This window comes from Cetorhinus maximus, unplaced genomic scaffold (genome assembly GCF_964194155.1).
Source record: "Cetorhinus maximus unplaced genomic scaffold, sCetMax3.hap1.1 HAP1_SCAFFOLD_1585, whole genome shotgun sequence".
In the NCBI taxonomy this organism is placed as follows: domain Eukaryota; kingdom Metazoa; phylum Chordata; class Chondrichthyes; order Lamniformes; family Cetorhinidae; genus Cetorhinus; species Cetorhinus maximus.
This window is the reverse complement of record NW_027597525.1, coordinates 3,934-76,022: the sequence shown is the minus strand read 5'-3', so window position 1 is coordinate 76,022 and position 72,089 is coordinate 3,934. Positions and strand designations below refer to the sequence as shown.

The 72,089-nt window shown below is 47.4% G+C and overlaps 2 protein-coding genes and 1 long non-coding RNA gene across 4 annotated transcripts; 1 reads left to right on the top strand and 2 right to left on the bottom strand.

Moving 5' to 3' along the window:
- The first annotated feature begins 448 nt into the window (after positions 1–448).
- On the top strand, positions 449–32,630 carry LOC144676417 (cystathionine beta-synthase-like). The gene is made up of 15 exons (XM_078536835.1): positions 449–618; positions 1,326–1,432; positions 10,235–10,369; positions 10,464–10,543; positions 18,356–18,490; positions 19,511–19,580; positions 20,785–20,876; positions 21,573–21,698; positions 21,880–21,964; positions 22,501–22,606; positions 22,820–22,897; positions 24,355–24,489; positions 26,944–27,052; positions 29,119–29,203; positions 31,902–32,630. The coding sequence occupies exons 1-15, from the start codon at positions 560–562 to the stop codon at positions 32,006–32,008; spliced, it is 1,509 nt and encodes a 502-aa protein (XP_078392961.1). The 5' UTR covers positions 449–559; the 3' UTR covers positions 32,009–32,630.
- Positions 32,631–47,965: 15,335 nt separating this feature from the next.
- On the bottom strand, positions 47,966–49,885 carry LOC144676419 (uncharacterized). 2 transcript variants are annotated; one of them, XR_013575328.1, is made up of 4 exons: positions 49,850–49,885; positions 49,580–49,800; positions 49,478–49,513; positions 47,966–48,077 (listed from the first exon to the last, which is right to left on the bottom strand). It is a non-coding gene; the product is annotated as an uncharacterized LOC144676419 (long non-coding RNA). The 2 variants fall into 2 exon arrangements; XR_013575329.1 differs by lacking the exon at positions 49,478–49,513 and adding an exon at positions 48,117–48,152.
- Positions 49,886–50,570: 685 nt separating this feature from the next.
- LOC144676418 (homeobox protein PKNOX1-like) lies at positions 50,571–70,603 on the bottom strand. The gene is made up of 5 exons (XM_078536836.1): positions 70,558–70,603; positions 61,115–61,248; positions 60,682–60,758; positions 57,917–58,092; positions 50,571–51,964 (listed from the first exon to the last, which is right to left on the bottom strand). The coding sequence occupies exons 1-5, from the start codon at positions 70,601–70,603 to the stop codon at positions 51,753–51,755; spliced, it is 645 nt and encodes a 214-aa protein (XP_078392962.1). The 3' UTR covers positions 50,571–51,752.
- Between the last annotated feature and the right edge of the window lie 1,486 nt (positions 70,604–72,089).

Below are 72,089 nucleotides of genomic sequence, written 5' to 3'. Positions count from 1 at the left end.
CGCGCTCTCTCGCTCACTCGCTCTCTCGCTCTTGCTCTCTCTCTCTCGCTCTTGCTCTCTGCTGTTTCTGGGGGACGGAGAATATCTGGGCTCTCTCTCCCTAACTCATTGAAGGCAAAGTATTTTCAGTCTGCGAGGATAAACTCAGAGGAAATGCTCAGCAGGTTTGGCAAACATGTTAAGGGGAGTGAGAGGGAAAGAGAGTTAATGTTTGAGATCTGACACCTTGCAATATATATGAGAAAGTTAGCAATGTGATAGTTGGTAACCAGCTGAGTAACAGTCACAGCTTTCTGCAGGCAATAGGCCTGGATTCTTCTGCAGTTAAACATGAATATGGTTTAGTTGGAGCAGATTTCCTTGTAGCAGGATCTCTCTTTATCTCTCTCTCTCTCTCTCTGTTAAATGTGGCTGGGCAGGTGAATAATGAGGTTTTTTGTTTCAGGCCATGATGCAATCAGCAGAATTGGAGACGAGGGAGATAACGGATCCGGCACCGGATCGTCAACGGGATCGGAACAGCCGAAAGGAAATGGATCAGACCCAACCTGCCGAGTAGATGCACCTGGCAGCCCGGAACCCCTCTGAGCCAGTCCCCCACAGACACCAGAGTCCTGAGTGTGGGGGGGAGAGGGTGTGAGGGTGGGTTGGGGGGGGGGAGGAGGGGGAAGAGAGGGTATGAGGCTGGGGTGGTGGGGGGGGGGGGGGTGGAGAGATAGGGAGAGGGTGGGTGGGAGACAGGGGAGAGGGAGGTGTTGGCGAATGTAGGGCACTGGCTCTCAGTCTGCATGAGTTTGGCAGCTGTTTATAGTCACACTGTGTCCTTGATAATTTTAGACTGATTTATTTTTAGCTGGAGGCTGAAATTTTCTCTCCAATCAGGTTGAAACTGGTGTCAGAGTCAGATTGGTCCATTGCGCTCTGCCTGTCCCTCCTGATTGGTCCATAGTCAGCCTACCCTCATGTGATTGGCTCATTTTTCCCACCCCCCAACCCCCCAATCAAGCCCATGGATTGGCCTGGGGGTGGGCCCTAACCCTAACCCTAACCCTAACCCTAACCCTAACCCTGCCCTGCTTCTCTTAGCCTTGCAGTGACCCCAGGCCAGTGAGTGACCGGAAGGACTTGAGCCCAAGCACCAGATCTAGTTAAAAGAGGGACTGAAGAATAGACGAGACATCTGACAGAAGGATGGATCCCTGGATTAGGACAGGGATTTCTTGGTGGGGAAAGTGACGAGGGGCAGGAGGTTGTGCTGTGCTGAATGGCCTCCTATTCTATCATTTTTAGTGAATTTAGTTTCTGATTTGATTCTTAATTCTCAGGTCACCAGTTCCTGACATCCTGCCCAATATTCTCAGCAAAATTGGCAACACCCCAATGGTTCATCTCAACAAGACCGCTAGTGCCCATGGACTGAAGTGTGAACTCTGTAAGTATCTGTGTAGCTGGAGAAGTGACTGTAGGGTAAGGGGCTGTTTATTGTTGGGGTTTCTTCCCCATCTGCAGATAAACTAGGCAATGCTCATAGAAGAATCACAAAGTTAATATGCAGGTACTTCAGGTAAATAGGAAGGCAAATTGAATATTGGTCTTCATTGTAAAGAGTATAAAAGTAGAAAAGTCTGGTTATAATCTGTCTGATTTAAGAAAGGTACTTCAATGAAGGTTCATTGGGATGAAAGGGTTTGTTTTTATTTTTTCATGGGATGTGGGTGTCGCTGGCTGGGCCAGCATGTGTTGCTCATCCCTAATTCAACTGAGTGTCTTGCTGGGCCATTTCAGAGGGCATTTAAGAGTCACCACATTGCTGTGGGTCTGGAGTCACATGTAGGCCAGACCAGGTAAGGACGACAGATTTCCTTCCCTAAAGGGCTTTTACAACAATCGATGATAGTTTCATGGTCACCATTACTGAGACTAGCTTTTCAATTCCAGATTTATTAATTGGAGATTTAAATTCCCGTCATGCTGTCATGCTGAGATTTGAACCCGCGACCCCAGAGCAGTCACCTGCGCCTCTGAATTACTAGCCCAGTGACTTTACCAGTATGCCACTGTCTACCCTCCCCATAGGGTTGTCTTATGATGAGAAGCTGAGTAAATTGGGTCTTTATTCTCTGGAGTTTAGAGGAATGAGAGGCGATCTCATTGAAACATCCTAGATTCTGAAGGGGTTTGATAGGGTAGAGGCCAAGAGAAAGAGATTCCCCAACCAGTGGGAACAAAAACACGGGGCCGCAGTCTCAGGATAAGGGGCTGATCATTTAGGACTAAGGTGAGGAGAAATTTCTTCACTCAGAGCGTTGTGAATCTTTGGAATTCTCTATCCCAGAGGGCTGTGGATGATCCATCGTTGAATAAATTTAAAGCTGGGATGGACAGATTTTTGGTGTCTCAGGGAATCAAGGAATTTGGGGTAAAAACAGAAAATGCTGGAAATGTTGACAGAACCTGACCTTCTGAGCATTCCAGCAGTTTCTGTTTTTATCTTGGATTTCCAGGATCAGCAATGTTTGCTTTTCTATGAGGGATATGGAAGCAGGTCAGGGGGGAAAGTGGAGTTTAAGCCAAAGATCAGCTATGATCATATTGAAAGGCAGAGCAGGCTTGAGGGGCTGAATGGTCTACTCCTGCTCCTTATGTTGCTTTTTCCAGCTCTTGTCTATCTGTGGGTCAGTCTTGCTCAGACCCGGCCTTTCTTTTGATTTCCCAAAGGCACTAGTTCCTGTGATACTGACTTCAAATGGAGGTGTCACCAGCCATCTGACTATCAGAATATCACATCCAAATCTCATCCTGGCCAGTGGCAGCAAGAAGACTGAGAGTGCAGAAAAGATTCAGGGATGAGGGACTTCAGCTATGAGGATAAATTAGAGACCTCTGGAGTGTTCTCCTTGGAGAGAAGGCGGCTGAGAGGAGATTCAATAGAGATTTTCAAAATCATGAGGGGGCTGAACAGTGTAGATAGGGAGAAGCTGTTCCCGCTCGTAAAAGGATGAAGAACGAGAGGGCACAGATTTAAAGTGATTAGCAAAAGAAGCAAAAGTTATGAGGAGAAACTTTTTCACACAGCGAGTGATTAGGGTCTGGAATGCACTGCCTGGGTGTGGTGCAGACTGGTTCAGTTGAAGTATTCAAAAGGGAATTAGACTGCTACCTGGAAAGAAAAAATGTGTAGGGTCATGGGGGAGAAAGCAGGAGAATAGAACTAGGTTCAGGGAGCCAGTGCAGACAGGATGGGCCGAATGGCCTCCTGCACTGTAACAATTCTGTCATTCTGTGATTGACCACTTTTATCCATGCAGTGTTGAAAAGTGTGAGGGCAGCCACTTTGGATCCAAGGTGAGGGTTAAATGATGACAGACCTAATCAAGCTGAGATGATGAAAGGAGGTAGATAGAGAGAAAGTGTTTCCTCTGGTTGAGTTAAAGGACAGGACCATGGTTCACAGCCAGGCTGTTTGGGGCGGGGGGGGGGTGTCACATAAGGAAGCCTGGAAGCCTTTCTCACAAAAAAGCTGCTGAGGTGAAAATTTCAAGACCTGGGACTGAGATTATTTTTAGGCAATGATTACAGAACCAACTACAAGGGGGATGGAATATATTAACATACGAGTTAGGAGCAGAGTAGGCCATTCAGATCCTCGAGCCTGCTTCGCCATTCATTAGGATCGTGGCTGATCTGTTTGTGTTTCGATTTCCACAATCTCATCTATCCCCGATAACCTTTGATTCCCTTGCCTAACAAGAATCTCTCTACCTCTGCCTTAAAAATATTCAATGACCCCACCCCCACCACCTTCTGAGGCAGAGAGTTCCAAAGTCGCACAACCCTCTGAGAGAAAAAATTCCCCTCATCTCTGTCCTAAAAGGGTGATCCCTAATTTTAAAACAATGCCCCCTAGTTCTGGACTCACCCACAAGAGGAAACATCCTTTCCACATCCACCTTGTCAAAGCCGTTCAGGATCTTGTAAACTTCAATCAAATCACCCCTCACTCTTCTAAACTCCAGTGGAAACAAACCCAGTCTGTCCAACCTTTCCTCATATGACAACCCACTCATTCCAGGTATCAATCTAGTAAACCTCCTTTGAACCGCTTCCAATACATTTACATCCTTCCTTAAATAAGGAAACCAAAACTGCACAGTATTCGAGATGCAGTCTCACCAATGCCCTGTATAACTGAAGCATAACATCCTTACTTTTATGTTCAATACCTCTTGTAATATAGGATAACATTCCATTAGCCGCCTTAATTACTTGCTGCACCTGCATACTAACTTTTGTGACTCATATCCAGGAAGACCGAGATAAAAGCAAAATACTGGGGATGCTAGAAATCTGAAATAAAAACAGAAAATTGCTGAAAAAACTCAGCAGGTCTAACAGCGTCTGTGGAGGGAGAAAAAACAAAGTTAATGTTTCGAGTCCTTATGACCCAGAGAAGAGTCATATGGATTTGAAACGTTAACTCTGTCTTCCTCTCCACAGGTGCTGTTAGACCTGCTGAGTTTTTCCAGCATTTTCTGTTTTTGTGCCAGGAGCACCTGGATCCCTCTGCACCTCGGAATTCTGCAGCCGTTCTCTGTTTAAGTAACACTCTGCTTCTTTATTCTTCCTGCCAAAGTGAACAACTTCACATTTTCCTACATTAAACTCCATCTGTCAGATTTTTTCCCACTCACTCAACCTGTTCATATCTGTCTACAAATACCTTATGTCCTCTTCACAACATACTTTTCTACCTAAGTGTCATCTGCAAATTTAGCCACCATGTCTTCACTGCCCTGATCTAAGTTATTGATATAAATTGTAAAATGTTGAGGCCCCAGCACAGACCCCTGTGGGACTCCACTCATCACATCCTGCCAATCAGAAAAAAGACCCATTTATACATACTCTCTGCTTTCTGCCAGCCAATCTTCTATCCATGCTAATATGTTACCCCCTACACCATGCGCTTTTATTTTCTATAATAACCTTGATGTGGCATTTTATCAAATGTCTTCTGGAAATCCAAGTACAGTATGTCTACTGGCTCCCCCTTTATCCACCACGTAGACTTGAGGAACCTTTTAAGATACCATCCCTCCTTGCTGCAGTAATTGACTCTTTGATCAATATTGCGAGACCGTCCCAGTCTTTCGCCTAAATATTCTACACCGCTGAATATTGAGCTGCCAGTCCTGCCTCTCCCTCAACCATGCCGCTGTGATAACAATGATATCATATCCCCATGTATTAACTGACACCCTCAACTCATCTGTCTTACTTACAAGACTCCTTGTATTAAAATAAATGCCATCCAGCCTTGCCGTGCTCCCTTGTGCCTTAACTTGACTACGCTCTGCCTTTCAGATTGACTTGTTTTTTCTTCTATACTTCCCTAGCTATATGGCTCGTTAGTACACTTGCTCCAGCAATGTTCAGGTGTAGACCGTCCCAATGGTACAGCTCCCATTTTCCCCAGTGCTGGTGCCAGTGCCCCACGAACTGGAACCCACTTCTCCCACACCAGTCTTTGAGCCACACATTCATCTCCCTAATCTGATTTGTCCTATCCCAATTTGCATGTGGCTCAGGTAATAATCCAGAGATTATGAACTTTTGAGGTTCTGCTTCTTAATTTGGTGCCTAGGTCCTCATACTGACTATGCAGAACCTCCTTTCTCCTGCCGATGTCATTGGTACCTACATGGACCATTACGACTGGGTCCTCTCCCTCCCACTGTAAGTTCCTCACCATCCCTGAGCAGATGTCCCGCCCCCTCGTACCGGGCAGGCAACGCAGCCGTCTGGAGTCATGCTCTTCGCTTCAGAGAACGGTGTCAATCCCCCTGACTATACTATCCCCTACTACCACTACATTCCTTTATGCTCCCCCCACTTGAATGGCTTCCTGTACCACGATGCCATGGCCAGTTAGCTCATCCACCCTGCAGATCTCGCTTTCATCCACACAGATTGTGAGCACCTCAAACCTGTTTGACAATTGCAAAGGCAAAGTACTGCGGATGCTGGAAATCTGAAACAAAAACAAAAAAGCTGGAAAAACATACTTTCACAGAATTGTTACAGTGCAGAAGGCCATTCAGCCCATCATGTCTGCACTGACTCTCTGAATGAGCTGTTAACCTGGTGCCATTCTCTCACCTTCTCCCCGTAACCCTGCACATTCCTCCTTTTCAGATAACCGCCTAATTCTCTTCTGAATACTTCGATTGATCCTGTCTCCCCCACACTCTCAGTGCATTCCAGATCCTAACCACTCGATTGACCCTGTCTCCACCACACTCTCAGACAGTGCGTTCCAGATCCTAACCACTCGATTGACCCTGTCTCCACCACACTCTCAGACAGTGCATTCCAGACCCTAACCACTCGATTGACCCTGTCTCCACCACACTCTCTGACAGTGCATTCCAGGACCTAACTACTCGATTGACCCTGTCTCCATCACACTCTCACACAGTGCATTCCAGATCCTAACCACTCGATTGACCCTGTCTCCCCCACACTCTCAGACAGTGCGTTCCAGATCCTAACCACTCGATTGACCCTGTCTCCACCACACTCTCAGACAGTGCATTCCAGATCCTAACCACTCGATTGACCCTGTCTCCACCACACTCTCTGACAGTGCATTCCAGATCCTAACCACTCGATTGACCCTGTCTCCACCACACTCTCAGACAGTGCATTCCAGACCCTAACCACTCGATTGACCCTGTCTCCACCACACTCTCTGACAGTGCATTCCAGATCCTAACCACTCGATTGACCCTGTCTCCACCACACTCTCTGACAGTGCATTCCAGATCCTAACCACTCGATTGACCCTGTCTCCACCACACTCTCACACAGTGCGTTCCAGATCCTAACCACTCGATTGACCCTGTCTCCCCCACACTCTCAGGCAGGGCATTCCAGATCCTAACCAGTCGATTGACCCTGTCTCCCCCACACTCTCAGACAGTGCGTTCCAGATCCTAACCACTCGATTGACCCTGTCTCCCCCACACTCTCAGACATTGTGTTCCAGACCCTAACCACTCGCTGCGTGAAAACATTTCTCCTCATATCACTTTTGCAAATTACTTAAAGTCTGCGCCGTCTCATTCTCAATCCTTTCACTAGCGGCAACAGTTTCTCCCTATCCCAGATCTCTGCCCAGACCCCTCACGATTTGAATCCCTCTACCAGATCTCCCCTTGACCTCCTTTTCTCCAAGGAAAACAGCCCCAACTTTCTCCAATGAATCTTCAAAACTGAAGTTCCTCATCCCTGGAACCAATTCTCGTGAATTTTTTCTGCGCTCCTCTATTGTCTTCACATCCTTCTTAAGGGAATCCCAGAACGGAGCGCAATACTCTGGCTGAGGCTGAACTAGTGTATTCTGCAAATTTAGCATAACCTCCTTGCTCTTCTACTCTATGCCTCTATTAATAAAATCTAGGACTAGCTTAAACCTGATATCAACAATGTCCCAGACACCACCATCACCATCCCTGGGTATGTCCTGTCCCACCAGCAGGACAGAGCCAGCAGAGGTGGCAGCACAGTGGTATACAGTTGGGAGGGAGTTGCCCTGGGAATCCTCAACATCGACTCCAGACCTCATGAAGTCTCATGGCATCAGGACAAACATGGGCAAGGAAACCTCCTGCTGATTACCACGTAACGCCCTCCCTCAGCTGATGAATCAGTGCTCCTCCATGTTGAATATCACTTGGAGGAAGCACTGAGGGTGGCAAGGGTGCAGAATGTACTCTGGGTGAGGGACTTCAATGTCCATCACCAAGAGTGGCTCGGTAGCACCACTACTGACCGAGCTGGCTGAGTCCTAAAGGACATAGCTGCTGGACTGGGTCTGCAGCAGGTGGTGAGGGAACCAACAAGAGGGAAAAACATACTTGACCTCATCCTCACCAACCTGCCTGCCGTAGATGCATCTGTCCATGACAGTATCGGTAGGAGTGACCATCGCATAGTCATTGTGGAAACAAAGTCCTGCCTTCACATTGAGGATACCCTCCATCGTGTTGTGTGGCGCTACCACCGTGCTAAATGGGATAGATTTCAAACCGATCTAGCAACTCAAGACTGGGCATCCATGAGGTGCTGTGGGCCATCAGCAGCAGCAGAATTGTACTCAAACACAATCTGTAACCTCATGGCCCAGCATATACCCCCACTCTACCATTACCATCAAGCCAGGGGGTCAACCCTGGTTCAATGAAGAGTGCAGGAGGGCATGCCAGGAGCAGCACCAGGCACACCTAAAAATGAGGTGTCAACCTGGTGAAGCTATAACACAGAACTACTCGCGTGCCAAACAGCATTAGCAGGTGATAGACAGAGCTAAGCGATTCCAGAACTAATGGATCAGATCTTAGCCCTGCCACATCCAGTTGTGAATGGTGGTGGACAATTAAAGAACTAACTGGAGGAGGAGACTCCACAAATATCCCCATCCTCAATGACAGGGGAGCACAGCACATCAGTGCAAAAGTTAAGGCTGAAGCATTTGCTACAATCTTCAGCCAGAAGTGCCGAGTGGATGATCCATCTCAGCCTCCTCTGGAGGTCCCCAGCATCACAGATGCCAGTCTTCAGCCAATTCGATTCACTCCACGTGATATCAAGAAACGGCTGAAGGCACTGGATACTGCAAAGGCTATGGGCCCTGACAATATTCCGGCAATAGTACTGAAGACTTGTGCTCCAGAACTTGCCACACCCCTAGCCAAGTTGTTCCCGTACAGCTACAACACTGGCATCTACCCGGCTATGTGGAAAATTGCCCAGGTATGTCCTGTACACAAAAAGCAGGACAAATCCAACCCGGTCAATTACCGCCCCATCAGTCTACTCTCGATCATCAGGAAAGTGATGGAAGGGGTCATCAACAGTGCTATCAAGCGGCACTTGCTTAGCAATAACCTGCTCACTGACGCCCAGTTTGGGTTCTGCCAGGGCCACTCAGCTCCTGACCTCATTACAGCCTTGGTTCAAACATGGACAAAAGAGCTGAACTCCTGAGGTGAGGTGAGAGTGACTGCCCTTGACATCAAGGCAGCATTTGACCAAGTGTGGCATCAAGGAGCCCTAGCAAAACTGGAGTCAATGGGAATCAGGGGGAAATCAGGAGTGTGATGGAATACTCCCCACTTGCCTGGATGAGTGCAGCCCCCACAACACAAGAAGCTCGACAGCATCCAGGACAAAGCAGCCCCACTTGATTGACGCCACATCCACAAACATTCACTCCCTCCACCACTGATGCACAGTAGCAGCAGTGTGTACCATCTACAAGATGCACTGCAGGAACTCACCAAGGCTCCTTAGACAGCACCTTCCAAACCCATGACCACTACCATCCAGAAGGACCAGGGCAGCAGATAGACGGGAACACCACAGCGGTTCACAAAGGCAGCTCACCACCACCTTTTCAAGAGCGATTAGGGATGGGTAATGAATGCTGGCCCAGCCAGTGACACCCACATTCCGTGAATGAATTAAAAAACCTGGCTGATACACACGTGTCCCTTCACCAGGTTTCACAGCCAATCCTCAAGTCTCTCTCAAACTCTGGGCACTGGGGCCAATAACCTTCAACTCCTGACTTGAATGCAGCTTGCTGAACAGAGGCTCAGCCCCGCCCCGAACAACCCACCCCCATTTCCCCAGATGGGTGGCATTCCATGCCCACCCGGGAGGGGGTGGGGCTTAGCCCGGTGCCCCCCTGCTGTCTCCCAGGTGTGGGTGCTACTCTCCTGCTCCCAGGTGCTCAGGGCCCACACTGAATGGTTGGCTGAAGTCAACGGTTTAAATTTTTTTATTCATTCATGTGATGTAGGTGTCGCTGGCTAGGCATTTATTACCCATCCCTAATTGCCCTTGTTCAGGGGGCAGTTAAGAGTCAACCACATTGCTGTGGGTCTGGAGTCACATGTAGGCCAGACCAGGTAAGGACGGCAGATTTCCTTCCCTAAAGGACATTAGTGAACCAGATGGGTTTTTGCAACAATCGACAATGGTTTCATGGTCATCGTTTCCCTTTTAATTCCAGATTTTTATTGTATTTAAATTCCACCATCTGCCATGGTGGGATTCAAACCCGGGTCCCCAGAGCATTACCCTGGGTCTCTGGAATACCAGTCCAATACTAAACAATACTGCTACACCATATGGAATGTTGCTGAGTTGACCTTTTATTTTGTTCCAGTGGCAAAGTGTGAATATTTTAATGCTGGCGGCAGTGTGAAGGATCGAATTGCCTTGCGAATGGTCGAAGATGCTGAAAAATCTGGAGAACTGAAACCAGGCGACACGATCATTGAACCAACCTCAGGGAACACGGGTAACGTGTCAAATTATCACCTCATTTTCAGCGTCAGAGTCTCACTCCCTTAACACCAGTAAACACTCACCAATGATCCGTGTCGTCTTCACAGGGATTGGACTCGCGCTGGCTGCTGCTGTCAAAGGATATCGGTGTATCATTGTCCTTCCAGAGAAGATGAGCACAGAGAAGGTAGAAACCCAGTGAGAGTCAGTGTGTGTGGGACCCGTACCCCAGTGAGAGTCAGTGTGTGCGTGTGGGTCCCGTACCCCAGTGAGAGGCACTGTGTGTGAGGGACCCGTACCCCAGTGAGAGTCATTGTGTGTGGGGGACCCGTACCCCAGTGAGAGTCATTGTGTGTGGGGGACCCGTACCCCAGTGAGAGTCTGTGTGTGTGGGACCCGTACCCCAGTGAGAGTCAGTGTGTGTGGGACCCGTACCCCAGTGAGAGTCAGTGTGTGTGGGACCCGTACCCCAGTGAGAGTCAGTGTGTGTGGGACCCGTACCCCAGTGAGAGTCAGTGTGTGTGGGACCCGTACCCCAGTGAGAGTCGGTGTGTGTGGGACCCGTACCCCAGTGAGAGTCGGTGTGTGTGGGACCCGTACCCCAGTGAGAGTCGGTGTGTGTGGGACCCGTACCCCAGTGAGAGTCGGTGTGTGTGGGACCCGTACCCCAGTGAGAGTCGGTGTGTGTGGGACCCGTACCCCAGTGAGAGTCGGTGTGTGTGGGACCCGTACCCCAGTGAGAGTCAGTGTGTGTGGGACCCGTACCCCAGTGAGAGTCAGTGTGTGTGGGACCCGTACCCCAGTGAGAGTCGGTGTGTGGGGGACCCGTACCCCAGTGAGAGTCGGTGTGTGGGGGACCCGTACCCCAGTGAGAGTCGGTGTGTGTGGGACCCGTACCCCAGTGAGAGTCGGTGTGTGTGGGACCCGTACCCCAGTGAGAGTCGGTGTGTGTGGGACCCGTACCCCAGTGAGAGTCGGTGTGTGTGGGACCCGTACCCCAGTGAGAGTCGGTGTGTGTGGGACCAGTACCCCAGTGAGAGTCGGTGTGTGTGGGACCCGTACCCCAGTGAGAGTCGGTGTGTGTGGGACCCGTACCCCAGTGAGAGTCAGTGTGTGTGGGACCCGTACCCCAGTGAGAGTCAGTGTGTGTGGGACCCGTACCCCAGTGAGAGTCGGTGTGTGGGGGACCCGTACCCCAGTGAGAGTCGGTGTGTGGGGGACCCGTACCCCAGTGAGAGTCGGTGTGTGGGGGACCCGTACCCCAGTGAGAGTCGGTGTGTGTGGGACCCGTACCCCAGTGAGAGTCGGTGTGTGTGGGACCCGTACCCCAGTGAGAGTCGGTGTATGTGGGACCCGTACCCCAGTGAGAGTCGGTGTGTGTGGGACCAGTACCCCAGTGAGAGTCGGTGTGTGTGGGACCCGTACCCCAGTGAGAGTCAGTGTGTGTGGGACCCGTACCCCAGTGAGAGTCGGTGTGTGTGGGACCCGTACCCCAGTGAGAGTCGGTGTGTGTGGGACCCGTACCCCAGTGAGAGTCGGTGTGTGTGGGACCCGTACCCCAGTGAGAGTCGGTGTGTGTGGGACCCGTACCCCAGTGAGAGTCGGTGTGTGTGGGACCCGTACCCCAGTGAGAGTCGGTGTGTGTGGGCCTGTACCTGGTGATTTTTTTATTTATCCATTCACGGGATGTGGGCTTCGCTGGCTGGGCCAGCATTTATTGCCTATCCCTAGTTGCCCTTGAGAAGGTGGTGCTGAGCTGCCTTCTTGAATTCCTGCAGTCCATGTGGTGTAGGTACACCCACCGTGCTGTTAGGGAGGGAGTTCCAGGATTTTGACCCAGTGACAGTGAAGGAGAGTGCGAGAGGAGGACCCTGGGACAGGCAGTCAGCAGCACCTAGAAGATCTAGTCTATCTAGAGGATCTAGCATCTAGTCTATACTTAAGTAGGAGTAAAGGTGAAATAAAAGCAAGGGTTCATATTCTATTTAGTTCAGATATGTCTGGGGAGCTCAGTCCTGTGATTTGCACATCCTGCGCTATGTGGGAAATCCTAGACTCTCCTGGCAGTCTGGATGACCATGTGTGCGGGAGGTGCCTCAGACTGGAGCGACTCGAGCTCTGGGTTTTGGAGCTTGAGCAGCAGCTGAGGGCATTACGGTGCATTCACGGGGCTGAGAGGGTCGTGGACAGCACGTTTCAGGACATGGTCACCCCACAGCTTAAGGAAGTAAAAGCAGAGAGGGGATGGGTGACCACCAGACAGAAGAAGGGGACCAGGCAGATAGAGAGGGAATCCCCCGAGTGCATCTCACTCACAAAACGTTTTTCAGCCTTGGAACACAGCGAGAGTGACGGTTCCTCTGAGGAGGCCAATCAGAGCCAAGGCCATGGCAGTGTGGGTGGTCCAGCTGCTCAGAGTGGGAGGAAGAAGTGTGGAAGGGCAATAGTGGTAGGGGATTCATTAGTGAGGGGAGAAGACAGACACTTCTGCAGCCACAGACGTGACTCCAGGATGGTACATTGCCTCCTGGGTACCAGGGTCAAGGGTGTTATGGAACGGCTGCCAGACATTCTGAAGGGGGAGGGTGAATAGCCAGAGGTCGTGGTCCATATTGGGACCAATGACATTGGAAGAAAGAGAAATGAGGTCCTGCAAGCAGACTTGAGGGAGTTAGGTAGGAAATTGAAAAGCAGGACTTCAAAGGCAGTAATCCCCGGATTACTCCCAGTGCCACACAGTAGTGAGTATAGGAACAGAAGGATTGAGCAGATTAATGCGTGGCTGAAGAGATGGGGCTGGAGGGAGGGCTTTAGATTCCTGGGGCATTGGGACCGTTTCTGGGGGAGGTGGAACCTGTACAAGTTGGACCGGTTACATCTAAACAGGAATGTGACCAACATCCTCAGGGGGAGGTTTGCTAATGATGTTGGGGGGATTTAAACTAAATTGGCAGAGGGATGGGATCCTGAAAAGTAGTTCAGAGGGGAGAGAAGCTGAGATGGAATTAGAAGTTAAAACGCTGGTGAGTGAGTCTGGAAGGCAGACGAAACATCGGCTAGATAAGAAAGAAGTGAGTTTAGCAAAGGCTAAATGAAATATATTTTAATACAAGGAGCCTGAGGAATAAGACAGACAAGCTAAGGGCACAGATACGCACACGGGAGTGTGATATCAGAGCTATGACCGAAACTTGGCTAAAAGACGGGCAGGATTAGCAACTCAACATTGCTGGTTATAGGGTATTCAGACGAGATAGGGAGGGGAATAGAAGAGGGGATGGGGGAATCAATTCTAGCAGTGAGGAGGGGTGATATCTTGGAAGGATCGTCAAATGAGGCCTTATGGGTAGAAGTAAAAAACACAAAAGGGGCAAACACGCTGTTGGGTGTGGACTATAGGCCCCCAAACAGTCAGGGAGAGATAGAGGATCAAATATGTAATCACATTTCAGAGAAATGTAAGAATAACAGGGCAGTAATAGTCAGGGATTTTAACTACCCAAATATTAACTGGGATAGTTTGTGTGCAGGTAGGGAGGGAGCAAAATTCTTAAGTTGTATCCAGGAGAACCTTTTTAGCCAGTATGTAGAAAGCCCAACAAGGGAGGGGGCAGTTCTGGGCCTAATATTTGGAAATGAGCCCAAGCAGGTGGAAGGCGTATCAGTAGGGGAGCATTTTGGAGACAGTGACCATAACTCAGTTAGATTTAGGATAGTTATGGAAAAGGATAAAGTTGGACTGGGATTAAAAGTTCTAAACTGGGGAAAGGCTAATTTTACTAAGATGAGGTACGATTTGGCCCAAGTGGACTGGGAGCAACTACTTGCAAATAAAACTGTGTCAGAGCAGTGGGAGGCATTCAAGGAGGAAATAGCGAGAGTACAGGGCAAATATGTTCTCGTAAAGACGAGGGGGACAAAGTCTGGAGAACCCTGGACGTCAAGGGACATAAAGTTAGGATTAAGGAAAAAAGAGAAGCTTATGGCAGATACCGAGGGCTCAATAGAGCAGAGACCCTAGAGGAGTATAAAATGTGCAGGGGGGTACTTAAAAAGGAAATTAGGAAAGCTAAGAGAGTGCATGAGAAAGCATCAGTGGGTGGAATTAAGGAAAAAGCAAATGGTGTTTTAAATATATAAAGAGCAAGACAATAAGTAGGGAAAGAGTAGGGCCAATTAAGGACCATAGAGGTAATGTGTGTGTGGACCTGGAAGATATGGGTACAGTCCTCAGTGAATACTTTGCGTTGGTCTTCACAATGGAAAAGGACGATGCAGGTATAGACATCAGGGTGGAGGACTGTGAAATATTAGAGGGAATTAACAGAGAGAGAGAGAGGAGGTACCAGCGGGTTTAACGGCCTGAAAAGTGGATAAATCCACAGGCCGGATGAAATGTATCCCAGGCTGCTAAGGGAGGCAAGGGAGGAGATATCAGGGGCCTCAAATCCTCTCTAGCCACAGGTGAGGTGCCAGTGGACTGGAGGACTGCTGACATTGTCCCATTATTAAAAAAGGGAGGAAGGGATAGACCAGGAAATTGCAAGCCAGTGAGTCTAACCTCGGTGGTGGGGAAGTTACTGGAAAGAATTCTGAGGGACAGAATATATCTGCACTTGGAGAGACACGGATTAATCAGGGATAGTCAGCATGGATTTGTTAAGGGAAGGTCGTGTTTGACAAATCTGATTGAATTTTTTGAGGAGGTAACCAGGAGTGTTGATGAGGGTAATGCATTTGATGTGGTCTACATGGACCTTAGCAAGGCTTTTGATAAGGTCCCTCCTGGCAGACTGGTCAAGAAAATAAGAGCCCATGGGATCCATGGCAAAGTGGCACGTTGGATCCAAATTTGGCTGAGAGGCAGGAAGCAGAGGGTGATGGTAGAGGGATGTTTCTGTGACTGGAAGTCTGTTTCCAGTGGGGTTCCACAGGGCTCGGTGCTGGGGCCCTTGCTGTTTGTGGTGAACATAAATGATTTGGACTTAAATGTAGAGGGTATGATCAAGTTCGCGAATGACACAAGAATTGCTAGGGTGGTAAATAGTGAGGAGGGTAGCCGTAAACTGCAGGAGGATATCAATGGACTGGTCAGGTGGGCAGAGCAGTGGCAAATGGAATTCAATCCAGAAAAGTGAGGTAATGCACTTGGGGAGGGCTAACAAGGCAAAGGATTACACTATGAATGGCAGGACCCTGGGAAGTACTGAAGATCAGAGGAACCTTGGTGTGCATATCCATAGATCCCTGAAGGTAGCAGTGCAGGTAGATAAGGTGGTTAAGAAGGCATATGGGATACTTGCCTTTATTAGCCGAGGCACTGAATACAAGAGCAGGGAGGTTATGCTGGAACTGTATAAAACACTGGTTAGGCCACATCTGGAGTAGTGTGTGCAGTTCTGGTCAGTACATTATAGAATGGATGTGATTGCACTGGAGAGGGTGAAGAGGAGATTTACCAGGATGCTGCTTGGGCTGGAGGGTCTGAGCTATGAGGAAAGATTGGATTGGCTGGGGTTGTTTTCCTTGGAGCAGCGAAGGTTGAGAGGGGACTTGATAGAGGCGTATAAGGTTATGAGGGGCATAGATAGGGTGGATAGGAAGGCACTTTTTCCATTAGTAAAGGGGTCAATAACCAGGGGCTATAGATTTAAGGTAAGAGGTAAAAGGCTAAGAGGGGAGTTGAGGAGAAACGTTTTCACCCAGAGGGTGGTGGGAGTCTGGAACTCACTGCCTGAAAGGGTGGTTGAGTCAGAAACTCTCATAACATTTAAGAAGTATTGCGATATTCACTTGCAGTGTCACAGCCTCCAGGGTTAGGGCCAAGTGCTGGAAAATGGGATTAGTGTAGTCAGATCTTTGTTGACCGGTGTGGACACGATGGGCCGAATGGCCTCATGTGCTGTAAATGTCTGGGTCTATATATTTCCAAGTCAGGATGGTGAGTGACTTGGAGGGGAACTTCCAGGTGGTGGTTTTCCCATCTATCTGCTGCCCTTCTCCTTCTAGATAGTAGTGGTCGTGGGTTTGGAAGGTGCTTTCAAAAGAGCCTTGGTGAGTTCCTGCAGTGCACCTTGTAGTTGGTACACACTGCTGCTACTGTGCATCAGTGGTGGAGGGAGTGAATGTTTGTGGTTGTGGTCCCAGTCAAGTGGACTGCTTTGTCCTGGATGGTGTCCAGCTTCTTTAGTGTTGTGGGTGCTGCACTCATCCAGGCAAGTGGAGAGTATTCCATCACACTCCTGACTTGTGCCTTGTAGATGGTGGACAGGCTTTGGGGAGTCAGGAGATGAGTTACTTGCTGCAGGATTCCCAGCCCCTGACTTGCTCTTGTAGCCACAGTATTTATATGGCTAGCCCAGTTCAGTTTCTGGTCAATGTTAACCCCACAAGATGTTGATAGTGGGGGATTCAGTGATGGTAATGCATTGAACGTCAAGGGGCGATGGTTAGATTCTCTCTTGATGGAGATGGTCATTGCCTGGCACTTGTGTGGTGCGAATGTTACTTGCCACTTGTCAGCCCAAGCCTGGATATTGTCCAGGTCTTGCTGCATTTGGACATGGGCTGCATCAGTATCTGAGGAGTCGCGAATGGTGCTGAACATTGTGCAATGATCAGCGAACATCCCCACTTCTGACCTTATGATGGAAGGAAGGTCATTGATGAAGCAGCTGAAGATGGTTGGGCCGAGGACACTACCCTGAGGAACTCCTGCAGTGATGTCCTGGAGCTGAAATGATTGTCCTCCAACCACAATCATCTTCCTTTGTGCTAGGTATGATTCCTTGCCCATGTTTGACCTTATACCATGAGACCTGCTGGTGGGACAGGATATATCCAGGGATGGTGATGGTGGTGTCTGGGACATTATCTGTAAGTTATGATTCCGTGAGGACGACTATGTCAGGCTGTTGCTTGACTAGTCTGTGAGACAGCTCTCCTGATGCTAGTGAGCAGGGCTGACCCTTTGCAGGGTCGACAGGGCTGAGTTTGCCGTTGTTGTTTCTGGTGCCTAGGTCGATGTCCGTATGGTTTTGTTCCTTCTTTGTGACGTTGTAGCGGTTTGATAACACTGAGTGTCTGGCTCAGCCATTTCAGAGGGCAGTTAAGAGTCACCACATTGCTGTGGGTCTGGAGTCACATGTAGACCAGACCAGGTAAGGACAGCAGATTTCCTTCCCCAAAGGGCATCAGTGAACCAGATGGGTTTTTACGACAATCGGCAATGGTTTCATGGTCATCGTTAGATTTTTAATTCCAGATTTTTATTGAATTCAAATTCCACAATGTGCCGGGTTCCCAAAGTATTACCTCGAGTCTTCATTACGAGTCCAGTTACAACACCATGATGCCACCCACTCCCCATCGACATTACCTTTCCATTGAAACCTTCCTTAGCAGGAGGACACCACTCTGCTCGGCCGTTCAATAAGATCATGGCTGCTCTGATTGTAACCTGAACCCTCCATTCCTGTTACCCCTGGTAACCCTCAACTTTCCTGTTACCCCCGGTAACCCTCCATTCCAGTTACCCCCGGGAACCTTCCATTCCTGTTACCCCTGGTAACCCTCCATTCCTGTTACCCCCGGTAACCCTCAACTTTCCTGTTACTCCCGGTAACCCTCCATTCCTGTTACCCCCAGTAACCCTCCATTCCTGTTAGCCCCGGTAACCCTCCATTCCTGTTACCCCTGGGAACCCCCAACTTTCCTGTTAATCAAAAATTTGTCTAACTCAGCCTTGAATATATTCACTGACCCAGCCTCCACTGCTCTCTGGGGGAGAGAATTCCACAGACTGACAATGCTCTGAGAGAAGAAATTCTTCCTCATCCCCATCCTAACTGGGAGATGCCTTATTCAGAAACTCTGCCTGCCCCCAATTCGAGATTCCCCCATGATGGGAACATCCAGCCTGTCAAGTTCCCTCAGGACCTGAGATGTTTTACACCTCTCTTGTCCCTATTGTTTTTGACCTATTGTCTATTCTCTGAAGGTCGATGTGTTACGAGCTCTTGGAGCGGAGATTGTCCGAACACCAACCAGCGCCAGATTTGATTCCCCAGAATCTCATGTTGGAGTTGCCTGGAGACTGAAGAATGAAATCCCAAACTCCTGTATCCTGGATCAGGTGTGTTGAGTCATCTTCCTGTGTGGAAAGTCACTTTACCCAAGCTGCTTTATTTTGTAAATGTCCTGATTTCAGCCAATCACTGACACTAAATGACCTTTTAATCCAGAATCTATTTCATCCAATCCCCTCACAGCGAGGTCACGTGCTGTCAATCCAGGGCAGGTTTGTGGATTTTCTGGATTGCTGAACTGTGAACATAGGGATTAGGAGCAGGAGGAGGCCACTCGGCCCCTCGAGTCTGCTCCACCATCAATAAGATCATGGCTGATCTGACTGTAACCTCAACCCCACATTCCTGTCTACCCCCAATAACCTTTCACCCCCTTGTTAATCAAGAATCTATCTAGCTCAGCCATAAAAATATTCAAAGACTCTGCATCACCGCCTTTTGAGGAAGAGAGTTTCAAAGATTCACAACCCTCAGAAAAAAATTTCACCTCATCTCTGTTTTAAATGGGTGGCCCCTTATTTTTAAACAGTGACCCATAGTTCCAGATTCTCCCACAAGAGGAAACATCCTCTCCACATCCACCCTGTCAAGGCCCCTCTGGATCTTAAAGGTTTCAATAACCTTGATCTAGCTGAATCCTGATTTAATTCTGATTCTGGCTTCTTCAGCCAGACCTTCACTCAGGACTGGGTCCCAGCTCCTGTGCCTATGCAGTGTAGATACACTCCAGCTCTGATCACTTACTCTGCAGGCGCTGCACTTAGTTTGAAAGTGTTTTTTTGCCAGGCTGGGATTCATGGAGCCATTCCAGGGATCAATGTCCCAATACAGTGTGTGGGTCAGTCAGTGGGGACTGAAAATCAGCTGACCTGTGTAAGTGCCAGGATTGGCTGCCAGAAAACTTTATCCTGTCCACTGAGGTGGGGGTGGTGATGGGGGAGGGTGTGCAGAAGGGAGGGGAATGGGGGAGTTGGGTCGAGTGGGAGGGGAGCTGGGGGGAAGGGGAATATTTGGGGAGTTGCTGTCTCTGTCTCCAGCTCTGGGACTAACACTTTCCTCTTTTGCAGTATCGGAATCCTGGAAACCCATTGGTTCACTACGATCAAACTGCAGAGGAGATCCTCAGGCAGTGTAACGGTACGGGTTTGGGGGGTGGCGGGGTGGGTTTACGGGGTGGGGGGGTGGGTTTGGGGGGGGCTGGGGGGTTTGGGGGGGTTTCAGGGGGTGGGGGCGGGTTTCGGGCGGGTGGGTTTGGGGGGAGCAGGAGTGGGTTGGGGGTGTTGGTTTAGGGGGGTGGGTTTGGGAGGGCAGGTTAGGGTGGGGGTGGGTATGGGGGGGCAGGTTTGAGTGGGTGGGTTTGGGGGGGCAGGTTTGGGTGGGGGTGGGTTTGGGGGGTGGTGGGTTTAGGGGGTTTCAGGGGGTGGGTTTGGGGATTATTGCGCGTTTTGAGGTTTTCCACACGTTCCGGTTATTATAAAATGTGGGAACGACCTAATCCCAAAACAAACCCACAGACCCTCAAATGGGGCTGGGGTTCAGGGGTGGGTTAGAGAGTGGGAAGGGGGTCCTGGGTGTGGGTGGAGGGAGATCCTGAGGCTGTGGTCCTGGGAGTATGAGATGGGAATGGTGGCGGGGAATTCCAGGTGTGCAGGACAGCGGGATCATGGGTGGGAGATGGGGTCTCCCAGGGGTGTGAGGTGCAGGGGACGGGGTCCTGGAAGTTTGGTGCGGTGGGGGCAGATCCCAGGAGTTCGGGTGGGGGGGGGGCCAGATCCCAGGAGTTCGGGCGGGGTGGGGAGGGAGAGAGAGAGGGATCCTGGGAGTTCGAGTCGGGGGGGGAGAGGGATTCCGGGAGTTTGGGGGAGGGGAGAGGAATCCCGGGACTTTGCGGGGTGGGGGGGAGATCCTGGGAGTTCGGGTGGGCGGGGAGAGGGATTCCGGGAGTTTGGGGGGGTGGGGGAGGGGAGAGGAATCCCGGGACTTTGCGGGGTGGGGGGGAGATCCTGGGAGTTCGGGTGGTGGGGGGAAGGGATTCCGGGGGTGGGGGTTTATCTGGGAGTTCAGTGGGGGGAGGGAGGGGAGAGGGATCCCGGGATTTTGCGGGGGTGGGGGGGGAATCCTGGGAGTTCGGGTGGGGGGGGGGAGAGAGATTCCAGAAGCTTGGTGGGTGGGGGGAGATCCCGGGAGTTCGGGCGGCGGTGGGGGGAGGGGAATTCCGGGAGTTTGGGACGGAGGGGGAGGTTCCCGGGAGCTTAGGGTGGGGGTAGTTGGAGGGGATCCCGGGTTGAGGGGGATGGGGTCTGTGTCATTAATCCCATTCCTTCTGTCCTTCCATTTTTAGGAAAAGTGGACATGTTAGTCGCAGGAGCAGGAACTGGAGGGACAATCACTGGGATTGCCAGGAAACTCAAGGAGCAGTGTCCAAACTGCCAGGTACTTGGGGAGGGGCTGGTGTGAGGAGAGGGGGGAGTAGGGGGTGGGGCAGTGGGATGTAGGAAATGCGAGGGGGAGGGGCAGGGAGAGGCAGTGGGGAGAGGAGGAGGGTCGTGAGGGACAGGGAGTGATTGTTTGGCGGGTGGGAGGATGATATCAGTGATTCAGGGGAGGTTAGTGTTTGGGGGTGGGGGGAATGAGTCTTGTTAGGATGTGGGTGTTGTTGGCTGGGCCAATATTCGTTCCCCTCGAGCAGGTGGCCTTATATATAACTGAGTGGCCTTGCTGGGCCATTTCAGAGATTAATGAATAGTCACCACATTGCTGTGGGTCTGGAGTCACATGTAGGCCAGACCAGGTAAGGACAGATTTCCTTCCCTAAAGGACATTAGTGAACCAGATGGGTTTTTACAACAATCGACAATGGTTTCATGGTCATCGTTACTGAGGCTAGCTTTTCAATTCCAGAGTTATTTTGCTGTGAAGGGATTTGAACTCATTTAAATCAGACTTCAGGAATTTTAGTTCAATAACTATTCTAGTTTTGTACCCGTAAAATGGAATTTGGGGGTGGAGATGTTTAGAGGGAAAGGGGGTGGGATTTTGCGTGGGGTAGGGGTTTGGCTGGATGTCCTGTTATTTACTCAGGTTTAGATGATGGTTTGGGACCGTGCGCTGATCTTTCTCTCTCCTTAGATTATTGGTGTTGATCCGGAAGGTTCCATCCTGGCAGAACCTGAACAGCTCAACCAGTCAGAAAACAGCACCTACGAAGTGGAAGGAATTGGTTATGATTTCATTCCGACTGTTCTCGATCGATCAGTGAGTGACCTCATTGTGTCCAGTCTGACCTGGGGGCTAGGGCTCAATCCCTTTGGAAAACTCGGGTTCCTGCTCTGGATCACTATCCAGTGACCCTGGGCTTGGTGGATGGGGGAAGCTGTTAGCGCTGTGATTGCTCAGTGGTTTGTGCTCCGGGTCTGATTGTTGTTAATCTTTACAGGTTGTGGATAAATGGTACAAGAGCAATGACAGAAACTCCTTTCAAATCGCTCGCCAGCTGATCCAACAGGAGGGCCTCCTTTGTGGTGAGAAACCGGGGAGGGGGGTCAGTGGGTGAAAGGCGAAGGGGATAGGAGTGGGGGGGATAGTGGAGGGAGAGGGGTTGGTGGGTTGGGTGGCAATGGGAGCTTTGCTGTGAGTGGGGGCAGAGGATGAGAGCATTATGTTGAGGTGTGGGCATCTTGGGGCAGGGGTGGGGAATGGAGGGGCTTTGGGGGGAGTGGAGGGGGCAGGGGGGCAGGGAGTTGGGGGTGGGGAGCAGAGGGGGCAGGGGGGCGGGGAGTTGGGGGTGGGGAGCGGAGGGGGCAAGGGGGCGGGGAGCTGGGGGTGGGGAGCAGAGGGGAGCTGGGGGTGGGGAGCGGAGGGTCGGGGAGCGGAGGGGAGTTGGGGGTGGGGAGCGGAGGGTCGGGGAGCGGAGGGGAGCTGGGGGTGGGGAGCGGAGGGTCGGGGAGTGGAGGGGCTGGGGTCGGGGGGCAGGAAGCAGAGGGGTCAGTGGGGAGAGGGCTGGGGAGCTGAGGGCAGTAAATGGGGCTGGGTCTGACTTGCTGGATTGTGTTGCCAGGTGGAAGTTCAGGGAGCGCTGTCTCCATCGCTGTAAAGGCTGCCCAAGATCTGAAGGAAGGTCAGCGTTGTGTGGTCATTCTCCCAGATTCCATCCGCAACTATATGTAAGTCCCACTCTGCTCATCTCTGCCCACAACATGCCAACCCCATCTCTTGGCCTGACCACTCAACATGGGAACACCCCTCTGCCCATCTCAGCCCACCAATTCACTACCCCTTCAGACCTTCTCACCAAAGTTGTCACTGTCCATGGGGTATGGTGCGGTTGGGAGCAGTGGCGTGGGCTCTTTACTGACCCTGTATCTTTGTTTCTACAGGACCAAGTTCCTCAGTGATAAATGGATGGTGCAAAAGGGTTTCCAAGTGAGCCCACCAAATAACAGCAAAAAACCCTGGTAGGAATATTCTCGTTGAAATCTCACTGGGGTACGGGTCCCACACACACTGACTCTCACTGGGGTATGGGTCCCACACACACTGACTCTCACTGGGGTACGGGTCCCACACACACTGACTCTCACTGGGGTACGGGTCCCACACACACTGACTCTCACTGGGGTATGGGTCCCACACACACTGACTCTCACTGAGGTACGGGTCCCACACACACTGACTCTCACTGAGGTACGGGTCCCACACACACTGACTCTCACTGGGGTACGGGTCCCACACACACTGACTCTCACTGAGATACGGGTCCCACACACACTGACTCTCACTGGGGTACGGGTCCCACATACACTGACTCTCACTGGGGTACGGGTCCCACACACACTGACTCTCACTGGGGTACGGGTCCCACACGCACTGACTCTCACTGGGGTACGGGTCACACACACACACTGACTCTCACTGGGGTATGGGTCCCACACACACTGACTCTCACTGGGGTACGGGTCCCACACACACTGACTCTCACTGGGGTACGGGTCCCACACACACTGACTCTCACTGGGGTACGGGTCCCACACACACTGACTCTCACTGGGGTACGGGTCCCACACACACTGACTCTCACTGGGGTACGGGTCCCACACACACTGACTCTCACTGGGGTACGGGTCCCACACACACTGACTCTCACTGGGGTACGGGTCGCACACACATTGACTCTCACTGGGGTATGGGTCCCACACACACTGACTCTCACTGGGGTATGGGTCCCACACACACTGACTCTCACTGGGGTACGGGTCCCCCACACACACTGACTCTCACTGGGGTACGGGTCCCACACACACTGACTCTCACTGGGGTACGGGTCCCACACACACTGACTCTCACTGGGGTACGGGTCGCACACACATTGACTCTCACTGGGGTACGGGTCCCACACACACTGACTCTCACTGGGGTATGGGTCCCACACACACTGACTCTCACTGAGGTACGGGTCCCACACACACTGACTCTCACTGAGGTACGGGTCGCACACACACACTGACTCTCACTGGGGTATGGGTCCCACACACACTGACTCTCACTGGGGTACGGGTCCCACACACACTGACTCTCACTGGGGTATGGGTCCCACACACACTGACTCTCACTGGGGTACGGGTCCCACACACACTGACTCTCACTGTGGTAAGGGTCCCACACACACTGACTCTCACTGGGGTACGGGTCCCACACACACTGACTCTCACTGGGGTACGGGTCCCACACACACTGACTCTCACTGGGGTATGGGTCCCACACACACTGATTTTCACTGGGGTACGGGTTCCACACACACTGACTCTCACTGGGGTACGGGTCCCACACACACTGACTCTCACTGGGGTACGGGTCCCACACACACTGACTCTCACTGGGGTACGGGTAATCTGATGGTTGTTACTGTTGTCAGGTGGTTCAAGTGTCACGTTGAAGATCTGCATGTCTCGCCTGCTCTCACTGTGCTGCCATCTGTTTCCTGTCAGAGGACTATTGAGATTCTCCAAGAGAAAGGTTACGACCAGGCTCCTGTGGTCAGTGATGGAGGGTAAGTGTTCAAGAGCTCTCTGTGTTCTTATCCTAACTAACAGCCCCGCTCTGTCCTCATAGCCCTGTATCAATCCCCAAACTAATCCCACTGCCCTGCTCTCTCCCCATAGCCCTGTATCAATCCCAAAACTAATCCCACTGCCCCGCTCTCTCCCCATCGCCCTGTATCAATCCCAAAACTAATCCCACTGCCCCGCTCTCTCCCCATAGCCCTGTATCAATCCCAAATTAATCCCACTGCCCCGCTGTCTCCCCATAGCCCTGTATCAATCCCAAAACTAATCCCACTGCCCCGCTGTCTCCCCATAGCCCTGTATCAATCCCAAACTAATCCCACTGCCCCGCTCTGTCCCCATCGCCCTGTATCAATCCCAAATTAAACCCACTGCCCCGCTCTGTCCCCATCGCCCTGTATCAATCCCAAATTAAACCCACTGCCCCGCTCTGTCCTGTGTTTTCTTCTGGTGCAAATATTTATCTAGTTCTCACTTCAATAATTTAATGCCTAAGTTGCTCCCTGTGTGAAAACTCCAAAATGCCATTATGTGGAGAATTGTCTCCTCTCCTCTCAGGGATAATTTTAATGTACCCTCGACAGTGACTGTCCAAATGGATAAAATTGCTATCCTTTATCCTCAAAGCCACATAATTGTAAAAACAATGATGAACTCTGCTCTCTGCCCTGACCACTGCAGCGGTAACAGTTCCTCTCTCCAATAAGAACAGAAAATGCTGGAAATGCAGAACTGAAGGATCACCATCGACCTGAACATTAACTCTTTCTCTCTCCACAGATGCGGCCAGATCTGAGCATTTCCAGCATTTTCTGTTCTTATTTCAGATTTCCAGTGTTTTGCTTCTGTGCCATTAAATCAAATCTCTCCTCTTGCTCCTTGTGAATTTGCATTCTGTCTCTCTAAAATTGTACACTCGCACTCTGGTACACTCGCACTCTGGTACACTCGCACTCTGGTACACTCGCACTCTGGTACACTCGCACTCTGGTACACTCGCACTCTGGTACACTCGCACTCTGGTACACTCGCACTCTGGTACACTCGCACTCTGGTACACTCGCACTCTGGTACACTCGCACTCTGGTACACTCGCACTCTGGTACACTCGCACTCTGGTACACTCGCACTCTGGTACACTCGCACTCTGGTACACTCGCACTCTGGTACACTCGCACTCTGGTACACTCGCACTCTGGTACACTCGCACTCTGGTACACTCGCACTCTGGTACACTCGCACTCTGGTACACTCGCACTCTGGTACACTCGCACTCTGGTACACTCGCACTCTGGTACACTCGCACTCTGGTACACTCGCACTCTGGTACACTCGCACTCTGGTACACTCGCACTCTGGTACACTCGCACTCTGGTACACTCGCACTCTGGTACACTCGCACTCTGGTACACTCGCACTCTGGTACACTCGCACTCTGGTACACTCGCACTCTGGTACACTCGCACTCTGGTACACTCGCACTCTGGTACACTCGCACTCTGGTACACTCGCACTCTGGTACACTCGCACTCTGGTACACTCGCACTCTGGTACACTCGCACTCTGGTACACTCGCACTCTGGTACACTCGCACTCTGGTACACTCGCACTCTGGTACACTCGCACTCTGGTACACTCGCACTCTGGTACACTCGCACTCTGGTACACTCGCACTCTGGTACACTCGCACTCTGGTACACTCGCACTCTGGTACACTCGCACTCTGGTACACTCGCACTCTGGTACACTCGCACTCTGGTACACTCGCACTCTGGTACACTCGCACTCTGGTACACTCGCACTCTGGTACACTCGCACTCTGGTACACTCGCACTCTGGTACACTCGCACTCTGGTACACTCGCACTCTGGTACACTCGCACTCTGGTACACTCGCACTCTGGTACACTCGCACTCTGGTACACTCGCACTCTGGTACACTCGCACTCTGGTACACTCGCACTCTGGTACACTCGCACTCTGGTCCAACTGTTACCTTGTTCAAATTGACCATTAGCTATTTGACCTTGTGCTCTATTTCCCTACTTTGAAAACGTACAATACTCTTGGGTTTTTACCTTCCTTTATCTCCCTACATTGCATTCCTTGCATTGTGTTTTCAGGAAATTGAGATTGAAACCTCGGGTGCTGTGTTCATCCATCTCTTTCAATGCTGTTCCATTGAGAGTTTAATCCCATTCCTTGTTTCTGTTCCAAAAATGTACTCGCTCACTTCTCCACATTAAACTGGACCCACCCTGTCTTCAGTGCCTATTGATTTATTTCTACCTGAAGTCTGCTCCTTCTCCCTGTTTGGATAGTGTTGGTGGGGGTGGGGCGGAAGGGTTTTATCAGGGGAAGGTGCTGTTAGAGTGGGGATTGGGATGGACTTGGTGGCAGATGCTGTGACAAATGAACATTGTTCAATCTACATTTCAGGCTGCTCCTGGGTGTTGCCTCTCTGAATCAGATGCTCAGCTCCATCCTGGCTGCAAAGGTTAAACAAACAGATCCAGTCACTCAAGTTCTGTGCAAGCAGTTCAAAAAGGTAATATTCCTCAATCTGTGGATACAGGGCTTGGGGTCAGTGTTAGAGTCACACAGTGATATAACATTGTGCCAATGCAGGCTCTGTCCAGTTAGTCCCATTCCCCCCTCACCCTCCCAGCTCTTTCCCCATAGCCCTGCAATTTTTCCCTTCAGGTATTTAAACAAATTTCAAGAGATCTGGATTTGAATCTACTTCCATCGAAGTATGAGGCAATGAATTCCCAATCATTATAACTTGCTGTGTGTATATAAAAAAGTTTCCTCATGTTGTCTCTGGTTCTCTTGCTAATTGCCTTAAATCTGTACCATCTGGTAATCGACCTTTCAGCCACTGAAAACAGTATCTCCTTATTTACTCTCCCAAAAACCCTTCCTGATTCTGAACATCTATATCAATCTCCTAACCTTTTCTCTAAGGAGAACAATCCCCGTTTCTCCAGTCTCTCTACATTAACTGAAGCCCCTCATAACCAGTACTAGTAATAATTAGTAAATCCTCTGCACTCTCTCTGAGACCAAACCATTCTTCTAAAATGTGCAGTTAGCCACAAAACTTCGGCTGAGATCTAACTTGTGTTTTACAAAGATTTAACATCATTTCCTTCCTTTTCTACTGTATGGCTCTGTTTATAAAACCGAGGATCCCCTTTGCTTTATTAACCACTCTCTATCTGTCCTACCACCTTCAATGACTGATGTACATATACATAAGTTCCTCTGCTCCTGCACCCCCTTTAGAATTGTACCCTTTATTTTATATTGTCTCTGTGTTCTTCCCCCCAAAACAAATCACTTCACACTTCTCTGCATCTACCTTATTTTCACCACTCTGTTCTCCTGAAGTTACTATCCTCCTCATTGTTTGCTGCATATCCCAGTTTTGTGTCATCATTATGGGTGGTTCTTTGTTATTAGGTGGCAACCTTGCGAGATCTGGTGCTGGACATGCTGAACAGCCAGACAGCTCTTCCCATCGGTAGGAACGAACCGGAGGGCTGGGTGGGCAATGTTTACTGGGAATGAGAGGTGGGGATGGGCCAGGTACAGTATGGAGTTAGATACAAATTTAAACTCCCTGTACACTGTCCCCATTAAACACGCCCAGGACAGGTACAGCACGGGGTTAGATACAGAGTAAAGCTCCCTCTACACTGTCCCCATCAAACACTCCCAGGCAGGTACGGCGTGAGGTTAGATACAGAGTAAAGCTCCCTCTACACTGTCCCCATCAAACACTCCCCGGACAGGTACAGCACGGGGTTAGATACAGAGTAAAGCTCCCTCTACACCGTCCCCATCAAACACTCCCAGGACAGGTACAGCACGGGGTTAGATACAGAGTAAAGCTCCCTCTACACTGTCCCCATCAAACACTCCCAGGACAGGTACAGCACGGGGTTAGATACAGAGTAAAGCTCCCTCTACACCGTCCCCATCAAACACTCCCCGGACAGGTACAGCACAGGGTTAGATACAGAGTAAAGCTCCCTCTACACTGTCCCCATCAAACACTCCCAGGACAGGCACAGCACAGGGTTAGATACAGGGTAAAGCTCCCTCTACACTGTCCCCATCAAACCCTCCCAGGACAGGTACAGCACGGGGTTAGATACAGAGTAAAGCTCCCTCTACACTGTCCCCATCAAACACTCCCAGGACAGGTACAGCACGGGGTTAGATACAGAGTAAAGCTCCCTCTACACTGGCCCCATCAAACACTCCTGGGTTTATGGTGTGCCTGAGAGACGGTTTGTTCTGGGGGTTAATGTGTGATTCGAATTTCACTCAGTTAACCTCTACTGATTGGAATGAAATGTGGCGATAACTGAAACTCTGGGAAGTGAAGATTATGACCTATTGCTTCACGGCAGTGAGGTTGTGCTTACTGGAGAGTGATAGAGTCAGCAGTCCATTCAGCCTGGTGCCTCTGAAACACACTCACTGATCACTCAGTGTGGTTCTTTGGCATCAGTTGTGGAATTCCCTGCCCCCTGGGGGAATTGTGTTTGAGGGTTGGATGATCCTTCAGATGCTCATGTTTAACTGATGTAATTTTGTGTTTAGGTTGAGGGCAGTGATGATCTGGGGAAGCTGTCCTGTATCCTGGAGACCAATGCTTTTGCTCTGATAATGAATGAGCAGGATAAGTGTAAGTATTTTCAATCGAACCTCTCCAATCAATGCCCAGAGTCTGAGTGATAAATCTCTGTCACATTTGGTTGCTCTCCAAGTTGGTTTTGAATCAGGATTGGATCCCACAGAATTATTTCCAACTTTAAAGCAGAAATGGATAACTACCCTTCCCCGCTCCCCAGCTCCCAGTGAGGATTAACGATGATTTCCTTCCAGGTTGAGACAATAGAAAAGCAGAATATGATTTAATTGGAGAGAGACTGCAGAATGCTGCAGTACAGCAGGATCTGGAGTAACAAACCCAGAGAACCAGAGATATTCAGGTTACAATGAGAAGGAAAAGAGAGGCTTTTAGCAGGTACAAGGGAAGCAAATCAGCGGAGGCATTAGTGGAGTACAGAAAGTGCAGGGTGGAGCTTAAGAAATCAATTAGGAGAGAAAAGAGGGGATATGAGAAAGCTCTGGCTGGTAAAAGTAAGGAAAATCCCAAGATATTCTATAAGTATATCAATGGGAAGAGGATAACCAGGGGAAGAGTAGGGCCCATTAGGGACCAAGGGGGTAATCTATGGGTGGAGCCAGAGGACATTGGTAGAGTGTTGAATGAATACTTCACATCCGTCTTCACCCAAGAGAATGAGGATGAAGGTATGGAACTCGGGGAGAGAGACTGTGAGGTTCTTAAGCAAATTGATACAGGGAGTGACAAGGTATTGGAGGTGTTGGCAGGCTTAAAAGTGGACAAATCTCCAGGTCTGGATGATTTGTGTCCCAGACTGCTGAGGGAGGCAAGGGAGGAGATCACAGGGGCTCTGACCCAAATTTTTAATTCCTCTCTGGCCATGGGGGAGGTGCCTGAGGACTGGAGAACAGCTAATGTGGTTCCGCTATTTAAGAAGGGTTGTAGAGATAAGCCAGGGAACTACAGGCCAGTGAGTCTCACGTCAGTGGTAGGGAAACTATTGGAAAAAATTCTGAAGGAGAGAATCTATCTCCACTTGGAGAGGCAAGGTTTGATCAGGGATAATCAGCATGGCTTTGTCAGAGGGAGGTCATGCCTAACAAATTTGATTGAATTTTTTGAGGTGGTGACCAGGTGTGTAGATGAGGTTAGTGCAGTTGATGTACTTTATATGGATTTCAGCAAAGCCTTTGACAAGGTCCCACATGGGAGACTTATAAAGAAGGCAAATGCACATTGGATACAGGGTAATTTGATAAGGTGGATTCAAAATTGGCTTAGTTGTAGGAGACAGAGGGTGACGACAGAAGAATGCTTTAGTGACTGAAAGCCAGTGGCGGACCACAGGGATCTGTGCTGGGTCCCCTATTATTCGTCATTTATATAAATGACATAGATGACTATGTGGGGGGTAGGATTAGTAAGTTTGCGGATGACACAAAGATTGGCCGAGTGGTTAACAGTGAGGTTGAGTGTCTTGGGCTACAGGAAGATATAGACGGGATGGTCAAATGGGCAGATAAGTGGCAGATGGAATTTAACCCTGAAAAGTGTGAGGCTATACACTTTGGAAGGAGTAATTTGACAAGGAAGTATTCAATGAACGGCATGACACTAGGAAGTTCTGAGGAACAAAGGGACCTTGGCGTGTGTGTCCATAGATCTCTGAAGGCGGAGGGGCATGTTAGTGGGGTGGTGAAAAAGGCATATGGGGCACTTGCCTTTATCAATCGAGGCATAGATTACAAAAGTAGGGAGGTCATGTTGGAGTTGTATAGAACCTTGGTGAGGCCACAGCTGGAGTAGTGTATGTAGTTCTGGTCACCACATTATAGGAAGGATGTGATTGCACTGGAGGGGGTGCAGAGGAGATTCACCAGGATGTTGCCTGGGATGAAACATTTAAGTTATGTAGAGAGGTTGGATAGACTTGGGTTGTTTTCGTTGGAGCAGAGAAGACTGAGGGGCGACCTGATCGAGGTGTACAAGATTATGAGGGGCGTGGATAGGGAGCAGCTGTTCCCCTTAGTTGAAGGGTCAGTCACGAGGGGACATAAGTTCAAGGTGAGGTGCAGGAGGTTATGGGGGGATGTGAGGAAAAACCTTTTTTACCCAGAGGGTGGTGACAGTCTGGAATGCACTGCCTGGGAGGGTGGTGGAGGCGGGTTGCCTCACATCCTTTTAAAAAGAACCTGGATGAGCACTTGGCACGTCATAACATTCAAGGCTATGGGCCAAGTGCTGGTAAATGGGATTAGGTAGATAGGTCAGGTGTTTCTCACGTGTTGGTGCAGACTCGATGGGCCGAAGGGCCTCTTCTGCACTGTGTGATTCTGGGTGTCCAAGAACCATAAAAAGTCAGCATGCAGGTACAACAAGTAATTAGGAAGGCAAATAGAATACAAGGAAAATACTGCGGATGCTGGAAATCTGAAATAAAAACAGAAAATGCTGGAAAAACTCAGCAGGTCCAGCAGCACCTGTGGAGAGAGAAACAGTTAATGTTTCGAGTCTGTACGACCCTCCTCCAGAATCCTGAAGTTCTTGGGCTTGGGTATTCCAATGCCTAATTACAGAAACGAAGTAGCCAGTTTTGGGAGCAATCCCCATTTCTCTGTCTCCCAATGCCATCTCTTTCATGTTCCTCCCCAGCCATCTCCCAGGCCCACCAATGGTCTAACCTGAGCCCTACTTGTGATGATCCTTGTTCTCTGCCACATTCTCTAACTCTCTACCCGTGCTCTATTTCCAGCTCTGACTGATGGAACTCGCCATAAGAAATGGACAGTAATTGGCATTGTCACAGCGATCGATCTGCTCAGTTTCATCACTCAGAAGAAGAATGGTATTTCACATTGAAGGGCAGCTACTCAGCAGACCCGGACACATGGCCTGGTGGGGAGCAGAGAGGCTCCTTGGCTCTGGGCTGTTATTCTGCATCAGTTCATTGCTATGTTTAGTGGGCTGCAATCTGATTGTATCGGAATCCACACTCCGCCTTTGGATTCCAAAACGTCTTTTTTTAATAAGTAAAGGTCTTTGTGTTTTTGCTATACATTGAAACTGCATCAGCTGTACAACTGAAACTGTCCATTTGGCCCAACGGGTCCAATACTGGTGTTTGTTATTCATTCATGGGATGTGGGTGTCGCTGGCTAGACCAGTATTTATTGCCCATGCCTAATTTGCCCTTGAGATGGTAGTGGTGGTGAGCTGCCTTCTTGAACTGCTGCAGTCCACACAAGCTTCCTCCCACCCTAATTTATCACAACTTATTCACACAGCCTTCTATTCCTTTCTTGTTTGCGTTGAGTTTCCCCTTGACTATATCAATGCTATCCTGTGAAGCTGCTGGGATATCAGCACAATTCTCAGTGCGTGATTGGCAATTCTGTACAATTGAGTTGATTGAAATATTAACAATTTCTTGTGATTGTTTGACATTCAAAGCTGTGATTTAATAAAGGAATATTTCAATGGGTCATACTCTGCTACTTTCTCTGTCTATTGCACTTGTTGAGGTATGGGGGCTGGTATGGGAGAAACAGGCCAGACACTGCTGAAATTGGGGCTGGGGAGTGGTGATGAAAGGCCTGACTAGCGTGTTCTACCTATGGTTAAATCTCCTTTCTGGTTTTAAAGCTTCATCATTCATGAGGGTTTGGAATGTTTTGGATCATAAGTTCTGCTTCAGGTAGATTTTGGACAGGAGTTATTTTGAGTGGGAATAAATCTCCCATGATTATGTGATTTTAAGAGTAGAGCTGAACTGTTCATCTGTTACTGGTGCGGTGACAGAGAGACCGCACCTGGTTTAAGAGGAACAGCTGAGGGGACTAGAATTGGAGTGAAGCATCTTGAAATCTGATACATGGCAGGACAAAGTGTGAGACCAGACTGTTGAGAGTGTCCAGGTTCTATCAGAAGAGGTGGGGCGGACTGGCGAATGCAAAACTGTGAGGGAGTTTGAAGACTAGCCTTTTATTGGGCCCATCCTTTGAGGTTGGCCAGTGCAAAATAGAGGAGTGGCGAGTTTAGCTCGAGCCAGCAGAGGTTGACCCAGAGAATACCAGAGCAAAGGTGGCCTTAGTCTTTTTCATGAGATCTGAACATCACTGGCAAGGCCCATTCCTAATTGCCCTCAAACTGTTGCCATCAGTCTGGTGCAGGTATAGACACACACTGCTGTTAGGAAGGGAGTTCCAGGATTTTGACCCAATGACAGTGAAAGAATCGTGATATAGTTCTTTTTCAACTTTTCTGTTGTAGATTAATTATTAATCAATTGAATTTAAATTCCACCAGCTGCCATGGTTGGATTTGAAGCTATGTTCCCAGGATGTTTGCCTGGGCCTCTGTATAACCAGTTCAGAAACATTCCCACTATGCTACCATTTCCGTGGCTGTTAGTAATATGCCAGTGAATCCAGTATACCAGAAGAGAATAAGGAGTAGTGGGAGTGACACCGGAGGACCAGGAGCTATGAAGATCTAATTAAAAGAGGGGGTTCTAGCGAGGGTACAGGGGTAACTTGGTGAGTCTGAAGAGTAAAGTCTGGGCTACAGTGCAGAGTTGTGATTTGGGTAGAATGAAGTGGGTTGTGACAGGAAGGGGCAGAGAGTTGAACAACATTAATAGGATATGAGTCCTATTAGGATAATAGGAAACTTGAGGCGAAATCTAGGAAAAATAGTAAAAGGTTAAAATTAAAGCCACTATATCTGAATGCACAGAGCATTCGTACCAAGATAAATGACTTAGTTGCACAAATACAGATACTAGGTTTGATCTAGTAGCCATCATAGAGCATGGGTTCCAGGGTTGGGAACTAAATATTCTAAATAAAATCTAGAAGACAGACAAAATGGTGGGATAGTCTTGATTCTAAAGGATGGAAGTAAAGGCAGCAGTGAGAAAGGATCTTAGCTCAGAAAATCAGAATGTCAAATCAATATTAGTGGAGTTCAGAAATAATGAGGGGGCAGAAAACACTGGTGAAAGTAGCTCATAAACCCACCAACAGTAATCAGTGTTGGATAGAGTTTAAATTGGGAAATTAGAGGCACATGTAATGAGGCTAACACAATAATTGATAGAGGCTTTAATCTTCACTTAGACTGAGCAAACCAAATTAGCAAATGTAGTTTGGAGGAGAAGCTCATGGAATGCATTTGAGATTTTCTAGAACAATATGTGGAGGAAACACCTTGGCAGCAGGATATATGAGATCTTGCCTTGTATAATCAGGGTTAATTAGTAATCTTATCAGATACTCTGAGAAGAACAATCATAATAATATGAATTTCGTATCGTGTTTGAGAGTGATGTGGTTAAGTCCAAAACTAGGGTTTCAAAAAAAAAGCAATTCTGGTGATAAGGTGGCAATCCAAGATAGATTGAGAAATTCGATGAAAAAAATAAGTGGTTAGATAAGCAATGGTGAATACTTAAATAATTTCTAATTCTCAACAAATATTCCCTTGGGGGATAAAAGCTCCATGAGAAAAGTGAACATGGTTAACTAAAGAGGTTAAGAATAGGATTGGTTTAAAAGAGACTTGCAATATTACCAAGATTAGTAAGGCTGAAGATCGGGGTTTTTAAAAAATCAGCAATGATGGTCAAGAATTTAATAATGGAGAAATAGAATGAGAGTAAGCAAGTAACAAATAAAGAAACTGATTGCAAGAGCTTCTACAATTATGTAAATAGGAAGAAAATAGCAAAAGGAAGCACAAGTCTCTTAGAGGCACAGTCAAGAGAAATTATAATGCCAAAAAAGAAAATGGCAGAGGATTTAAACATTTTGTATCCGTCTTCACAATAGAATTCACAAAAATATAGTGCAGAACCAAGGATCTGATGAGAGCAATCATTAATATGAGGTGATATTGGGAAGGTTCCTCGTCCAATCCCTCTACACCTCCATCCCCCACCCGGATGGTCTGAGGGCTCTCCGCTTCTTCCTCGAACAGAGGCCCGAACAATCCCCATCCACCACCACTCTCCTCCGTCTGGCTGAACTTGTTCTCACACTGAACAATTTCTCCTTAAACTCCTCTCACTTCCTCCAAATAAAAGGTGTGGCTATGGGTACCTGCATGGGCCCCAGTTATGCCTGTCTCTTTATGGCGTATGTGGAACATTCCTTGTTCCTGTCCTACTCCGGCCCCCTCCCACAACTCTTTCTCTGGTACATCGATGTTTGCTTCGGTGCTGCTTCATGCTCTCGTCTGGACCTGGAAAAATTTATTAATTTTGCTTCCAATTTCCACCCCTCCATCATTTTCACATGGTCCATCTCTGACACTTCCCTTCCCTTCCTTGACCTCTCTGTCTCAATTCCTGGTGATAGGCTGTCCACCAATATTCATTACAAGCCTACCGACTCCCACAGCTACATCGACTACAGCTCCTCACACCCTGCTTCCTGTAAGGACTCCATCCCATTCTCTCAGTTCCTTCACCTCCGTCGCATCTGTTCTGATGATGCCACTTTCAAAAACAGTTCCTCTGACATGTCTTCCTTCTTCCTTAACCGAGGTTTTCCACCCACGGTGGTTGACAGGGCCCTCAACCGTGTCCGGCCCATCTCCTGCACATCCACCCTCACACCTTCCTCTCCCTCCCAGAACCATGATAGGGTCCCCCCCTTGTCCTCACTTATCACCCCACCAGCCTCCGCATTCAAAGGATCATCCTCCACCATTTCCGCCAACTCCAGCATGATGCTACCACCAAACGCATCTTCCCTTCACCCCCCCAGCGGCATTCCGTAGGGATCGTTCCCTCCGGGAAACCCTGGTCCACTCCTCCATCACCCCCTACACCTCAACCCCCTCCCACGGCACCTTCCCATGCAACCGCAGAAGGTGTAACACCTGCCCCTTTACTTCCCCTCTCCTCACCGTCCAAGGGCCCAAACACTCCTTTCAAGTGAAACAACATTTCACTTGCACTTCCCTCAATTTAGTCTACTGCATTCGTTGCTCCCAATGCGGTCTCCTCTACATTGGAGAGACCAAACGCAGACTGGGTGACCGCTTTGCAGAACACCTTTGATCTGTCCGCAAGCATTACCCAGACCTCCCTGTCGCTTGCCATTTCAACACTCCACCCTGCTGTCATGCCCACATGTCCGTCCTTGGCTTGCTGCATTGTTCCAGTGAAGCTCAACGCAAACTGGAGGAACAGCACCTCATCTTCCGACTAGGCACTTTACAGCCTTCTGGACTGAATATCGAGTTCAACAATTTTAGATCTTGAACTCTCTCCTCCATCCCCACCTCCTTTCCCATCCCCTCCCTTTTTTTTCTCTTTTTTCCCCAATAATTTATATATTTTTCTTTTCCCACCTATTTCCATTATTTTTAAATGTATTTCCATCCATTGTTTTATCTCTACCATTTAGCCTATTTCGATCCCTTCCCTTCACCCCACCCCCACTAGGGCTATCTGTACCTTGCTTGACCTGCTTTCCACCCTTATATGCACATTCCTTAGATAATATCACCACCTTCAACCCCTCTTTGTCCTTTTGTCTATGACATCTTTTGGTTATCTCCACCTATCACTGGCCCTCTATCCAGCTCTACTTGTCCCACCCCCCCTTAAACCAGCTTATATTTCACCTCTTTTCTATTTTTACTTAGTTCTGTTGAAGAGTCATACGGACTCGAAACATTAACTGTGCTCCTCTCTGCAGATGCTGCCAGACCTGCTGAGTTTTTCCAGGTATTTTTATTTTTGTTTTGGATTTCCAGCATTCGCAGTTTTTTGCTTTTATCCTCATACAGCAAGTTCAGCTGAGAGTGATTAGCTCGGGTGCTCAGTGGATTCCATTTGAAAGACATGTTCCATATCAGTTAGATGGGTTGACTGACTTCATTACCAGATCATAGAATAAATTCACGATTGTGTTAGACACGTTTTTGATCTACACGGCAGCCAAGGGTTATGGGTGGGGTGGGGGGAAATGGGAGGCAGGAAGATGGAGTTAAGGCCACAAACAGATCAGCCATGAGTTTTTTGAATGGCGGAACAGACTTGATGAGCCAAATGGCCTATTCCAGCTCCTGTTTCTTGTGATCTTACTGAAACATATATGATTCTGAGGGGGCTTGACAGTTTAGATGTGAAGAGGATGTTTCCCCTCTTGGGAATCTAGAACTCTGGGCACAGCTTCAGAATAAGGGAGCTTCCATTTAAGACTGAGATGAGGAATCTCTTCTCTCAGAGGTTCGTTAATCTTTGGAAATCCCTTCTCCAAGGAGCAGTGGAGGCTGCTGCATTGAATATATTCAAGGCCGAGTCTGCTAGATTTTTGATCTACAAGAGAGTCAGAAGTTATGTAGGGGCGGGCATACAGGCAAGTTCAGGCCATGATCTTACTGAGTGGTTGAGCAAGCTTGAGGGGCCAAATGGTCATCTCCTATTTCTTATGTTCTTATTAACTTCAAGTACATGTACTGGAGAAATTAGTGGGACTAAAAGCCAACAAACCCCTTGGACCCGATGGTCTACATCCTAGGGTTCAAAGGAGGTAGCTTTGATCTTCCAGGATTCCTTATATTCTCAAACAGTCCCAGCAGACTGGAACTTAGCAAATGTAACACTGCTATTCAAGAAAGGACAGAGAGAGAAAACAAGGAGCTAGAGGCCAGTTAGCCTTACATCAGTCATCAGGAGAGTGCTGGAATCAATTCTTAGGGAAATCTCAATTCAGACAATTATAGTTTGATCAGGCAGAGCATGGCTTTACAAAAGGGAAATAATGTTTGACAATTTTATTTTTTAAGGATGTAAATAGTAAGCCTGTCCACCATCGACAAGGCACAAGTCAGGAGTGTGATGGAACACTCTTTACTTGCCTGGATGAGGGCAGCTCCCACGACACTCAAGAAGCTGGACATCATCCAGGACAAAGCAGCCCGCTTGATTAACACCACATCCACAAACATTCACTATTCACTCCCTCCACCACCGACACACAGTAGCAGCAGTGTGTATCATCTACAAGATGCACTGCAGGAATTCACCAAGGCTCCTTCGACAGCACCTTCCAAACCCATGACCGCTATCACCTAGAAGGACAAGGGCAGCAGACACATGGGAACACCGCCACCTGGAAGATCCCCTCCAAGCCACTCACTATCCTGGAAATATATCGCCGTTCCTTCACTGTCACTGGGTCAAAATCCTGGAACTCCCTTCCTAACAGCACTGTAGATGTACCTGCACCACATGAACTGCAGCAGTTCAAGAAGGCAGCTCCCACCATCACCACCTCAAGGGCAATTAGGGATGGGCAATAAATGGTGGCCTAGGCAGTGATGCCCACATCCCGTGAATGAATAAAAAGAGTCGGGTAGATAAAGGGGAACCAGTAGATGTAGCATACCTCGATTTCCAAAAGTCATTCAATAAGGCGCCACAAAAAAAGGATAATACGCAGGTTAAGGGATGATGGAGTTGGGGGTAATATATTAGCATGGATAGAGGATTGGTTAATAGAAGCAGACAGTGGGGAAAAATGGGGCATTCTCAAGTTGGCAAGCTGTGACTAGTGGAGTACCGCAAGGATCAGTGCTGGGATTTCAGCTATTTATAATCTATATTGAAGACTTAGATGAAGAGACCAGAGTAAAGTGTCCAACTTTGCTTATGATACAAAGCTAGGTGGGAATATAAACTGTGGGAAGAACACAAAGAGACAGCAAAGAGATACAGACAAGTTAAGAGATGGGCAACAAGGTGGCAGGTGGAGTGAGGTTATTTACTTTATATCAAGAACAGAAAAAAACAATCTTTTTTAAAAAGGTTTAAACTTTTAAACATTGATGTTGAGAGAGACTGGAGTGTACACATACAAGGAACACAAAGTTAGCATGCAGGTTCAGTAAGCCTGTCAGCCTTTATTGCAAGGGGATTAGAGTACAAGAATAAAGAAGTCTTGCTACAATTGGATAGAGCTTTGGTGAGACCACACTTGGAATACTGTGAACAGTTCTGTTCTCCATATCTAAGGAAGGCTATACTTGCCTTGGAGGCAATACAGCAAAAGTTCATTAGATTTAGGTTCCTGGGATGCAAGGCTGAGTAAATTGGACCTATATTATCTGGAGTTTTGAAGAAAGAGGTGATCTGATTGAAAGATTCAGGATTCTGAAGGGGTTTGACAGGGAAGACACATAGGTTGTTTGCCCTGGCTAGAGAATCTAGAACATGGTGTCACAGTCTCAGGATAAGAGAGTTTATCATTTAGGGCTGAGATTAGGAGGAATATTTTCTCTCAGAGGACTGTGAATCTTTGGAATTCCCCACCCCCAGAGGGTTGTGGATGTATCATTCTTGAACACATTGTATGTTTGTATATTTAAGGCTGAGGTAGAATTTTGGTCTCGCAATGAGGAGCAGGAGGGAAAGTGGCATTGAGGCAGACAATCAACCATGATTGTGCTGAATGATGGAGCAGACTAAGTATAAAATTCTGACAGGGCTGTACAGAGTGGATGCAGGGATGATGTTTCCTCTGGCTGGGGGGGTCTAGAACAAGTGGTCACAGTCTCAGGATACGGGGTAGACCATTTAGGACTGAGATGAGGAGAAACCTCTTCACTCAGAGGGTGGTGAACCTGTGGAATCGTCTACCACAGAGGCTGTGGAGGCCAAGTCACTGAATAATTTAAGAAGGAAACATAGGTCTCCAGACTCTAAATGCATCAAGGGGTATGGGAAAAGAGCGGGAGTACAGCGTTGAGATAGAGGATCAGCCATGATCATGATGAATGGCGGAGCAGACTCGAAGGGCCGAATGACCTACTCCTGCTCCTAGTTTCTATGTTTAAATGATCCTATCTCAATGTTCTAATATCTGCTTTCATAGTTCTGTGTCAAATTTTGCTGGATAATCGTTCCTTTGGACATTTTACTACATTAAAGGCGTTTATTAAAAATGCAGTTGTGATCATGATCCAGTAAAACCAGTGAAAACTGTGATTACTGAGTGAGACTCTGCTGTAAGACCCATAATGTCTGAATATTCCTGGTTGGGCTCACATGTCAATAATGAGTCGATAGTAGAAGGCAGTGGGAATTGAAGAATTAGTGAGAAATCACCAGTTGGTACAAACAAAAAGAATGCCTACATGTTTAGGATTTAAGAATGTGGAATCTATAGGATAAAGGACATTGATCACAGGCTCAGCAATATCAATCTTCATTACAACAAAGGCCAGAAACATCAGCTTTTCATATTTCACCTTTAACACACTTATACCAACAACACATTGTCTCCAGATTTACTTCAAAAGTTAAAAAGTTTTTATTTTTATATATTTTTTGTTGCAAAAGAGACTAGAATAAAATGCGATGTTACAGCTAAAGATGCAAAGCTCCGGTTCTAATGAGCACAGTGGAAATGTCCAAAATCCTCACACTGGCTGGTCAAAGCTAACCCATGCAGGAAACTCAACACTGAATTATTCTTTTTAATAAATTCTTTATAGTAAATACAATCGCCTCCATACAAAAATACAATTTTATCCAAAGCAAATTCCCCAACTCAAGCACAATTCATAAAAAGATACTTCTACGGGCAGGCATGGTGAGTATCAGTGGGAGTACTGGATGTTTTCGCAGTTACAAGGCTCTGTGGAGAAGGAAGAGCAAGAGTCTGGGAGGGAGGGTATAGAGATTGGGCAGGGGAGGAAGCTGTACAGATTACAGAGCAGTAGATAATCTCGGGGAGGCAATGGACATGGAGTCTTGAGGAGGGAGGGGCATAAGAGTCTGGGGAAGGGAAGAGGTAGAGAATCTGCAGACAGAGTAGGAAGTCTAGAGGCAATAAGGGGACAGAGATTCTGGGGAGAAGAAAGTTTTGCGAAGCACCTACTGAATCTGCAGGTTGTGTTCATGGAGTCCAGGTATTCAGAGGTGAATGTTGAGAATTAGACAACCTGCACTGTAAGGAACCAGTGTTGCATTCGTAAATCCCTGGATCTAACAGATGGAGACCAATTCAAGACAGATTCTGCACAGTGCAGCACCAGGGCTGCTCCTATATTAAAGTTCAATGATTTCACAGCACAGACATACACGTAGAAATTATCCTCAACAATGTTCCAATTTGCACTTGTATTAGCTTTTACTAAGAGCCATTCAATTAATTTCACACTTTATGCTCTTTTTCATAACCCTGAAAATTTCTCCTTTATGCTCAAGGCTACAGGCTTAGAACAAAAGCAAAGTTCTGATGAAAGGTCATTGATCTGAAACATTGGGCATAATTTAATGCCCTCCCCGGTGGCGAGTTTAGTGGGGGTGGGGCATTTAAACAGCAGGAAAGTGGCAGGTGGGGTCACCACCACCGTCCCTCCTCCACCACTGCCAATTGAGCCCCTTATGTGGGCAATCAATGCCCATTTAAGGGCCTCATCCAATGCCACTGCTATTCAACCAGCCAGGGTTGTTAGCAGCCTCCTGGAGTGGAGGAAGGGCAGCAGGCCCTTGTTCAAAGGAGCTCAGTGCCAGATTGAGGGCCCCAGCATCGGGGAGGGGGACCTGCTGAGAGCCATGCACTGCCTTTGCTGTGGACCCCCCTCCCCTCCATCTCCCCTGAGAACTCCGCCCTGTGCCCCTACTCTTGCCATCACTGAGCTATGGCCTGGGATCCAGTGACAATCCTGGGCCTCTGATTGGCTGGCAGCTCTTGGTAGGCAGGACTTCTGTCCTCTTGGGTCCTTGATCCTGGAGACGGCCCACCACTGTCCAGTTATTACAATACCACTGATTGGCATTTAATACGGCAGGTCTTTCTTGCTGGCACTCCACCAGCAGATGAAACCGCCGCAGCCCCCATTAAATCCAGCCCCATTAACTCTGTTTCCATTTGATGCTACCAGACCTGCTGAGTATTTCCAGCATTTTCTGTCTTACTGCGATTGATTTAGTGCCTGAATAAGGCAAATCAAGTTTTACTAAAAACAGAAATAGCAGACACTCTGAGCAAGTGAACAGCCTCCATTAAGAGAGCAGGAGGCAACGGACAGGTATAAACTGTTCCTCAGAATTGAAGCATTTTTCAGATGAACAGCATTGAAGAAGGAACACATCCAGGGAAAGGGTGATAGGGGTGAAAAAACAGAAGCTATCACACAAAGACAAAAATGACCTGAATGGTGGGGATCAGGAATTTTTTTTCAATTTCCAATATTTTGCTTATTCTCCACTTTACTTCATGGGATTCTGGGATTTTGGGAAAGGTAATCTATGATTTTGTCCATTTTCTTTGAAAACTGCAAATCAGAAGCCCTGTTGCATCAAATGCTTTTCTATTCCTCAAAGTTTCCTGGGAAAACTGGTCAATTGATCACTTAATGTTGAATTAAAAGATCTATTTTCTATTGAACATTGTGCCCTCATGTGTCTGACCATGAAACCCTGGGTGACACGAGGCAATGAACTCATTTATTTTTCTTAACTGCAACATCTGATCCAAGTGGAAAAATCCCGAAAACAGAATGCTGATAAAATACACTGTGCATATATGCACAGCTTGCTGGGAAGAGCCCTCTGTGCCTGATCAACACAATCATGACCATATTAAGAACAGGGCACAGGGCAAGCAAACAGTACAATAATCTAGTTTTTGCACAGATTGCAACACTTTCTGTTGATAACATTGACCTGGGGGCAGTAAAGTAAAACAAATCAGACAGGAAGTTTGAGAACTTTCTGCAATATTTAAAAATATTATTGCGTGTAGGAGTATTCACATACATCAAAGCCCTGCATGTAACAATGTCAGAATCTGTGCTACACTAAACAGAAGAACAAAGAGCTGATGAGCTTGTGCTGGCGCCCAAAGAATGACAGGACATGTATTTCTGTCTCAGGGAGCAGTAAAACCAAGTTCTTATTAATGGGCTTTAGTCACAGTTTAGACAGAGTGGGTTCCTATCACCATCGCCTTTTCAGTAGGCAGCAGGTCAGCGTGAGTACCTATCTGTAATGAGACTGAGATGATGGAAACTCCTTCCAGTACTGACTACAATTCCAAGGTGCAGATGTCATCTGAGTCACAGCCTTTGATAGGCTTCTTTACCCCTTGGTGTGAAGCTGCTGTCACATGTCACGTCACACTATTGAACTGTGAGGGTCATCACCACTGTTCCCTCCAATTTCCCTTTGCTGTCCACAGCCCATTTGTTGCACTGTGCAATCCCTTTGAGATTGCTACACAGTTACACATTTCCATGTCTTAAAGGGACTGCTACTTGTGTGTGCACTTGTGTGTGCCCCTGTGCAGTAAGTCATGAGCTGCTCCACAGCCACACAGCTTAGAGGGAATCACTAGTGAGCCTGCTCCTCCACTGGTTATATACCCTCCCTTCCCAGCAACTCACTGCTCAGCAATTTGGAATGGGAACCCCGCCTAACTTTTCCCCTTCCTTAGTCCAGTTGCAGCTGTACTGCCAGACCTGACTGAGATTAACTAACTCAGCCCGCAAGGTCTGAATCACAACTCTACATGACCACCTTAAAAGCCTACTTCTACAACGAGAGATACCTCATCTAAAACAGACCCTCTATCTTGGCCAAGTTGGTCTGCGAGCTTCGATTGATCTTATCATCCTCAGCTGTCCTTCAATTTGAGGGTGATGCTTCCTCCAGCTTTCTGCCACGGGTCTTCATGTGACTGAAGAGGCCGATTCTCGACCCACAGATCTTTGGGTCATGGGGCAGGATGTCCCACGAGGTAGTGGGATCTGGAGTGCAGGATTTGCTTCCTTCTCTTTCCCTCTCTGCTGCCGCTCTGCCTCATCATGAAGATGTTGTGATACAAAGTGTGATGCAGTTTGATGGACAAGTTGTCATCATTCTGAACGATGGGTAGAAGGATCCTCCCAGTCATTAATGTCAACGCTGCCACACTTCAAGGAGAGCTTCAGAGTGTCTTTGAAGCATTTTCTTTGTCCTCCCCGGAAGGCTGGCCATTTGAGAGTTGGGAAAACAGGACCTGGTGGTGGTGGTGGTTTTTGGCCATCTGGACAGTGTCCAGTCCATCAAAGTTGATTTTGCAGGAGTTTTGCCGGAACGCTTGTGGAGCTGGCTTCAAGAAGGACACTAGCGTTTTGTTCAATGATCCTCCGATTGAATCCAGAGGATGTGGCGAAGGCATTGCTGATGGAGTTTCTCTAGCAGTGTGTGTGTCGCTGGTACACAGTCCAGGTCTCACTGCGGTATGGGAGTGTGGTGATGACAATGGCTCTGTACACTCCGGCTTTTGTTGACTTGTGGGGGTCTTTGCTGTCAAACACTCACTGCCGCAGTTTGTAGACGGCTGAGCTGGCGCAGCTGGTCGGTTTTGGATCTCCTCGTCAATGGGGGCCTTTTGAGAGGAGTGGCTGCCAAGGTATGGGGAGTGCTCAACATGTTCCAGAGTCTCTCCTTCAACATATACGGGAGGTGGAATATTTGGCTGATCAGCTCTGGGTTGAAATATAACAATGCTCAGAATGCCCATCTCTTGCTGTATACCAATCTCTGGCCTGGATTTAACTGCTTGGACATTTCCCCTTGGAATTATAATTTTTAAAAGTATTTAACTAAGGGTTTAAACAAGGTTTTAGATCAGTGACATACACACACACAACTGAAATGAAGGTCTCTCTTGCTACATCCCCTTCCAAAGATTTAAAATCACTTTGCCCGGTCCAATTGTTAACTATCCCTGTCTAATTGTGTGACACAATTCAATTCTGAAATCCCCTCCCTGATAGGATACAATGGGGTGAAACTTGAATTTATTAGCCCAGCACAGAGCTGGAATTAAGCTGATTCCTTATTTAGAGATTGCAAGTGTTTGATTTAACATTAATCAAAGTTCAATACAGCTCAGCTCAGCACCAGATTTTAGTGAATCTAAAAACTCAAGCAGCTGTGGACTGCACAAAAACCGAATCTGAGATCCTCCTGCTAACATTAAGTACCAGCCACCAAAACAGCACCTTCTAAAGTTATTGTAAATTCTTAAAGCTGCTTTCTTTATTGTCATGCAAAGAACCAAGCTGTGATTCACAGGGGGGGAAGGACAGGCAGCTGACCTGAATAAACACCAGAATTGTTGATTCTACACGTTGCAATTTGAAATCAGACTTACCAGCAGCACAAGCACGATCCATCGATCCATCGAAGCTTAATCCTCACTGAAACACAAACCTGCAACTTTCCTAACAAAGGTCAATTCTCACCTCCGCACAGGAATTGAAACCCACCATGTTTCTTTGTTCTGCATTTGCTGAATACACCAATACAACAACACACCCTACTTCACTCACTCCAAACCAGGACACATAATTATCTGTACTTTATTTGGAGATTTACCAAGGGACCCTAAACAGTCAGCTTCAACAGTGTGGGTAACATGTCCTATAAATACAAAGTATGGAAGTAAATGTGCTAATTCATTTGGAAAGATGGGAGCCATCATTCTTATCAAATGTGGGGTAGGCAGTGAGGGAACATCCCTGAAAACTGGCTCCGGCCGTGAGAGGTGTCCCCTTTCTCATCAAGTGTTGGGTTATGTTCGCGATAGTTTAAATAGATTAAAAACACAGCTGAAAAGATTCACAAACACCCACAAGATTGAGTTTTTCCCCTGCTCTCCATAGGTCCCTCATCACCTGGTAACAAGCAGCTGTATTGGGCTGTCTCCCATTTGGTGCTGAATCAACTGTACAAAAAGGCACAATAGAAGATCTAACCTAACGGATTAAGCATTCTCCCTACCCCTCACCCTGTGTCAACAGTTCGAAGAGCTTGTTAACCAGTCTATGAAGGGTGCATTTAGTGCATTTTTTTCACTTCAGTCTATCTGTTTCACTACCCAGAATCAGAAATATTCACTGTTCAGAGCGTGTGGGCTCCTGTCCAGTGTCCAGAAAGTCCACAATTTTTAAATTGGAAACAGAGTTTTGTGCTTTTTTTATTATTGTAGCAGATATTTTCTAATATTATTCTAGATGCTGATACACTGGAGCTTTCAAGGATATTGGTAAGATGCTGTGCCCTGGTACTGGAGGCTCTCAAGGGGGCCCACAGCTGAACACTCATATGTGACGTATTTCAGAGCACTGAGCACACACACACACACACACACACAGGCCTGCGACAGTGAACACACACACACACAGACACACACACACACAGGCCTGCGACAGTGAACACACACACACACACAGACACACACACACACAGGCCTGCGACAGTGAACACACACACACACACACACACACACACAGGCCTGCGAGTGAACACACACACACACACACACACACAGGCCTGCGACAGTGAACACACACACACACACACACACACACAGGCCTGCGACAGTGAACACACACACACACACACACACAGGCCTGCGAGTGAACACACACACACACACACACACAGGCCTGCGACAGTGAACACACACATACACACACACACACACAGGCCTGCGACAGTGAACACACACACACACACACACACACACACAGGCCTGCGACAGTGAACACACACACACACACAGGCCTGCGAGTGAACACACACACACACACACACACACACACACACACACACAGGCCTGCGACAGTGAACACACACACACACACAGGCCTGCGAGTGAACACACACATACACACACACACACACACACACAGGCCTGCGACAGTGAACACACACACACACACACACAGGCCTGTGACAGTGAACACAAACACAGGCCTGTGACAGTGAACACACACACAGAGGCCTGTGACAGTGAACACATGCATGCACACACACACACACACACACACACAGACAGACACAGGCCTGTGACAGTGAACACACACACATAGGCCTACGACAGTGAGCACACACACACAAACATACACACACACACATACACACAGAGAGGCCTGTGACAGTGAACACACACACACAGGCCTGTGACGGTGAACACACACACAGAGGCCTGGGACAGTGAACACACGCATGCACACACACACACACACAGACACAGGCCTGTGACAGTGAACACACACACACACGCACACCTGGCTTGCTACACTGAACACACACACACACACCTGGCCTGTTACACTGAACACAAACACACCTTGTCTGTTACAGTGAAAACACACACACACACACACACACACACACGCCTGTGACAGTGAACACACACGCACACCTGGCCTGTTACACTGAACACAAACACACCTTGTCTGTTACAGTGAAAACACACACACACACACACACACACACACAGGCCTGTGACAGTGAACACACACGCACACCTGGCCTGTTACACTGAACACAAACACACCTTGTCTGTTACAGTGAACACACACACACACACAAACACAGGCCTGTGACAGTGAACACAAACACAGGCCTGTGACAGTGAACACACGCATGCACACACACACACACACACAGACACAGGCCTGTGACAGTGAATACACACACACACAGCAGGCCTGTGACAGTGAACACACACACAGAGGCCTGTGACAGTGAACACACGCATGCACACACACACACAGAGGCCTGTGACAGTGAATACACGCATACACACACACACACAGACAGACACAGGCCTGTGACAGTGAATACACACACGCACACACACACACAGCAGGCCTGAGACAGTGAACACACACACATAGGCCTACGACAGTGAGCACACACACACAAACATACACACACACACACACACACACACACACACACAGAGGCCTGTGACAGTGAACACACTCACAGGCCTGTGACAGTGAACGCACACACACACATACACCTGGCTTGCTACACTGAACACACACACACACACCTGGCCTGTTACGCTGGATGCACACACATGGACACACACCTGGCCTGTTACACTGAACACAAACACACCTTGTCTGTTACAGTGAAAACACACACACACACACACACACACACAGGCCTGTGACAGTGAACACACACGCACACCTGGCCTGTTGCACTGAACGATCGAACACACGCACACGGCCTGTTAAATTGAATACACACACTAGCCTATTACAGTGAACGCACACACACTGGCCTGTTGCGTTGAACACACATGCGCGCACACAAACACACTGGCTTGTTACATTGCACACGCATACACTGGCCTGTTACACTGAACACGCACACATACCGGCCTGTTACATTGAACACACAAACACCTGGCCTGTTACATTGAACACACATAGACACACATGTACACATAGCCTATGACAGTGAACACACACACACATAGCCTGTGACAGTGAACACACACACACAAACACACACAGAGGCCCGTGACAGTGAACACACACACACACACGCAGGCCTGTGATGGTGAACACACACACAGGCCTGTGACAGTGAACACACACACACACACACACACACACACACACACAGGCCTGTGACAGTGAACACACACACACACACACACACACACACACAGGCCTGTGACAGTGAACACACACACACAGGCCTGTGACAGTGAACACATGCACACACAGGCCTGTGACAGTGAACACACACACACACACACAGGCCTGTGACAGTGAACACACACACACACACACACACACAGGCCTGTGACAGTGAACACACACACACAGGCCTGTGACAGTGAACACATGCACACACAGGCCTGTGACAGTGAACACACACACACACACACACACACACAGGCCTGTGACAGTGAACACACACACACAGGCCTGTGACAGTGAACACATGCACACACAGGCCTGTGACAGTGAACACACACACACACACACAGGCCTGTGACAGTGAACACACACACACACACACACACACACAGGCCTGTGACAGTGAACACACACACACAGGCCTGTGACAGTGAACACATGCACACACAGGCCTGTGACAGTGAACACACACACACACACACACACACACAGGCCTGTGACAGTGAACACACACACACAGGCCTGTGACAGTGAACACATGCACACACAGGCCTGTGACAGTGAACACACACACACACACACACACACACACAGGCCTGTGACAGTGAACACACACACACAGGCCTGTGACAGTGAACACACACACACACACACACACACACACACAGGCCTGTGACAGTGAACACACACACACACACATGCACACCTGGCTTGTTACACTGAACACACACACACACACACACACACACATACCTGGCCTGTTACGCTGGACGCACACACACCTTGTCTGTTACAGTGAACACACACACACACACATGCACACCTGGCTTGTTACACTGAACACACACACACACACATGGACACACACACAGGCCTGTGACAGTGAACACACACGCACACCTGGCCTGTTGCACTGAACGATCGAACACACGCAGACGGCCTGTTACAGTGAAAGCACACGCACACACTGGCCTGTTACATTGAACACAAACACACACATAAAATTGTCTGTTACAACGAACATACACACACACACGGCCTGTTACACTCAGCGTGCACACTGGCCTGTTAAATTGAACACACACACTGGCCTGTTGCGTTGAACACACACGCGTACACACAAACACACCGGCTTGTTACATTGCACACACACACACTGGCCTGTTACACTGAACACGCACACACGCCTGGCCTGTTACACTGAACACGTACACACACTGGCCTGTTACATTGAACACACACACTGGCCTGTTACATTGAACACACACACACTGGCCTGTTACACTGAACACACACATACTGGCCTGTTACATTGAACACACACACACGCCTGGCCTGTTATATTGAACACACACAGACACACACACTGGCCTGTTACATTGAACACACACACTGGCCTGTTACATTGAACACACACACACTGGCCTGTTACACTGAACACACACATACTGGCCTGTTACATTGAACACACACACACGCCTGGCCTGTTATATTGAACACACACAGACACACACGCTGTCCTGTTACATTGAAAGTACACACACAGGTCTGTTGCACTGAACACACAGGCCTCGCCTGTTACAAAGCATTGAAATAGTAATTTGCTTATACTATCATATCAAGAATACAATTTAAAACTAGTATGATTTCCTGTTTGGTTCAATGAGATAAATAATGATTTAGTAAACTATGCCCTTTCTCACTGTGTGGGTGAATGTACTGGTGTGGTACTTAACCAGGAGATTCACATCTTCAATCCCAACAGGACAGAAATGATCTGGCCTCAGTGTCCTGAGCTAGAGTCAGGTCTGAACAGCTGACAACTCCCGAACTTCATCTATCCAGGTTCATGTGAAGAGTGAGCAGAGGCTAGAGCTCATGGAGTGGGGCAGTGTCTTCAAGATTGAAGGGAGTTAAAAACAGTTAGCAATGGGGAAAGGAGCTGATTACTATCCAATTTCACTGCGATGGTATAGCACTTCATTGGAGGATGTTTAACATCTACAAAGTTTACAATATTTTTGCTAAAGACAGACAGAATCTCAGGATTACAGAGCTGGTGTAATAAAAGCACTGAATTGGGAGGGAGCAGGATAGAATGAACATGTCCTAAGATGCTGGTCTCTGACACTAGCCTTACTGTCAATGATGCACAGCACATGTGACTAATGGAGATGACTTCAGATCCTCCTTCTGTATGCACAGTGTTTTTCAACAGACAGTATAGGTATGTGGTACACCTGCTTCTTGTACAGTACTCTCACCGTAGTATCACCAAAACAACAGGCCTGTTATCATAGGTCCCATTAATATGGAACCAATCCATCCATCCCCTCCATTGGCTACAGAGGTTGTGGAGCTCCAGTTGTTTCAGTCCTGGCAGTCAGGAAAGTAACGAAGGGGGGAAGGAGATATGGAGTTCATGGGCTTTTGCTTCATCTGGACCTGCATGAGAGTGGGGACACCAGTCTCACAGTCAAAGATTGCTCAATCCACTCCTGTACTAATCCAGGACACTGGGAGAAAATACATTAGCAACATAGCTTATTATTATTGTACAATGTGAACACAGTTTACAGCTGCTTAGCACCAGACTCCGACCAGAACACCTCTCCACCTGGCACTCCCAGTGGGAACTTTCAAATATCCATCTTATCCCACACAAAATGTTTCTGTGCCCATCTGAAGTTAGGGTTCAGTCGGTCCTGGATCCCATAGTTTAATAAAACTAAACTCGTCACTAGCTGCAAAATGTTGTTGACAATAAAATTCGTCAACTAAAAACAAAAAGTAGGATTTGATCCAATAATTTGTTTTTGTCAGTTGGACAACTAGGTAAAGAGTTACTGCAAATCACCTTTAAATTATGGCCAGTTATTTCTGAGTGGATAAAACAGACCAACTGCTTCAGTCTGTACATCGATCCAGTGAAACAAGTTTACTGTCTGTTCACATTAAAACAGCTAGTTCAATGTGAGAATATCAAAGCCCCATTCATTCAATACAAGGTGAGATAGAAAAGTGCGCTCTCCTACCTATGTATAAAATACATCAGAAATAAAATGCACTGCGAGTGCAAAGAATAAAAATGCATGGCCAGTCCTCCTTCCATTTCTCACAGGTTCTCTCTGTGTTGGGCCTATTGCAGTGAGTCGCTGTTGTCTAAGGCCATGCTACTAATGTTTGTTGCAGAAAGATCGCTGTCGTCTTCTTCAACACTGTTGCCAGAATCCTCTCCACTCTGTCCAGCCATCATGACCTGCTGTACGGCCAATGTTGCTCCATCAGACGACAAAGACTGCAGACTGTCCACATTCACATTCACCGGACTCGATATTGAGACCATTGCACCTGCAGAGGGACCAAGGGACATTTAATCTACACATCAAATGGCAAGACAGTGAGTCCCAAACAAAATGTGGAGTGCTCATGGATTTGGGGGGAAAGTAAGGGCCCCACGCTGTGAGTAAATAAGGGAACAATAGCATCGTGGTAATGTTACAGAGACCTGGCCTAATGCTCTGGAGACATGGGTTCAAATCCCATCATGGCAGCTAGGGCAATATAAATTTAATTAATTAGTAAATCAGGAATGAAAAGATGTTCTTCACAGTAATTATGATGATGAAACTACTGGAATGTTGCAAAAACTCATCACTAAGGTCATTCAGAGAAGGAAATCTGCCATTGTTACCCTGTCTGGCCTACATGTGACTCCTGAGCCACAGCAATATGGTTCATAGTTAACTGCCCTCTGAAATGGAATAGCAAACTACTCAGTTTTATCAAACCACTATAGAAAAGTCGAATAATAATTAAATCGGACAGTCCACCCAGCATTAACCTAGGCACCAGAAATTACAAGGGCACACCCTACCCAGTCAAAGCTGACTAATACAGGGACTTGTGCCAAAATTGGAAAAGCTGTCCAACAGGTTAGTCAAGTAACAGCCTGGCACAGTCATACTCATTGAATCATACCCTATCAATGACCCAAATGCCTCCATCACAACCCTTAGGTATGTCTGACATCAGATCAAACGTGGACAAAGAAACCACCTGCTGGTTACCACCTACCTCCACCCCCCACCCTCCACCCCCCACCCCCCAGCTAATGAATCAGTACTCCCCAGTGTTGAACACCACTTCGAAGAAGCACTGAGGGTGGAAAGGGCACAGAATGTACTCTGGGTGGCCATCACCAAGAGTGGCTCAATAGGACCACCACTGACTCAGCTGGCTGAGTCCTGATGGACATAGCTGCTAGACTGGGACTGTGGCAGGGGTGAGGGAACCAACAGTAGGGAAAAACCTACTTAACCTATATGAACATACAAATTAGGAGCAAGAGTGGGCCATTTGACTCTTCGAGCCTGCTCCGCCATTTGATAAGATCATAGCTAATCTGACTGTGATCTCAACTCCACTTTCCTGTCCAACCCTGTAACCCTTGAATGCCTTGTCAGTCAAGAATCTATCTAACTTAGCCTTAAAACTATTCAATGACCCTGCATCCACTGCTCTCTGGGGAAGAGAGTTCCATATATTAATGACCCTCAGAGAAAAAAATTCTCCTCACCTCCATCTTAAGTGGGATTTTTAAACTGTGTCCCCTAATTCTAGTCTCTCTGTTCAGGAAAAACATCCTCTTAGCAACCACTCTGTTAAGTTCATTCACAATCTGTTATGTTTCAATAAGATTACCACTCATTCTTCTAAATTCCAATAGTTACAGGCTAATCTGTCCAACCTTTCCTCATAAGACAACCCTTTTATCCCAGCTATCAGTGGAGTGAACCTTCTTTAAACTGCTTCTAACGTATTTACATCCTCTCTTAAGTAAGGAGACTAAAACTGTACACAGTACTCCAGATGTGGTCTCACCAATACTCTCTATAATTGTAGCAAAATTTTACAACTTTTATATGCCATTCTGTGCAATAAATTATATTCCCTGTGTAATAAACAACAACATTCAATTTGCCTTCCTAATCACTTGCTGTACCTACATACTAACTTTTAGTGGATCATGTAACAGGATACCCAGGTCCCTCTGTACCTCAAAGTTCTGCAATCTTTCTACATTTCAGTAATATACTGCTTTTATATTCTCCTGCCGAAATGGACAAGTTCACATTTTACCACATTATTCTCCATATGCCAATTTTTTGCCCACTCGCTTAACCTATCTAAATCTCTTTGTAGACTCGTCCTCACAATTTACTTTCCTATATTTGTGTCATCAGCAAATTTAGCAGCCATACATTTGGTCCCTATGGCACTCCACTAGTTACATCTTGCCAACCCAAAAATGCCCCATTTATCCCTGTTCTCTGCTTCCTGTTAGCTAACCAATCTTCAATCCATGCTGATACATCACTCCCTACACCATGGGCTCTTATTTTGTGTGGTAACCTTTGATGTGACACCTTATCAAACACTTTTTGGAAATCTAAGCACATCACTTCTACAGGAGTGCTGTTTGGGCTGCAGTAGAGTGCTTCAGTTGGAGTTTGGTGACTGAGGGAGTTCAGGAAGGAGGGAGGAGGTGCTCCTTTCTTTTTCTACCTTTCCTCAAAAAGAAGAGCCTTGGTAAGTAGGACCTGGTGAGTAAATTAGAAAAGTGTAATATTTTTAAACAAGTTCCTATACTTGGATTTAACTGAGACGCGCCAGGAATAAGGATAATTTAGGGCCAATATAATAAAGTAATCTAAATAATCCAAAGTAGAATCAAGTTAACATAAGGGAAGTAGAGTTAAGACATGACAGGGCAGCTCAGTCGCGTGTCCTGTAATATGTACGAAGTCATGGACACTATCAGTGTCCTAGACGACCACATGTGGAGGAAGTCCTGTCAGCTGCAGAAACTTGAGCTCCAGGTTTCAGAGCTCGAGCGGCGGCTGGAGTCACTGTGGCACATCCGCGAGGCTGAGAGCTACGTGGATAGAAGGTTCAGAGAGGTGGTCGCACCGCAGCTTAAGAGCCCAGAGATAGAGAGGGAATGGGTGACCACCAGGCAGTCCAAGAGAAGTAGGCAGGTAGTGCAGGGGTCCCCTGGAGTCCCACTCACAAATCGGTTTTCCGTCTTGGAAGCTGGTGAGGGCACTGTTTCCTCAGAGGAGTGCAGTCAGAGCCAAGTTTGTGGCACCACGAGCGGCTCAGCTGTACAGGAGGGGAGGAAGAAGAAAGGAAGAGCTATAGTGATAGGGGATTCATTGGTTAGGGGAACAGATGGGGCGCTTTTGTGGCTGTAAACGTGACTCCAGGATTGTATGTTGCCAGGGTCAAGGATGTCACAGAGCGGCTGCAGGACATTTTTCTGGGGGAGGGTGAACAGCCAGATGTCCAGGTCCACGTTGTTACCAAAGACTTAGGTAGGAGGGGGGATGTGGTCCTGCAATCAGAATTTAGGGAGCTAGGTAGAAAATTAGCAAGCAGGACCTCAAATGTAGTAATCTTCAAAAAAAGGTTGTAAGGATAAGTCCAGCAATTACAGACCAGTCAGTTTAACTTCAGTGGTGGGCAAGGTTCTATTCAGGATAGAATTAGTAGTCACATGGAAAAATATGGGTTGATAAGGAAGAGCCAGCATGGATTTCTAAAGGGGAAATAGTGTTTAACTAACTTGCTGGAATTTTTTGAAGAGGTAACGGAAAAGGTCGATGAGGTTAATGCTGTTGATGTGCTGTACATGGACTTTGGAAAGGCATTTGACACAGTGCCACACAACAGACTTGTGAGAAAAGTTATTGTTCAGGGAATAAAAGGGACAGTAGCAATGTGGATAGAAAATTGGCTGAAAAATATGAAGCAAAGAGTTAATGGATATTTTTCAGGCTGGAGGAAGATTTGTAGTGGAATTCCCCAGGGGTCAGTATTGGGACCCTTGCTTTTCCTGATCTAGATCTTGGTGTGCAGGGGACAATTTCAAAGTTTGTGGATGATGCGAAGCATCGATGGGAGTGTTGTGAACTGCGAGGAGGATGGTGTGGAACTTTAAAAGGATGTAGGCAAGTTGGTGGAGTGGGCAGATAGGTGGCAGATGAAGTTCAGTGTGGAGAAGTGTGAGGTGATGCATTTTGGTAGGAAGAAATGAACAGACAATATAAAATAAGGAGTGAAATTTTGAAGGGGATGCAGGAGCAGAAAGACCTGGGTGTATATGTGCATCGATCATTGAAGGTGGCAGGACAGGTGGAGAGAGCAGTTAATAAAGCATTTAGTATCCTGGGCTTTATTAATAGGGGCATAGAGTACAAGAGCAGGGAGGTTATGCTGAATTTATATAAGATACTCATTGTGACCTCAGCTGGAGTATTGTGTACAGTTCTGGGAGCCACATTATAGGAAGGATGTGAACATATTGAAAAGAGTGCAGCATAGGTTTACAAGAATGGTTCCAGGGAACCACTGGTAGTGGTGTCGTAAATAGTGAGGAGGAAAGCCTTAGATTACAGGACAATATAGATGGGTTGGTAAAATGGGCAGAGCAGTGGCAAATGGAATTAAATCCTGAGATGTGTGAGGTGATGCATTTTGGGAGGACTAACACGGCCATCCTACAATGAATGGTAGGACCCTAGGAAGTACAGAGGATCAGAGGGACCTTGGTATACATGTCCATAGATCCCTGAAGGCAGCAGCACAAGTGGATAAGGTGGTTAAGGAGGCATATGGGATACTTGCCTTTATTAACCGAGGCGTAGAATATAAGAGCAGGGAGGTCATGTTGGAGCTGTATAAAATGCTAGTTAGGCCACAGCTGGAGTACTGTGTGCAGTTCTGGTCACCACACTATAGGAAGGATGTGATTGCACTGGAGCGGGTGCAGAGGGGAGTCACCAGGATGTTGCCTGGGCTGGAGCGTTTCAGCTATGAAGAGAGACTGGATAGGCTAGGGTTGTTTTCCTTACAGCAGAGAAGGCTAAGGGGAGACCTGACAGAGGTGTACAAAATTATGAGGGGCATAGATAGGGTAGATAGGAAGAAACTTTTCCCCTTAGCGGAGGTGTCAATAACCAGGGGGCATAGATTTAAGGTAAGGGGCAGGAGGTTTAGAGAGGATTTGAGGAAAATCTTTTTCACCCAGAGGGTGGTTAGAATCTGGAACACACTGCCTGAGGGGGTGGTAGAGGCAGGAACCCTCACAACATTTAGGAAGTATTTAGATGAGCACTTGAAGCACCATAGTATACAGGGCTACGGGCCAAGTGCTGGAAAATGGGATTAGAATAGATAAGTGCTTGATGGCCAGCACTGACACGATGGGCCGAAGGGCCTGTTTCTGTGCTGTATAACTCTAAGACTAAATCCATGTCCACTTTTTCCAGAACTCCATGCTTGAATCTCTCCAGTTTTCTGACTTTACCCCAGTGCTGAAATGGCACTTAGTAAAGTCACAAATTACATCCTATGTGACTGTGACAAAGGTAAACTCTTCCTCCTCAACCTGGCTGCAGCGTTTGACTCTATTAACCACTACATCCTCCTCCAATGTCTCTCCACCGCTGTGCAGCTGAGTGGGACTCTACTCACTTGGTTCCATTTTTATCTATCTAATCATAGCCAGAGAATCACTTGCAATGGCTTCTCTTCCAGCTCCCGTATCCTTGCCTCAGGAATGCCTCAAGGATCTATCCTTGGCCCCCTTCTATTTCTTAACCACATGCTGTCCCTCAGTGACATCATTCAAAGGCATAGTGTTAGTTTTCACATGTACGCCGATAACACCCAGCTCTACCTCACCACCACCTCTAACTTCTCCACTATTTCTAAGTTACAGGACTGCATATCTGACATCCTATATTGACCTCCGTAAACTTGAGGTCATCCAAAACTCTACCACCCACATCTTAACTCACACCAGGTCCCATTCCCCCATCATCCCTGTGCTCACTGACTAGCATTAGCTCCCAGTCAAGTAATGTCTTAATTTTAAAATTCTCACTATTGTTCTCAAATTCCTCCATGGCCCCTCAACACAACCCTCTGAGATATCTGCACTCATCTAATTCTGGCCTCTTGAGCATCCTTTATTTTAATCGCTCCACCATTGGTTCCTGTGCCTTCAGTTGTCTAGGCCCTAAACTCTGGAATTCCGTGCCTATACCTCACTGCCTCCCACCACGCTTTCTTCCTATAAGATTCTCCTTCAAACCTACCTCTTTGACCAAGCTTTTGTCTATCTACCTTGTGTGGCTCAGAGTCAAATTTTGCTTTATAACACTCCTGGATATTTTATTACATTAAAGTGCTCTCTAAATGCAAGTTGTTGGTCTATCAAGTGTAATACTGACTCACTGTCTGACACTGTAATACTGGTTACATGTTGCTGAGTCACTCCTGCAGCAATGGAATCTGGCCAGAATCGCTGCACTGGGCGGCTTTGTGTCTTGATCTTCTTGGCCTTGGGTGGAGTGTCTGGATTACTGGCATCGAGCATGGGCTGTAAAATCCGCCGTCGAGCATTGATGAACCTGTGGTCAAATGTGGAGCAGCTCAGCATGACTTTATAGACTTAACAGTGCCAAGCTGGAAGAATAGGCCTGCTCAGAGGATCATCCTGAACTTTACTTCATTCCCTTCCTGAACAATGATACCCCGTTGCATGATTGAAACCCTTATCGACACCCAACAACCCAACCCCAAATATTAATTATCATGTTCTCCTTGTCAATTTCCCATTCACTATTCTCCATAAACATCAGCTTATCACTGTCCATATCTTACGCTCCTACCAAGCCCCAGACACTAATCATACCCACCCTGGCTAATTGACACTGCCTACAATCTCACAACACATTCAACATTTCTTCCTTCTCTTTAAATTTTTCCAGTTTCAGTTTTTTTTAAATTATTTCACTGGATGTGGGTGTCACTGGCTAGGTCAGCATTTAATGCCCATCCCTAAATGCCCTGGAGAAGGTGGTGCTGAGCTGCTTTCTTGAACCGCTGCAGTCCTTGTGGTGTAGGTACACCCACAGCGCTGTTAGGGAGGGAGTTCCAGGATTTTGACCCTGTGACAGTGAAGGAACGGCGATATATTTCCAAGTCAGGATGATGAGTGACTTGGAGGGGAACTTGCAGATGGTGTTCCCACGTATCTGGCAGCAAAGTAAGTTGTGGAGAGGACATAAGGAGGCTACAAAAGGTAATAAATAGATTATGTGAGCGGGCAAAGATCTGGCAAATGGAGTATAATGTAGGAAAATGTGAGGTTGTCCATTTTGGCAGGACAAATAAAAAAAGGCATGTTATCTAAACAGTGGGAGATTGCAAAGCTCTGAGATGCAGAGGGATCTGGGTGTCCTTGCGCATGAATCACAAAAGGCTAGTATGCAGGTACAGCAAGTAATTAGGAAAGCTCATAGAACGTTATCGTTTATTGCGAGGGGAATTGAATACAAGGGTAGGGAGGTTATGCTTCAGCTATACAGGGCACTGGTGAGACCACATCTGCAGTACTGTGTACAGTACTGGTCTCCTTATTTAAGGAAAGATGTAAATGCACTAGAAGCAGTTCAGGGAAGGTTTGGTTGACTAATGCCTGGAAGGGACAGGTTGTCTTATGAGGAAAGGTTGGACAGGTTAGGCTTGTATCCGCTGGAGTTTAGAAGAGTAGGAGGCAGCTTGATTGAAACACGTAAGATCCCGAGGGGCCTTGACAGGGTGGATGTGGAGTGGATGTTTCTTCTTGTGGGAGAATCTAGAATTCAGGGTCACTGTTTCAAAATAAGGGGTCACCCATTTAGGACAGAGATGAGGAAAACTATTTTCTCTCAGAGGGTTGTGAGGCTTTGAAACTCTCTTCCTCAAATGGTGGTTGAGGCAGAGTCCTTGACTATCGTTAAGGCAGACGTAGATGGATTCTTGATAAGCAAGGGGATAAAAGATTATTGGGGGTAGGCAGGAATGTGCGATTAAAATCAGATCAGCCATGATCTTATTGAATGGTGGAGCAGGCTCGAGGGGTTGAGTGGCCTACTCCTGCTCCTAATTCATATGTAAGTTTTTGCTGCCCTTGTCCTTCTAGGTAATAAAGGTCATGGGTTTGGAAGGTGCTGTCTAAGGAGCTTTGGTGAGTTTCTGCAATGCATCTTGTAGATGGTACACACTGCTGCTACTGTGCGTTGATGGTGGAGGGAGTGAATGTTTGTGGAAGGAGTGCCAATCAAGCGGGCAGCTTTGTCCTGGACAGTGTCAAGTCCTGTGGGAGCTGCACTAATCCAGGCAAGTGGGGAGTATTCCATCACACTCCTGACTTGTGCCTTATAGATGATAGACAGGCTTTGGGGAGTCAGGAGGTGAGTTACTCGCCACAGGATTTCCAGCCTCTGACCTACTCTTGTAGCCACAGTATTTATATGGCTCTGTACTCTCCCCACACTCCCTCTCCCAGCTGCAACCTTTCCCCAGCCCCACATGCTCCAACCCCTTCCCCATCACTCTCTGGTGTTGACTGTAAATGAATAATGTTAGTGGATCTTATCTTAACCTTTTTTCTTCCAGTGGAAAAAAGTCAAAATGTGACACTCTACTAGCTGTCAACCTCCTGGTTCCCTGCCCCATCCACCGTTCAGCCCCCACCTCCGCCACCCCAGTACCCTGCTTTACAATCCCCTCCACCTCCACCCTGTCGTCCCTGGGCCCCATCCTGCACCCCCCTCACCTCCTGCACCCTGTCCTGTCCTCGGCATCCCACACCAACCCCCCAACTCCCCAGCACCCAGCACTGCCTCAGGCAACCTGCACTACCCCTGCCTTCCTAACCTCAGACACCACTGTCTCATTTCCCAGCACTGCCTCCCTCCACCAGAAACCTCTACCTTCAACCACCAGCTCCCCACCTCCTGGCATAGCTCCCTCTCTAGCTGAGGTCTGCTCCCTGCCTCCCGAGGGAACTGTTGCTCCTGGGTGTGATACCCTTACTTCCGGGTGTGACATTCATTACATTCAGTTAATGAATCTCTGCTTGCAACGGTTTGTCATGAAGAATCAGAAAGTGTGCATGTTTAAGTAATGTCTACACAATGGAGCTCAGTAAAGTGAAGGTAATGGTCACTCACCAGTTGTTAACCTGGAGGAGGGTGAGGTTAGTCTGACCTGCTATTTGCCTTTTCTCATCTTCTGTAGGGTATGGATGCTGGGGACAGGAAAGAGATGTTGAATTATGGGCAGCTTTGCTACAGGCCACAGATACACTCAGTATTTTTCAGTAACAACTGCAAACTTTCATTGTAAAACAGAAACTGATTTTCAATTCAACCATCTAGAGTCTCATTAAAACGAGCTTTTACAAATATTAGTATCTTGACTCAGCACTTTAAGCTCTGATATTCCCTCTTCACATGATAGACTCCTCGGTATGATCTAATAAACGGAACACACAAAGCAAGAAAATTGATACACAACTACAATACCTTGCATTTATATAGCGCCTTTAACGTAATCATAGTGTCATTATTCCACAGAAGGAGGCCATTCAACCTGTTTTGTTACCTTTTCGTTCGGGGCAGAGATTGGGAATTCCAAGTCCTGACAGGCCTCGGAGTTTTCATGAGCAGAATGGGAGTGACTGCACACGTGCAGATCTGCAACTTTAACTTCTTTGGGTAAAGGGCAGACAAGTGCGCCTGGGCATAAAGAAAACGATGCAAAAACCCATGTCATGTGACTGGAAGCAGAGCGCCATTGAAGACAAATATCCCAAGCAGGGGCAGCGAGAGGTCCCAAAGGGAGACGGCACAGGGAGAGTTCACAAAAGAAGGGTGTTATGATCCCAGCTGAGGTTACCCCTGGACAAGCCTGATCCCAGGGTGGAAGCCGGCTTGATAGATCCTAACTTTTATCTTTTGCTGAGATACGTGGAGAGTGGCTACTGAACAGAGTCACAGGAATCAGCTGAGGAACTTTTAATAAAAGAATAAAACATTTATTAAACTGTAAAAAGTTAACTATATTACAATACTCTTTCACCCACAGCTATAACTTTACAGGTATATACAGATTCATAAGGATAACACAAGTTATAAAATCTATCTTATACTCTAATGTTCACAGTAAGCTTGGTCCATGTAAACCAATAGGTGACCTGTGGTCAGACACACCACACTCTAAAACCAAGTGATAGTTGCCACTCTAAACAGATGCTGTGGATCTTTCCTCAACTCCCCTCAGACGCTTGTCACACTGTGAGCCAACCAATCTCACTGAACTCCATCTTTCGCACGAAGGTTTCTAATCTCCAAGAACTAGCTTTGGAATCTTCTCCCAAATGACACTTCCTCTCAGAAGCCTTCCGTAAGGGTCCACCTCCAGGGTTTCGAAACTCTCCTTCCGATGTTCTTTCTACCCTGGATCACCACATGCATTCAAGCTCCTTCCACGCGCTCTCTCTCAAATGCTCAGCTGTGCTAATAGTACACCACTGCTTCACATGCCCATAGTAAAGAGTTACAGACCTTCAGCTGCCCCCTTGGATCTTCCAGCTTCTCGCAAGCCTGTATTGCTTTAAATCTGCATCCCAGAGCTTTCTTCTCTTTAAGCTTGAAGCATTCCTCTCTGCACCTTACTTTCACTTCCACAGAACAGGCCCTTTCCCAGATTCCTGTCCTTGTCCTTTGACTAAACTGTCCTCTTGGGACCTTTCCTGTTCCACTCCCCTGGATTTGGGGGCTTCCTTCTTTAGTTTCTGGAACTTGCTTCTGCAATTTCCTCACCTTTCCAGCTTCTCCTGGCAACTGGCTTCAACTTTAGTTTGGGACTTGCTATCTGTCCCTCTGCTGCCCAGCCTCTCTGGAATCCTGGCTTCAACTGAACTCAAACGGAACTGAAACTGCGTTTCTAGTTTTCTCAGTGTGTGTGTATATGTGTGTGTGTCTCCCCCTCTCTGGACCCCTGTTGCTAGGCAACAGCAGTGTTTTTAACCTTGTTTGAACTTTCCTAAACCACTAATCTCACACTCCTTGAAAGCACATCTCTCCACTTCAAGTGTCATAAAACTGATTAGAAATGCTGGTATGCAAACAGAGCGCATCCGCAGTAGTTTTTTGTTTTTATATTAGAGCTTTAGACCTGCTGTTTCTACTCAAAAATGAAACTAGATCCCAGGTTTCACCTTTTAACCCACAAATAGTAAGAAATATAAATTGTGCTTAAACTTAAAAATATACCTTATTTCTAACACACCCAAATACAAATATAACTTACTTAAACTATCTCCTATCAAGGGTCCCAGACAGGGGACAGGGACAGGAACAGGAAGAGGTTAAGTTAAAAAGTAGGTAAAGGGCTGTGGTTAGCCGACTGTAAGTGCAGAAGTCGTCTTGGGGGAAGTTCTGGTAATCGAAGAGGGATCAGGGAAGCTCTGAAGATCCAAGAAGACAGCAAAAGGTTGGTGACTCCGTGCTGCTAGCCATTGGGGTGAAGCTAGCCCTTTGGATCAGTGGTATTCTGCTCAGCACGGCTGAAAAGCTGAAGTTGTGCTTGTGAGCCGAGGGCAGACTTGGGAATCCAGGGGAACAGAATCTCGGGAGACGAGACTGAAACCCTGTGAGGTGGGCGTTGATGGTGACATCCGAGTTGGAGAGATTTGTGGAGAGAATTCCAAGGTTAGATCTTTGAAGGTGAAGACTGGAACCCCTCGTGAGCGAGAGACAGAGTTTCAGTGAGATTGGTTGGCTTTCAGTGATTACTGGCATCTGGGTGGGTGGCTGAGAAATCTGTGGACTCGATCTTAATCATATTTACCACTTAATGTGCAGTGTGATGTGTTCAACCACAGTTTGCCTGTTAATTTACATGTACCTCATATTAACCCTGAATGTTGGAGTTTAAGATAGATAATGTAAATTATTTTATCCTTCTGCCCTTGTCTAGTAAAAGTTTATTTTTGTTTGTTCAAAACTTGTGGAATCTTGTGATTTTATTTTCTTAGCAAGTATCTTGAAACTCAAACTTGTCTACTTTAAACAAAATGTTATTGGTCCCTCACCGAATCTTATGAAAAACTTGGGGGTCTGGTCAAGGATCATAACAAACCCTTCAAGTCCATGCCAACTCTCTATAGAGTAATCTAGTCAGTCCCATTCGCCTGCCATTTACTCTTGGTGCTGCAAGTTTATTTCCCTCAAGTGCCCATCCAATTTCCTTTTGAAATTATTGATTGTTTCCGCTTCCACCACCCTTGTGGGCAGCGAGTTCCAGGTCATTATCAATCACCTTGTAAAAATCACATCCCCCTTCTGCAACTCTTGTCCAAAATCTTCAATCTGTGCCCCCTAGTCCTTGTACCATCAGATAATAGGAACAGCTTTTGTCTATCTTATCTAAACCTGTCATAATCTTGTACACCCCTATCCAATCTTCTTTCAATCCTCTTTGCTCCATGGAGAACAATCCTGTGAATTGTGAAATTTTACCCTATGTTCCAATTATAATGCAAATAGTTGATTGTGGAAGTGGGCTCCAGTAATAGATACTATACAGTACTCTGTACTAGATACGGGGTCACCTGGCCCAGGAGTTGAAGGTCAGATAGCACATGTTGGAACCTGTCTTGACAGAATCCTGTTAGTTCAGATATATGTTCATGTTAGGAAATATGTTATCAATAAAGCTAGCTCAGCTACAAAGTCGACAGCCTGTGTGTATCATTGAAACAAAAAACAAGACATGGTGTCAGAAGTAAACTAAACACAATAATGGAGGTTCTGAAACCAGACAGAGCTCAATTTGGAGGGAAATCTCGCCAAAAACTGGAGGAGGTTCCAGCAGTGATTCGAGCTGTACCTCACAGCGACAGGCAGTGATAAAAAAGACCCTCAGGTACAGTTTTCCATTTTTCTTCATGTAGCAGGGGAAGAAGCCCTTGAAGTCTATAACACGTTCACGTTTGAAAGCGATGAGAAACAAAATGACTTGAAAGAAATAATGGAAAAATTCGAAGCCTACTGCAGCCCTAAATAAAACATCACACATGAAAAGTACCGATTTTTTACGTGTATGCAAGGCAGTGACAACATTAGTACATAACTGAGCTGAGAAAACTCAACGGAAACTAGGGATGGACAATAAATGCTGGCCCAGCCAGGGAAGCCCACGTCTCGTGAATGAATAAAAATAAACGAGCACTCCCAGAGGATCAAAACTATCTCATGCTGTCTTCCGGAGCAGCAGAAATGCCAAATAGCATGCGCGACCATCGTTACCTCCCAAATGGCACCCAGAACATAGTTGCTTTTATCCAGCTTCACTTGCCAGTATCCATCCTTCGCATCTAGGGCAGTAAAGACCTTTGCCTTGGCAAACTGGCAAAATTTCTTCAATGGTTGGCATGGAGCAGTGAGATCCCTTCAAAGCTTTATTGAGGTCCTTTGGATCTGTGCACACTCTCAGCTTTCCAGGTTTTCTTCTCTGCTACCATGCTGCTAATCCAGTCTGTAGGAGTTGTCATTTTCCTGATTACTCCCATCTTTTCAAGATCCGCTATCTTGACTTTCAAGCTGAGCCTGAGAGCAGCTGGCACTTTCCTGGTAAGATGCTGAGTTGGTTACATACTCTCATAGAAACTAAAAATAGGAGGAGTAGGCCTTTCAGCCCTTCGAGCCTGCTCCATCTTTCATTATGATCATGGCTGATCATCCAACTCAATTGCCTGCTCCCGCTTTCTCCCCATACCTTTTGATCCCTTTCGCCCCAAGAGCTATATCTAACTCCTTCTTGAAAACATACAATGTTTTGGCCTCAACTACTTTCTGTGGTAGCGAATTCCACAGGCTCACCACTCTCTGGGTGAAGAAATTTCTCCTCATCTCAGTCCTAAATGGTCTACCCCGTATCCTCAGACTGTGACCCCTGGTTCTGGACTCCCCCACCATCAGGAACATCCTTCCTGCATCTACCCTGTCAGAATTTTATAGGTTTCTATGAGATCCCCCCTCATTGTTCTGAACTCCAGCGAATATAATCCTAACCGACTCAATCTCCCCATATATGTCAGTCCCGCCATCCTAGGAATCAGTCTGGTAAACTTTCGCTGCAATCCCTCTATAGCAAGAACATCTTTCCTCAGATAAGGAGACCAAAACTGCACACAATATTCCAGGTGTGGTCTCACCAAGGCCCTGTATAATTGTTACAAGACATCCCTGCTCCTGTACTCGAATCCTCTCGCTATGAAGGCCAACATACCATTTACCTTCTTTACCGCCTGCTGCACCTGCATGCTTACCTTCAGCGACTGGTGTACGAGGACACCCAGGTCTCGTTGCACATTCCCCTCTCTCAATTTATAGCCATTCAGATAATAATCTGCCTTCCTGTTTTTGCTGCCAAAGCGGATAACCTCACATTTATCCACATTATACTGCATCTGCCATGCATTTGCCCACTCACTCAGCTTGTCCAAATCACACTGAAGCATCTCTGCATCCTCCTCACAGCTCACCCTCCCACCCAGCTTTGTGTCATCTGAAAATTTGGAGATATTACATTTAATTCCCTCATCTAAATCATTAATATATATTGTGAATAGCTGGGGTCCCAGCACCGATCCCTGCGGTACCCCACTAGTCACTGCCTGCCATTCAGAAAAAGACCCGTTTATTCCTACTCTTTGTTTCCTGTCTGCCAACAAGTTTTCTATCCATCTCAACACACTACCCCCAATCCCATGCGCTTTAATTTTACACACTAATCTCTTATGTGGGACTTGGTCGAAAGGCTTCTGAAAGTCCAAATAAACCACATCCACTGGCTCCCCCTCATCAACTCTACTAGTTACACCTTCGATAAATTCCAGTAGATTTGTCAAGCATGGTTTCCCTTTCGTATATCCATGCTGCATCTGTCCGATTCTGCCACTGTTTTCCACGTGCTCAGCTATTAAATCTTATAATGGACTTTAAAATTTTCCCCACTACCGATGTCAGGCTGACTGGTCTATAATTCCCTGTTTTCTCTCTACCTCCCTTTTTAAATAGTGGGGTTACATTAGCTACCCTCCAATCTGTAGGAACTGTTCCAGAGTCTATAGCATCTTGGAAGATGACCACCAATGCATCCACTATTTCTAGGGCCACTTCTTTAAGTACTCTGGGATGTAGATTATCAGGCCCTGGGGATTTATCGGCCTTCAATCCCATCAATTTCCCCAACACCATTTCCCTACTAATACTGATTTCTTTCAGTTCCTCCCTCTCACTAAACCCTGTGTTCCCCAACATTTCTGGTATGTTATTTGTGTGCTCCTTTGTAAAGACAGAACCAAAGTATGTATTTAGCTGGTCAGCCATTTCTTTGTTCCCCATTATAAATTCCCCTGTTTCTGACTGTAAGGGACCTACATTTGTCTTGACCAATCTTTTTCTCTTCAAATACCTATAGAAACTTTTACAGTCAGTTTTTATGTTTCCCACAAGCTTACTCTCGTACTCTATTTTCCCCTTCTTAATCAAGCCCTTGGTCCTCCTTTGCTGAATTCTAAACTGCTCCCAATCCTCAGGACTGTTGTTTTTTCTGGACAATTTGTATGCCTCTTCCTCGTATCTAATACTATCTCTAATTTCCCTTGTAAGCCATGGTTTGGCCACCTTTCCTGTTTTACTTTTGCGCCAGACAGGGATAAACAATTGTTGCAGTTCACCCATGCGCTCTTTGAACGTTTGCCATTGCCTATCCACCGTCATCCCTTTAAGCAACGTTTCCCAATCCATCATAACCAACTCACGCCTCATACCATCATAGTTTCCTTTATTAAGATTCAGGACCCTCGTCTCAGAATCAACTACGTCACTCTCCATCTTGATGAAGGATTCTATCATATTATGGTCGCTCATCCCCAAGGGGCCTCGCACAACTAGATTGCCAATTATTCCTTTCTCATTACACAAAACCCAGTCTAGGATGGCCTGTTCTCTAGTTGGTTCCTCAATGTATTGATCCAAAAAACCATCCCATGTACACTCCAGGAATTCCTCCTCTATGGTATTGTTATTAAATTGATTTGCCGAATCTATATGCAGATTAAAGTCACCCATAATTACAGATGTTCCTTTATTGTCTGTTTAATGCCATTCCCAACATCATCACTACAGTTTGGGGGTCTATATACAACCCCCACTATCGTTTTTTGCAACTTAGTGTTTCTCAGCTCTACCCATACAGATTCCACATCGTTGGAGCTAATATCTTTCCGCACCATTGCATTAATTTTCTCTTTAACCAGCAATGCAACTCCACCGCCTTTTCCTTTTTCACTGTCCTTCCTAAATACTGAATACCCCTGGATGTTCAGTTCCCGTCCCTGGTCATCCTGCAGCCATGTCTCCGTAATCCCGACTATATCATACCTGTTTACATCTATTTGTGCGGTTAATTCATCCACTTTATTGTGAATGCTCCTCGCGTTAAGGCACAAAGCCTTGAGGCTTGTCTTTTTAACATTACTTATCCCATTCCCACTATTTTTCACTGAGGCCCTGTTTGATTCTTGCTCTTGATTTCTCTGACTATCACTTTTCTTATTCCCCTTTTTGTCTTTTGCTCTTGTCCTTGATTCCCCTTCCTCTGACTACTTGCATAGGTTCCCATCCCCTTGCCATTTTAATTTAAGCCCTCCCCAACCACTCTGGCAAATATTCCCCCCAGGACATCGATCCCGGTCCTGCCCACGTGTAACCCGTCCAGTTTGTACTGGTCCCACCTCTCCCAGAACTGGTCCCAATGCCCCAGGAATCTGAAACCCTCCCCCGCACACCATTTCTTCAGCCACATATTCATCCAATACATCCTGCTATTTCTACTCTTACCAGCATGTGGCACTGGTGATAATCCTGAGATCACTACCTTTGATGTCCTACTTTTCAACTTATTCCTAACTCCCTATATTCTGCTTTTAGGATCTCATCCCTTTTTTTACCTATGTCGTTTGTACCAATGTGGACCACGAGCACTGGCTGTTCAACCTCCCCCTCAGAATGTCCTGTAGCCGCTCTGAGACATCCTTGACCCTAGCACCAGGGAGGCAACATACCATCCTGGAGTCTCGTTTGCAGCCACAGAAACACCTATCTATTCCCCTTACAATTGAATCCCCTATAACTATTACATTCCCACACTTTTTACTCCTCCCCTGTGCAGCAGATCCAACCTTCTACTCTCATCTACTTAAAGAAGTACTCATCTACTCCAGGAAGACATCCAAGACCCGTGAAAACATCTTTGTCATTTGCCACGACCTATCCATCAGTCAATGGCTTTGTACCATGTGAAACACTGCAAACCTCTTCTGGTACATGGAGGGTTACCACCCCAAGCTTTTATCTCAGCTGAAACAAGTTGAGTGTCTACTATCTGGAACTGTAGATATTCTTTCTTCCAATTGCATTGGACTCTCGGCTTAGTTTGCCCTCATGGGGTGCGTATTGCTTCATCACAAAGACTCAACTTTACCTTGGGCAGCTTCATTTTTTAGTCACCATCGTGAGCAACTTCACACAGGTCTGCAAACCTCATGATAGGTTGCACGTAGCAATTGAGGCTATCAGACGCTCAATGTAACTTAATGTTCTCCTTCTGCAGTCATCAATCCCATTGTCACAAACCTCTACTTGATAATCGAGGGTGCCCACCTGTTCTAGGGTGTAGAGTGATTTGACAGGTTCATCGTCTGACATCTCTCCATCTATATAGGCTTGCTTTTCTTTTTCCAGCAAAATACTTGCATGCAAACTGATTCAGCTTCTTGCAGTTGGAGCACTGCTTTCCCCTCAATGGAAACACTTCCTTTTCTTTTGTGTGGTGTCCTCTGCAATATTTACATCCAGTACCCTGGCCTTGATCTTTCTGCTGGCCCTTCTGCAAATAGTTCTTCCTTCTCATCATTGTCATGTACTTGGAAGGTTTGAATTGTCTCTCAGCAGAGTACAAAGTCTGGTCAGTTCTCCCATCAATAGTCTGCAGCTGATGATTGACCGCTTCAAAGCTTCTGCATATGCCAATAGCCTTCCTGAGAGTAAGTTTTTCTTTGCTCAGCAGATGCGCTCTCATGGCAGGGTCTCTCGTTCCTAAGACAATCCTGTCTCTGATCAGATCATCCTTCAGTTGCTCAAACTCAAGATTCAGCTCGGCATCTCAATGCAGTCACATACTAATCAATGTTCTCCACCTCTTCCTGAGGTCTGGTATTGAACAAGTAGTGTTCATAAGTAACATTAGTAGAGGGCTCAGAGTGGGTCCTTAAGGCCACCAAAATTTCACAAGACTGGCTTTTCACTCCTCAGTGAGATCTAGGGTGCAATAAAGCTTGTAGCCATCTATCCCCAGCACTGATAACAGAAGGCAGAATCATCCCAGATATGCACTAAGTGCAGTAGCAGGCGGGAAAAAGAACTTTTTACCTGCTGGCCGCAATGGCAGCTTTTCACACTGTATCGTCCCAATCCTACCTTATTAGTCATGCATTCCCAGGAAACACACCATTTTGATGGTGGGTGGGCTCTCATTCACCGTCACCTCATCGCTTCAACATTTAAAGTGCAGCTGCGTGCACACCTCTCAGTGCTTCCAGCCCAGGACTGCTGCACAGAAGACATGGCCCCGAAAGGCAAGAAGATTGCAGCCCCTCCATTCAGTGATGCGTTACTGGAAAGCCTTTTGGATGCCCGCCGAGATGTCCTCTACCCAGTTACAGGCAAAGGCCAGCAAGCAAGGTCACCGATCCAGCAGGGGTGCTGGTGGCGGTGGTGGTCAGCGCCATTGCCTTGCAAAAGAGGACAGCCACCAAGTGCCACATGAGGATGAACGGTCTCATCTGTTCGGCCAGGGTAAGTCACTCTTCTCATCACTCTCAACTCACACACTCACAAACCCATCACACACCCACAGAGATCTCACACCTCAAGGGACAACACTCACTAACCCTCACATACACACACTCACACCTTCATCAGACACATCCTCTCGAACTCGCATCCTTATCTCATACATGGTTCTGCTCACCGCACAAACATTCCACACAGAGCCATGTGTCCTGCTCACACTCTCTCCATCTGTTTTCATGCAGGAGAAGCTGGCTCACAACAGCAGGAAGAGGTCCCAGCCCAGGGGTGGAGTGGCCTACATTAGGCCCCTCGCTCAGTTTGAGGAGTGTGCCATCGCGCTGACTGGTGAGGATGTGGACTGTGCCTGTGGCGATGGTGAGGTCAGCATCGAACATCCACGTGAGGATCCTACACCACATCAGCCCTCTCCCAACGCAACTGTGAGTGCCTCTCTCTCCTGTTTTTCACTCTGCTGCCATGCACTAATTATCTCTACTTTGATTCACAGGGAGCTCTGCCAAGCGACCGACACCCTCAGCCAGCCAGACTCTCAATTCCATCCGGGTCCTCACCTCCAGCCAAGAAGACACCTCCTCCATTGAAGAGCTGGAAATAAGCAGCCTGGAAGACCCGTCACAGCGCTTACCCACACCCTGCACCAGCGCAGAGACACACACCTCAGTGGGACCTAGATCTAGAGCAGGCTCGGGTTCACAATCACAAAAGGACAAAGAGGTGTTGACAGTGGTGATATTAGCTAAGAAATGTGCTAATAGGTGACATTAAGGGTAGAAAGCAGGACGAGCAAGGTACAGATAGCCCTAGTGGGGGTGGGGTGGGGGGGGGAATCGAAATAGGCTAAAAGGTAGAGATAAAACAATGGATGGAAATAGGTGGGAAATGAAAAATCTATATAAATTATTGGAAAAGGGGGGATCGGAAAGGGTGTGGAGATGGAGGAGAGAGTTCATGATCTAAAGTTGTTGAACTCAAAACTCTTTGTCCTTTTGTCTGTGACATCTTTTGGTTATCTCCACCTATCACTGGCCCTCTATCCAGCTCTACTTGTCCCACTTCCCCTTAAACCAGCTTATATTTCACCCCTTTTCTATTTTTCCTTCGTTCTGTTGAAGAGTCATATGGACTCGAAAGGTTAACTGTGTTCCTCTCTGCAGACGCTGCCAGACCTGCTGAGTTTTTACAGGTATTTTTATTTTTGTTCCTTCTCCATTATGCTCATCTCACTGTCCTGAGCATTAATGCTGCCTGCTGGGGTTACATACATACATACAAATCAGGGGCAGTAGGCCACTACTGTACAAAGCTTCCGACTGAAGTTTTAATGATTCTCTGTTGTTTCTCACAGCTGCTGAATCGCTTACAGGTATCAAAATCCACTCAATTTCAGCCCCAAACATGCTCCCTCCCCCATCCTCTCTCCTCTTTCCCCATCCTTTTCTCTCCCCCTCCTCTCTCTCTCTCCCCCTCCTCTCTCTCCCCCTCCACTCTCTCTCTCCCCCTCCTCTCTCTCTCTCCCCCTCCACTCTCTCTCTCCCCCTCCTCTCTCTCTCTCCCCCTCCACTCTCCCCATCCACTCTCTCTCTCCCCATCCACTCCCTCTCTCTCCCCATCCACTCTCTCTCTCCCCATCC

Bases quoted from the DNA above. Each gene is read 5' to 3' on its own strand.
- LOC144676417 (XM_078536835.1), top strand. From the start codon at position 560: ATGCACCTGGCAGCCCGGAACCCCTCTGAGCCAGTCCCCCACAGACAC. The intron at 10,544-18,355 runs GTAGAAACCCAG...TATTCTCTGAAG, and splicing joins AGAAGATGAGCACAGAGAAG to GTCGATGTGTTACGAGCTCT. The intron at 19,581-20,784 runs GTACGGGTTTGG...TTCCATTTTTAG, and splicing joins GATCCTCAGGCAGTGTAACG to GAAAAGTGGACATGTTAGTC.
- LOC144676418 (XM_078536836.1), bottom strand. From the start codon at position 70,603: ATGTATGAGATAAGGATGCGAGTTCGAGAGGATGTGTCTGATGAAG. The intron at 61,249-70,557 runs GTGTGAGTGTGT...CTTTATGCCCAG, and splicing joins AGAGGATGTGTCTGATGAAG to GCGCACTTGTCTGCCCTTTA. The intron at 58,093-60,681 runs GTGAGTGACCAT...ATTTGACCACAG, and splicing joins CTCCTCCAGGTTAACAACTG to GTTCATCAATGCTCGACGGC.